This window comes from Engystomops pustulosus, chromosome 7 (assembly GCF_040894005.1).
Source record: "Engystomops pustulosus chromosome 7, aEngPut4.maternal, whole genome shotgun sequence".
Taxonomy (NCBI): Eukaryota; Metazoa; Chordata; class Amphibia; order Anura; family Leptodactylidae; genus Engystomops; species Engystomops pustulosus.
Window position 1 is genome coordinate 19800428 of NC_092417.1, and position 72089 is coordinate 19872516.

Consider the following 72089-nt stretch of genomic DNA (forward strand, 5'->3'; position numbering starts at 1 on the left):
GAAGCCATGAAAACAATCCAAAATTCTGCCTGACACAGCTCGTTTGATAAGGGGACGATGTATGGAGGCAGTGAACTAGTAGTAGATTAAAGGTGCTGCAGTTAAAACTATGTTAGTTGGATCTTGGCATGGAGCTGGCGCTCCGCTGCCAGGCGAGCTTTCGCCAATCCAAGCCCCTGTCTCTAGGCTACTCCCCAAACAGCACTTCTAAGAACCTTTCGGATAAGATCAAGTGTAGTAGCGTTCTTATAAGTTTGGGATATGGCGGGTGAGGGGAATGTAAACATCTGCGCAAGAAGCGCTGAAATAATATCCGTAAATGAAAAAAGTTTTCCAGTATATTTTGTGGCTTACACAGCAGGGTGGCGACAAAGTTAACAAGTTTGATGTGGAATGCCCTGCAATAGCTCTTGGGCGGTGTGCCTTTTATCACCTAGGCTCAGCAGTTTGAGCACCGCCTGCTGTCGCTTAGCAACGGCACTGCTGCTGTGCCTAGAGCTACCGACTGATGGCGCCATGCCCACGGATGGTAATTCGGAGGAGGAGGAGGTGGAGGAGGGGTGGGAGGATTTGGAGGTATAGTAGGCCTTTGAGACCTGGACCGAGGTAGGCCCCGCAATCCTCTGCGTCGGCAGTATATGACCAGCCCCAGGGTCAGACTCGGTCCCAGCCTGCACCAAGTTAAGTGTAGTAGCGTTCTTATAAGTTTGGAATATGGCGGGTGAGGGGAATGTAAACAGATGCGCAAGAAGCGCATGATGCGCATGGAGCTGGCGCTCCGCTGCTAGGCGAGCTTTCGCCAATCCAAGCCCCTGTCTCTAGGCTACTCCCCAAACAGCACTTCTAAGAACCTTTTGTATAAGATCAAGTGTAGTAGCGTTCTTATAAGTTTAGGATATGGCGGGTGAGGGGAATGTAAACAGATGCGCAAGAAGCGCATGATGCGCATGAAGCTGGCGCTCCGCTGCTAGGCGAGCTTTCGCCAATCCAAGCCCCTGTCTCTAGGCTACTCCCCAAACAGCACTTCTAAGAACCTTTTGTATAAGATCAAGTGTAGTAGCGTTCTTATAAGTTTAGGATATGGCGGGTGAGGGGAATGTAAACAGATGCGCAAGAAGCGCTGAAATAATATCCGTAAATGGTAAAAGTTTGCCAGTGTATTTTGTGGATAACACAGCAGGGTGGCGACAAAGTTAACAACTTTGATGTGGAATCCATGAAAACAACCCAAATTTCGGCCTGACAAACCTCGTTTGATAAAGGGACGATGTATGGAGGCAGCTATATGGACGACTTTTGGAGGTAGCAATGGAGACAACGTGTGGAGGCTGCTATGGAGACAATTCAATTTGGATAGTGCCTGTATGTGGCAGTCCAAAAAATTTTTCAAACCAGAGGAGCAGGTAGGTGGCCCTCCAGAAAAATGGAATAGATTGAGTGCCTGTATGTGGCAGTCCAAAAAATTTTTCAAACCAGAGGAGCAGGTAGGTGGCCCTCCAGAAAAATGGAATAGATTGAGTGCCTGTATGTGGCAGTCCAAAAAAGTTTTCAAACCAGAGGAGCAGGTAGGTGGCCCTCCAGAAAAATGGAATAGATTGAGTGCCTGTATGTGGCAGTCCAAAAAAGTTTTCAAACCAGAGGAGCAGGTAGGTGGCCCTCCAGAAAAATGGAATAGATTGAGTGCCTGTATGTGGCAGTCCAAAAAAGTTTTTAAACCAGAGGAGCAGGTAGGTGGCCCTCCAGAAAAATGGAATAGATTGAGTGCCTGTATGTGGCAGTCCCAAAAAATTGTTTAAAACAGAGGACCGGAAAGGTGGCCCTCCAGAAAAATTGAATAGATTGAGTGCCTGTATGTGGCACTCCCAAAAATTGTTTAAAACAGAGGACCGTGTCGGTGGCCCTCCAGAAAAATTAAATGCATAAAGTACTATACCTAGAGCCAGTGGGCCCTGTCAAAAAACAGCCAGTTTCCTCTGCTTTACTGTAGAAAGAGGAGGAGAAGGAGGAAAATGAGGAGGAGGAGGAGTGGATAAATTATTCAGGTTGAGCTTCCTTCACCTGCTGGAGATTTGAAATTAGGAGAAATCCATGCTTTATTCATCTTGATAAGCGTCAGCCTGTCAGCGCTGTCAGTCGACAGGCGTGTACGCTTATCGGTGATGATGCCACCAGCTGCACTGAAAACCCGCTCTGACAAGACGCTAGCGGCAGGGCAGGCAAGAACCTCCAAGGCGTAGAGCGCCAGTTCGTGCCACATGTCCAGCTTTGAAACCCAGTAGTTGTAGGGAGCTGTGTGATCATTTAGGACGATGGTATGGTCAGCTACGTACTCCCTCACCATCTTTCTGTAAAGATCAGCCCTACTCTGCCGAGACTGGGGACAGGTGACAGTGTCTTGCTGGGGTGACATAAAGCTGGCAAAAGCCTTGTAAAGCGTACCCTTGCCAGTGCTGGACAAGCTGCCTGCTCGCCTACTCTCCCTCGCTACTTGTCCCGCAGAACTACGCACTCTGCCGCTAGCGCTGTCAGAAGGGAAATACTGTTTCAGCTTGTGCACCAGGGCCTGCTGGTATTCATGCATTCTCACACTCCTTTCCTCTCCAGGGATGAGAGTGGAAAGATTTTGCTTGTACCGTGGGTCCAGGAGAGTGAACACCCAGTAATCGGTGCTGGAATAAATTCTTTGAACACGAGGGTCACGGGATAGGCAGCCTAGCATGAAATCTGCCATATGCGCCAGAGTACCAACGCGTAAGAATTCACTCCCCTCACTGGCCTGACTGTCCATTTCCTCCTCCTCCAACTCCTCCAACTCCTCTTCTTCTGCCCATACACGCTCAACAGTGTAGGACTCAACAATGGTCCCCTCTTGTGTCTCGCCAACATTCTCCTCCTCTTCCTCCTCATCCTCCTCCACCTCCACCTCCTCCGATATGCGCTGAGAAACAGACCTAAGGGTGCTTTGGCTATCAACAAGGGAATCTTCTTCCCCTGTCTCTTGTGAGGAGCGCAAAGCTTCCGACTTCATGCTGACCAGAGAGTTTTTCAACAGGCCAAGCAGCGGGATGGTGAGGCTGATGATGGCGGCATCGCCACTGACCATCTGTGTTGACTCCTCAAAGTTACTCAGCACCTGACAGATATCAGACATCCACGTCCACTCCTCATTGTAGACTTGAGGAAGCTGACTGACCTGACTACCAGTTCTGGTGGAAGTTGACATCTGGCAGTCTACAATCGCTCGGCGCTGCTGGTAAACTCTGGATAACATGGTCAGTGTTGAATTCCACCTCGTGGGCACGTCGCACAACAGTCGGTGAGCGGGCAGTTGGAGGCGGCGCTGCGCTGCCCTGAGAGTGGCAGCATCTGTGCTGGACTTCCTGAAATGCGCACAGATGCGGCGCACCTTCGTGAGCAAATCAGACAGATTGGGGTATGTCTTGAGGAAACGCTGAACTATCAGATTTAACACATGGGCCAGGCATGGCACATGTGTCAGTCTGCCGAGTTGCAGAGCCGCCACCAGGTTACGGCCGTTGTCACACACAACCATGCCTGGCTTCAGGTTCAGCGGTGACAGCCACAGATCAGTCTGCGCCGTGATGCCCTGTAATAGTTCTTGGGCGGTGTGCCTTTTATCGCCTAGGCTCAGCAGTCTGAGCACCGCCTGCTGTCGCTTAGCGACGGCACTGCTGCTGTGCCTAGAGCTACCGACTGATGGCGCCATGCCCACGGATGGTCGTTCGGAGGAGGAGGTGGAGGAGGGGTGGGAGGAGGAGGAGGCATAGTAGGCCTCAAACACCTGGACCGAGGTAGGCCCCGCAATCCTCGGCGTCGGCAGTATATGACCAGCCGCAGGGTCACACTCGGTCCCAGCCTCCACCAAGTTAACCCAATGTGCCGTCAGAGATATATAGTGGCCCTGCCCGGCAGCACTCGTCCACGTGTCCGTGGTCAGGTGGACCTTGTCAGAAACGGCGTTGGTCAGGGCACGGATTATGTTGTCTGACACGTGCTGGTGCAGGGCTGGAACGGCACATCGGGAAAAGTAGTGGCGGCTGGGGACCGAATACCGAGGGGCGGCCGCCGCCATGAGGCTGCGAAAGGCCTCGGTCTCTACTAGCCTATAGGGCAGCATCTCCAGGCTTAGCAATCTGGAAATGTGCACATTAAGGGCTTGGGCGTGCGGGTGGGTTGCACTATATTTGCGTTTCCGCTCCAGCGTCTGGGGTATGGAGAGCTGAACGCTGGTGGATGCTGTGGAGGATCGTGGAGGTGACGATGGGGTTTTTGTGGCAGGGTCCTGGGCAGGGGGCTGACTATCAGCTGACACAGGGAAGGAAGGAGCAGTGGTGTGCACGGCCGGAGGTGAACGCGCTTGTTGCCACTGAGTGGGGTGTTTAGCATTCATATGCCTGCGCATACTGGTGGTAGTTAAGCTAGTAGTGGTGGAACCCCTGCTGATCCTGGTTTGGCAAATGTGGCACACCACAGTCCGTCGGTCATCCGGTGTTTCCTTAAAGAACCTCCAGACTTCTGAAAATCTAGCCCTCGCCGCAGGAGCCCTCGCCACGGGAGCTTCACTAGTTGACACATTTGGCGCTGATGCACCAGCTCTGGCCCTGCCTCTCCGTCTGGCCCCACCACTGCCTCTTCCAACCTGTTCTGGTCGAGGACTCTCCTCCGTCTCAGAAGCACTGTGTTCACCCGGCCTCTCAACCCAGCTTGGGTCTGTCACCTCATCATCCTCCGATCCCTCAGTCTGCTCCCCCCTCGGACTTCCTGCCCTGACAACAACTTCCCCACTGTCTGACAACCGTGTCTCCTCATCGTCGGACACCTCTTTACACACTTCTTCCACTACGTCAACAAGGTCATCATCACCCACAGACTGCGACTGGTGGAAAACCTGGGCATCAGAAAATTGCTCATCAGCAACCGGACAAGTGGTTTGTGACTGTGGGAAGGGTCCAGAAAACAGTTCCTCAGAGTATGCCGGTTCAAATGGCAAATTTTGCTGGGAGGGGGCAGACTGGGGGGGAGGAGGCTGAGGTGCAGGAGCTGGAGGAGTGCCGATTTCGGTGACATGGGTGGACTGCGTGGAAGACTGACTGGTGGACAAATTGCTCGAAGCATTGTCGGCAATCCACGACATCACCTGTTCGCACTGTTCTGGCCTCAACAGTGCTCTACCACGAGTCCCAGTAACTTCAGACATGAACCTAGGGAGTGTAGCTCTGCGGCGTTCCCCTGCTCCCTCATAAGCAGGTGGTGTCTCACCCCGCCCAGGACCACGGCCTCTGACCCCTGCAGTAGTTGGACGCCCACGTCCCCGCCCTCGTCCTCTACCCCTAGCCCTCGGGTTAAACATTTTGAAAATGAGAGTTATAACTTGTATTTTTTTTTTAACTTTTTTTTTTTTTTTTTTTTTTGTGTTTTTTAGTTTTTAAAACCAAACGATGCTATCCTATTGCTATGGCTATTTTCTAGCCAAGTATTACAGCACACTACTATGCCAGATGAGATGACGCTGAGTTATGAAAAAAATAAACGTAAAATAAAAAAGGAAATGGCAGACTGTGCCTAGTTGAAATACAACCCCGGGCCCTAATAAATTTTCCCACTTCGGTCTTTGCGATGGATATGTGCGTCACTAAAACACAGTGGTCGCAAGTCTGACTCCAAATTGCTCCCAATTTGATAGTAGATGCACTGCAGCAAGTACAGCCACCAGCAGATCAACCAGAAATCAAATATATATAACGCTACTGTAGGCGTAATTAAGACGTTTGTATTCTCCTATGGCTATTTTCTAGCCAAGTATTACAGCACACTACTATGCCAGATGAGATGACGCTGAGTTATGAAAAAAATAAACGTAAAATAAAAAGAAACTGGCAGACTGTGCCTAATTGAAATACAACCCCGGGCCCTAATAAATTTTCCCACTTCGGTCTTTGCGATGGATATGTGCGTCACTAAAACACAGTGGTCGCAAGTCTGACTCCAAATTGCTCCCAATTTGATAGTAGATGCACTGCAGCAAGTACAGCCACCAGCAGATCAACCAGAAATCAAATATATATAACGCTACTGCAGGCGTAATTAAGACGTTTGTATTCTCCTATGGCTATTTTCTAGCCAAGTATTACAGCACACTACTATGCCAGATGAGATGACGCTGAGTTATGAAAAAAATAAACGTAAAATAAAAAGAAACTGGCAGACTGTGCCTAATTCTACTCAAACCCCTAATAAATTTTCCCACTTTGGTGTTTGAGGTGGATATGTGTGTCACTAAGAGCTAAACACAACGGTAGCAAGTTCCCCTGCTAATTCCTCACAATATGGTACTAGCTGCAAATAAAAAAAAAAAAAAATTATAACGTTATTGTAGCCCTAAGAAGGGCTGTTGGGTTCTTTAAGAATCACTCCTGCCTAACAGTAAGCTAATAGAACACCCTAACGCTTTCCCTGAGCAGCAGCAGCTCTCTCCCTAGCGGCATCCAGAGACAGAATGATCCGAGCAGCGCGGGCAGCGGCTAGTCTATCCCAGGGTCACCTGATCTGGCCAGCCAACCACTGCTATCGACGTGTAAGGGTACCACGTCATGCTGGGTGGAGTGCAGAGTCTCCTGGCTTGTGATTGGCTCTGTTTCTGGCCGCCAAAAAGCAAAACGGCGGGAGCTGCCATTTTCTCGAGCGGGCGAAATACTCGTCCGAGCAACGAGCAGTTACGAGTACGCTAATGCTCGATCGAGCATCAAGCTCGGACGAGTATGTTCGCTCATCTCTATTGGTAAGATAATGGAGATACATTTATGTAGGTTTTATAAGGTTTTAATAAATGTTAAAAAATTAAAACCTTTTGTACAAAAACAAAATTGTTGTTTCGCCCTATTCTGACACAGATAACTTTTTCATACTTCAGTGTATGGATCTGCAGTATATTGTAAATTTGCTAGATCTGTAAAAGAGCCTGTTGATAGCAGGCTCCTTTACAGATCCTGCGGGGGCATCAATGGAACCATACATCAGGTTACTGGCTGTCATAGGAACCGGCTGACACCCACCAATGACCTATGGCAGTTATAATCCACCCCTGGTTAACACTCCCTGTGTATGGAGCGGGCTCAGCCTGTGGACCCGTTCCATACATCCTTAAGAGACAGACATATAGATAACATGGCATCAAATGGGCTGCATCCTGAAAAAGTTATTTGCATATTTCTCAGAATACCTCAGTGGAGCATCAATGGCTCTAATCTCCACCCGCCTGCAAGTCGCCTGCAAGTGGTGCTTATGCACCACTTTTTGGGAGATGGTGTCCTTTATCATGAGGGTTTTGCAGCTACAAGGGGAACACATTAGAAAAGGGGAAAACCTTTAAATCTTTTGACACAGAACAAATTGGCACCTCAAGACCAAGGAGCTGCCAGCACCACAAAACATACAGCAAGAATAATGAGGAGTCAAGGGGACAGTGATGCAGGTGCCCCCGAGAGAAGTTGACTAATACCTTTTTAAAAATTAAAAATAAGCTTTTATGGTCCATTGCATTGTCATGGCTTCTTTGGCGGGATGAAGGCAAACATGTTGGAGGTAAAAAAACATTTAATTTCTAAATAAAGCCGTTAATAATTTTTTTAAAGGCCCCATGCACATGAACATATATGGTGGCCGTGTACAGAACTGTACGGTACTGTCGGCAGATAACCGATGAGCCTGTTTTCTATTTTTGGACGATAGTATGGCCTGGCTGCATGGCACCCTAAAAAGAAGGGCAGGGCTGATGATCGCTCCCCCCTTCCCTTATGCAGCCGATTGTATGTTAAGTTCGTCTCCATGAGACCTAAAGTCATTGGTCCATCCTTCTCCTTCAGATGCTTCTTCATCCTAGTTATTCAGGACATTCAACAATAATTTTGGTCATCTGCGAGAAAAATAAAATTTGAAATATTAGAATTTATTGTTTCTACAAATACAATAAATGTATCCAAGGTCAAGAAAGAGATGTCTACAAGAATCTCGAAATAACCAGCACCGTGACTGTACAGAGGATTCTCTATTGTGTCCCTAATTTATGGAAATGATTGTGTATCCTTTCAAATATTTTGGTTATTCCCACCCCCCCAAGGTTTCTCTATATGATCTACTTAAGATTTGGTGTACTACAATGTGGGGGATAATTGTTATTTCACTAAATTATTCTTTGTGTGTTTTTTATAATTTAAAGTAAAATTCAAAATGGACCCAAAGGGGGGGATTTATCGGAGCTTCTACGCCAATTTTCCAGATATAGAAGCACTGATATAACCGCAATTTTTTGGCGCACTGCGATTATACTGGCAACTACGCCACCTGTGGGCATGGAGGAAGTATGAAGGGGTGCAAGCACCACTGGAGTGGCTACGCACTTTTTGAAGATCTGCAAGCATTCACCGCTAAATGTTTGCAGATATTTACTAAAAACTACACCAGGTTGGAGGTATCAATCACGATGAAGGAGGCAATCTGGGGTTGACTTAAAGGGGTATTCCAGGAATCGGCATAATTCATATACAAATGGGTCCTTAAAATATAAGCTAATATGTAAATTGTTGTTATTTTAAATTTTGCTCCCCTTAGCAGAAAAATGTTTCGGACATACAATGTAATGAAGAATTAAAATGCTACTGGCCCTTTAATCAGTCTGTTGATTTCCTCCATGCGGAGCAGACACAGGACAGAACATAGCCGCTGGTCAAATGTCCACATCACATGTCCTGTACATGCCTGGGCAGGTCATGTGATCACCACTCTGTAGTCGGTTGGTTGTAGTGCTTCCAGTATGGCGGGTGTTGTTAGTTACACATCATTAATATGGTAATAGAGCAAAAAAGGCTGTTACATCATCACTGGGAGCAGAGCATAAGAGGGAGGAGCTGTTACTGAGAACATAAGGATCATGGGACTTGTAGTTTCCAGTGGCGGCCATCTTAGTGATAACTAAGGCCATAAAATTTTAAGCTCCATTTTGTGACTAATGAGATCGAATTTTGTTGTATTCGTTTATTTATAGCATTATGGGTTTTTGTATCAGACGTTCATACCCCTTTAAATTTTATACTCTCCTCAGATGCATCAGTTTTAGTATGTGGGAACATATGACCACAGCCACAAATGTGTTAGAAATGTGATAAATGCTTTATGAGATGGTAAATCACATAACAATACTTTAGAGTGTTAAATATAAAATCACACATTTCAAAAAACCAAAAATATATTCTTTGAATGGTCATATAAAATCCATATACTTAATAAAACATCAAGAGGCTTAAACCTCTTGATGTATCGAGCTGCGAAAATGCACTGGCTGGGCATTCATACGATAAATATCCCCCATTGTTGATATTCTGTGGGTAAAAGCCGATCCCTGGTCATGTGATGTCACACAGGTGCATAGTTCGTTATAACTAGTGTTAAGAAGACCCTAACCGCAATGTTTGGGTTTGCACCGAACTTTGCAGCTTTGGTCTCTCGGACCCGGTCCCAAACGTCATTAGAGTTACGGGGCCAGGATTGTATTGAGTATTTAAATCTCAGTCGCCTCGCACATCAGCACTAACCTGCTGGCAGCATTTTTGGGATGACTGTTACTCTCCAATAATATCATGTTTGTGTGAGCGTGCGAAAGCAGTAATATAAATGCCGGATCCTCACTGATCTATAAATGATGACCTATAGTTAAGTTATTAATATCCTAAAGGTGGAAAACCTTTGAATGTCTAGGCATAACTATTTATCCGCCTACTGAAATAGCCATATAAGGGCTTGGTTTTTGTGGGTTCAGTTGTGCTTTTATGTGGCTCTAGACTACATAAATCAAGGTCTGATAGACTCCCGCAGATGGCGGACTTGGAATGTGGCGGCCATAAGAAGATGTGGTAACCGCCAAGAGGGTTATTTAACGTAACAGAGTTATCAAGCCCCTGACAATCCACAGTTACTGCCTACTACAAAGTCAGGTATGTACCACTTTCATCTTGTAGTAGTTCACTATTGCCCCATTAACTTGTTCATAGAGATTGTTTACCTGCTTCTTCAATGTGAGTCACATGTTCTTCCATATCCTGGTCTTGTGACTTATCCTTTAGCATTTGTTCATCTTGGTCAACTGTGAATAGCAGTAAATTATTACAACCCAATGAAAATGAAAAAATCTTGATTTTGAAAAATTTGTGAAAGGATTTGTGTAAAATCATGAGGTACCTATATATTAGTGGGTAGCATCTCGGCAATGCTTAAAGGAAATCTACCATGTGATTTCATGCATAATTAACCAAACATACCTTGAGAATGCTGTAGCGACACAGATGCAGAAAAATATCTTGTTTAATCCCTGATCTGAGTGGTTTTGATGACAAAACAATTGTAAAATTCAGGACCTTGGGAAAGCTGGGTTGCATGCTCCTTGCGTTTCATAAACACATTACAATGAGCTTCCTGAACTGTCCAGACAGGACTTATAAACCTGAGCTGGATAACTCATACACAGCAGCTGGAGGATGGTGCAGTGATTGATTACTTCTGCCTGTCAGGCACAACTGCATAATTCTCTGAAGCATTGCAAGAGGAGAAGTGCAGAGCCAGGCAAAGGAGAGACAGAGCCTCATAATCCTGAATTTTATCATTCACAAGTTTTTTAGCAAAACCACTCAGTTCAGGGATCAAACATTCTCAAGATAAGTTTGGTTCATAATGCATGAAATGAAATGGTAGATTTCCCTTAATACCAAACCATAACAGTATAAAGATGGTGCCAGCCAAGGCCATCCCTCGGGAACGGGTGTCTACTATATCAAAGAGCCAAAATACTGCTTTTATTAACAAATGGTTAAAAGTAAAAGTGAATGCACCACAGGGATTTAGTTGTTAAGAACCCTGACATTGGCACTCCTGAAAGGCGATGATGCAGTGCCATTGCATTGTCATAGAGAAGGTGTCTACAGCCCCCCTTGATCCACCAGAAATCTGAAGGATATGGAACATCACAGGAAGTCTGCAGAATATGGGACGTCTCAGGAAGTCTGCAGTATGTGGTACATCACAGGAAGTCTGCAGGATGTGGTACATCACAGGAAGTCTGCAGGATGTGGTACATCACAGGAAGTCTGCAGGATGTGGTACATCACAGGAAGTCTGCAGGATGTGGTACATCACAGGAAGTCTGCAGGATATTGTACATTACAGGAAGTCTGCAAGATGTGGGACATAACAGGAAGTCTGCAGAATATGGGACATCACAGGAAGTCTGCAGGATACTGTACATCACACAATGGGGCTCATTTACTACAGCGACACCTGCTGGATATTGGGCACCTGGCAATGAATCCTGGAACACCCGATTCAGTGTCGGATAAGGCACAGCGGGATCGCGACTTGACCGGGTAAGTAAATCTGCCCCAATGTCTGCAGGATATTGTACAACACAGGAAGGTCGGAGACCTGCTGTTGGTTATGTTATCAGTGGATTATACAGACAGAAGAGAAAGTTTACCAGAGTATATAGAATTCACGTAAATATCAGGTTCTTTTTACATACACTAATCAATAAAGTATAAAAAAGTGTTGTTTTTATGAGAAACTCCTTTTTAAGAAATCTACCAGTCATTTTGACTAGTATCAAGCATTCACACTACACGGTAGCTCCCAGCACTGCATAAAGTTAAACGGTAAAAATGTTATTTTCCCTTTATGCAAATGAAGCACAAGATATACAGGGCTATCACAAGAGGGCACTGGCTGGGGGGGGGATATGCTACATGGCATTGTAAGCCATGTATGCCTGGGGGGCTTCGGTAACGCCCCAGAGTCCTGGAACTTAATTTGTCATAAAGTTAGCTATAGGAGCAGCACTCCTCATACCTATATTACTGTATTACTTAACATTGCTGGAAGCTTCCACACAGCGTGAATGGTTTGAACTAGGCAAAATGTCTCGTAAACAGTAATAGAAGAGCTTACTTCTATTACTTACAATGCTGTCTTACCTTTATTGTGCAAATTTATTGTAAGTCCATACAGAGTTTTGTCTTCTTCGTCCCTTTTTGGTTTTCTCAATCTGTTTCTATCCCGGTTGGCCCCGAATACCCTACTGGCCTCTGTTAATAACAGAATATTGTTAAATACACACTTGCCGATATTCTAGCAACCATTATAGTATATATATTCTGTAACATTAAATATAATATCACATGAAACGTGTATAACTGTCTGACTGGCGGAGGTCGCACTGCTGGTTCCCCTCTGATAACAAGAATTGAAGAATCGTATACGGTGCATCAATAACAGTTGTTTGTGCTCCATTTAGCTTATTGGACTGTTGGAGTAAATCTGATCGCTTGGCTATGCCCCACGGTTCCAAAGAATTAAATGAAGCAGCAATGTGTATAAAAATCTAGGAGCCCCATATTCTCCTAAATGGTGCGGGTCCCAGTCGGATTTGACATATAGGATAACAATTGGCCCTGCAAGTTGTGTAGGAAAGGACAAAGGTGTATAAGATAAGTTGCATGGGTACAATTGGTCGTTAATGACCAGGCTCTTTTAGATTTAAAAGGGGGTTTCTATTTCCTTAGGATAGGCGAATAACTATTAGAATGGTGGGGATATAACATTTGGACACCCACCAGTCAACACCAACACACAGAGACTAGAGCCGGAACAAATGCTGGAGCTAGGTACGATTGCTGACCTTCGATTCAATACAGCAGGAGGCCATTAATATCTTAAAGTTGAAAAAAACCCTATCTTTTTCAGTCAATAATATAACTGCCATAGCTATTTATGTTTCTGTTTAGTTAACCATATAAGGACTTGTATAAGGGGTTTTCCAAACAGTAGTGATCGACTGGAACAGTAGTGATCGAAAAAAAAACAAAAGGATACTTACTCTGCTCTGACTCTAGGTTCAAGTGTTGTAGCTGTCATCTGGTCTTCAGCACTGACTGATGACGAATGATGATCACTAAGGCCACTGATTGGCTGAAATGAATAATCCGGAACCACAGCATTTTCAGCCAAGCCATCAATGACAAGGACCAAAAGACAACTGCAACACTGGATCCAGGAGCCGGAGCCGGGTAAGATGGAAGACTTGGAAGCCATTGTAACAAATATTGTTTCCATCAGAACCCAACCCATGAAATCTGACAATTGCATTGCTGGGGGTAAGTGGGGGTAACACAAATATAAAACACCATACAGTCCACAGTCACTTCTGTCTACAACAGATATACAACAACATACAACAGGTATCGACATCATTGCTTCTTATGCTTCCCACAGTCCCTCCTCTTTGCTATGAGTGACAACCAATGTTCAACCAAAAACCATGTCCCCAGCTACAATCCAAGAATATAAACCAGTGACAAACACTGTCTGTAGTACTGCATGCTAACACTTGCTAACGGATCCCTTTATGAATGTTTAAAGGGGTCCTCAGAGCCACTTAGGCCATACAACTCAATTGCAATTCAAAAGTAATGTGTACTTGTCCTTCGTTGCTCATGAACATTTAATGGAAATATGCAATTTTTGGATATTCATAAAAGAAAATATATTTAACACTGGTTTCATCTTTATTTGGTTCACTGTCACTACTATAGCCCTATCATCTTTTCCATAATGAAAATTTACCTGCTTCTTCACTGTAATCCACATCTTGTTCCTTTTCTTGGATCTTCTTCTTCCGGTCCTCTGTCTTATCCATTGGCATTATTTGATCTTATGTAACCGTGGATAACAGGAAATTGTTAAAATCCAATGAAAACCGAGTTTGAAAAATTTGTGCAAAATCACGAGGTCATCTTACATCAGCATCTTACTTTAGTTAATTTCTTCCATAGACAGATATTTTAAACAGTAAAGTTAAAAAGCGTTGTGCAGAACTCTTCACAGGGCAGGAGCTGCAAAAACGGTCACAGGACCGATCCAGACAAGTAAATAGTCCCACGAAAACACTTATAAAAGAGAAAAAAATGTTTATCTCTGACCGGTGCTCCAAATTGTTTAATGGTCCTTCCTTTTTGAGGTATCTCTCTGTTTTCCACTCTGACGGGAAGGCAAGTTTTGTCCAAGGTTTGTACCGCACTCGGACCTCCAACAGGACTAGACCACCGTTCAGAACTTCCTTCCTGCGTTTTTTTTTCTTTAGCTCCGCCACTATGCGTAGCAAGCTACTGCTGGTAGAAAATATTTGCACGGATAGCGTAGTATGTCTTTTAAAACAGGGTATTCTTTATTTAAAATATACTCACAATAATAGCTTAAAAATGCTCATATCAAATTTCCAGAGGACGCCAGCTACACATGACGGCGGTCATGTGTAGCTGGCGTCCTCTGGAAATTTGATATGAGCATTTTTAAGCTATTATTGTGAGTATATTTTAAATAAAGAATACCCTGTTTTAAAAGACATACTACGCTATCCGTGCAAATATTTTCTTCCAGCAGCCCGCTACGGATAGTGGCGGAGCTAAAGAGAACACGAAGGAAGTTCTGAACGGTGGTCTAGTCCTGTTGGAGGTCCGAGTGCTGTACAAACCTTGGACAAAACTTGCCTTCCCGTCAGAGTGGAAAACAGAGAGATACCTCAAAAAGGAAGGACCATTAAACAATTTGGAGCACCGGTCAGAGATAAAATTTTTTTCTCTTTTATAAGATATTTTAGTTTGCCTTATTTTTTTTGCCTTATTTTACTTGAAATATTGCCTTACTTGTGTCCTGCAACCGCCTCATTGTAAGTTCATGCAGATGTTCATCCCTTGTTGTTTTTTTCAAATTGTTTCTCTCCAGGAAGGGTCGCCATACCCTGTGGAGATCTGTTAAAGTACAGTAAATTGTTAAAATCCATGGTTGTCAATATTTCATTGTAAATTTAGTTTTAGCATCAGAATTCAAGTAATTACAAATGATTCCCTATCCACAGCACTAGAGATACAGTACAGTCTGATCAATGCAGGTCCAACTATGGGATGAGATTGGGAATCCCAGGTGCCCTGGATGTAGGACTGCGGGACAGAAGCCGAGTGCATTGACCAACAATTATTTTCTGGTGGACAAGGCATGTAAAAAACAAGGGTGGGGAGCAGGGCAGATGGGGGTGTGGATGCCCCAGACCACTATATTTAATATAGTTTTCCAAAAGAGTATACATGTCAAATCTCCGCCAGGTCTGACCTGGTCAAACCTATCCCAGATTCAATCCCAGCGGCTGAGCACACCCCCTGACTTACTCAGAGGCTGGGACTACTTGGTAAATCATCTCATCCTCTATTTCAATAAAAAAAATATTATAATAATTTACTGTTCAATAGGTAACCACTGAATGAACTGGCAGAGAGTAGAAGTAAGAAGATGAATGGATTAGCCGGACAGCATGGTTAAGGATGAATGGAAGGGGCATTAAAGAGTTAGCTGGGAGACCACAGAGAAGAATACTGCAGTAGTACGAGTGGGACATGATGAGGGCATGGACTAGTTATTTTGTGGACTCTGGATTGACAAAGGGTCGGTGACAGGTTGTAGTAACGGACTGGATGTGTGGCTTAAAGGATGAGACAGTCAAAGATGACTCCAAGGCAGGGCATTTTTGGCAACAGGTTAGGTGTGTTAAGAGCATCCGCGCCACAAAACAGTCACTTTCGACACAAATGTGGCGCAGGAACCTCTGAAATTCCTGTGCAAGCAGCTTGCACCTAAAAGAACGTGTAAAGTCGAAAAGAAAACTGGTGCACAGACCTTATTAAATGTGGGCCATATTTTTAACATTTTTGCCTAGTCATTCTGTTCTTTAGTGAAACTTTGAACATTTTTTTTCATACTGTCTACTGGGTAACTTTTACATGGCTTCCTGAACCATTCCCCCATCATGTTCTTAATAAGATTCTTACGCGTTTCTGCAACAGGAATTGACAAACGTTCTCTCATCTCATGCCGGTCGTTCTTCTGTTCTCCCGTCACACGTATTTGCAATTCTTCATACAGTTCACCTGTCAATAGCAAAAAAATGTTAGAATCCAGACTCATAAAGTCATCATTTTGGAATAAAAAGGTATGGACCACAAGTTAAACCATTATGCATCAATCTATCAATATCATCATCACAAAAATAACAATGTTTTTAATATTCATTGTGAGAATAATGTATGAGCCCACTTTGCTCTATGTGCTCTATGTGGTTCGTCCCTATTCTATTTAGTGCACCACCACTTGGTGACCACCTCCACTACAGCACAGAACTCCCAAGGGGGTCAACTCACCGGCTTTAGCTTTCAGGTTCTGGGTCACACCATTCAACAGACACAGCACCACAGAAATGGTGGTCACCATGAACTCAGAACTCAAAAAGTTTACTTATGGCATCTACCATTCTATTTAATAGTTTACCAAATGAAATCCAACACATGCACCAAAGCCCAAAGACTAGATCATGCACAGTACATTGTCTCCTCATGGTAAAGAAGCCTTGTTTTCTCCAGACTGTTTCAGTGCTCCCTTTTCTTTTGATCTTATTTAACCTGCAACAACTTCCTACTAGAGATGAGCGAGTATACTCGTCCGAGCTTGATGCTCGTTCGAGTATTAGCAAAGTCGGAACGGCGTATTTCCCCTGCTCGAGATCGATCATTTAATTAAGAAAAGAAAGTGAAGAACAATGAAGAATACAATGAAAACAGTGAACACAGGATCATTTAAGTGAAGAACACAGTGAAGAACACATTGCAGATGTTCGCGTACATCTGCTAACTTATCTGAAGACACGCGTGTAGAACGGTGTTCTTCACAATAGTATGTGAAGAACAATATGTGTGAAGAACACCTTACAGATGTATGTAAATATCTGCAAGGTGTTCTTCACACATATTGTTCTCCATATACTATTGTGAAGAACACCGTTCTGCACTAATGTCTCTGGATAAGTTAGCAGATGTACGCAAACATCTGCAATGTGTTCTTCACTGTGTTCTTTCAATGTGTTCTTTCAGTGAAAACATCTGCAAACATCTGCAATGTGTTCTTCAGTGTTCTTCCTTCAATGTGTTCTTTCAGTGAAAAATGCTCGAGTCTCCCATTGACTTCAATGTGGTTCGTTATTCGAGACGAGCACTCAAGCATTGGGAAGTTTTGTCTTGAATAACGAACACCCGAGCATTTTAGTGCTCGCTCATCTCTACTTCCTACCATATTTATTTTATGGACCATTTATGTATTTCAATAAATGAATCATGTTTCCCCTTTGTTGTCTTTTTTGATCAATACACCATCTTATTAAATTCCCTCAGATGCTACTAATCTCACCATCTATATTATTAATAAACAGGTTAAAAAATAGTGCAACCAGCACTGAATCCCGGGGGTCCACTACTTATAACTGTTGACCATTCTCAGTAGAAATTGTTGACCATAACTCTCTGGATACGATCCCTCAGACAGTTTTTAATCCATTTAAAGCTGATTCCTGCCAAACCAATAGACCTTATGTTATCCAACAGGCATCTATTTTCTTTAGATCGAGAAAAGCAGAGTAAAAACCTTTTGCTGCTGAACACCTTGGGATTGCTAAACAATTATAGGCCTACCCTAGGCCAAAAAACATTTTAGATTCTTTACTAGATTGACCATGAATGCCTCTACCATCCAGCTTAAGTTCTTACTTGTTTCTTGGACACAAACTGTCGATTTTTTGTATTCATCCTTCTTCTCCTGTTCTTTCTCCTCCATCTCATTATCAACCATTTGTCCTTCATCCTGGTTATCTGCAAATAACAGTAAATTATATTATATACTATAATTCATAGATTCTGATATTTCAAGGAACAATGTTTATTGATGAGTAAAGATTATCGATTGTAGTATCCAGTAGTATCCATTGGCGGAACTTCATAAAGGCGGTATGCCATTATAAGGCCCCCAAACCAAAGGCCTGCCATCTGTCTGAAAAAAAAATCTATATTTACCTTCTCCACAGCCCGTGGTTCCATCTTCTTCTCATGGCTTCGTCTTCTCCTCTTCCACCCTGGGCACATTACTATGACACAGCGGTGTCACGGCCATGTGACGTCATAGTTTATGCACCGCGCGGGTCCTTACAAGAGGGAGCCGTGAGGAGAAGACAGAACCTTGAAGTACTATAAATTAGTGAATCGCGGCACAGTGCACTTTCGGTTAACTCCGCGGACCGGGTAAGTAAGTGAGCCCAATAGTCTTTTTTTTACCCGTTTTTAAATCACCCGGCAAGAAATATTTCTAGTAATTATCTGCTGCAATATTTTTATTTTTGGCTCCAGCATACCCACACCTCTAAAATGTTGTTCCAGCTTTTAAAGCCATACCTAACCACAAGTCAAATAGGACACTTAAAAATAAACTCACTGGGGCAGATTTACTTACCCATCCCATTCGCGATCCAGTGGCGCGTTCTCTGCGGTGGAGCCCGCTGGAATGCCCTGAAATTAACCGGCCTATACCTGGTGAAGGTAAGTGCAAGTTTCACAACATATTTTTTTTTAAAATGCGGCGGTTTTTCTGAATCCGTCGGGTTTTCGGTCGGCCACGCCCCCGATTTCCGTCGTGTGCATACCGGCGCCGATGCGCTAAAATCCGATCGCGTGCGCCAAAATACCGGGGCAATACAGGGGAAATCGGTGCAAATCTGAAATATTCGGGTAACACGTCGGGAAAACGCGAATCGGGCCCTTAGTAAATGACCCCAACAAACTAGCAAAACAATGAAATAAAAAAGCAATATGATTCACACTAAACAAGTCATATGGTTCTAAAATTACCGCCAAATACCCAGATAGATGCCGTTGGAGGGGCTAATCTACTAAAAGGGCTTGCCTACTTTCAGCAAATAATTGATTTTGTTTGTGTAAGGAAAAGTATTTTTCAATATAGTTTCTGTATATCAATTCCTCATGTTTTTTTAGACCTCTTCTTGTTTTCATCCAACAGGAAGCTAGATAGTAACTGGTCCCTGGTCATGTGATGTCCCACAGATATCCACAGGAAGTAAACAATGAAGCTTCCTGTTGAATTAAAGTAAACCGGAGGAATTCATACAGAAATATATTGAAAAACTGTATAACTTTTTGTATTAATATTACAATAATTAACAATATTAATTCTTTGCTAAAAATGGACAACTCCTTTAAGACTGTTGCAAAATTGCTATACAAATTATACAATTTATATATATATATAATTTTCTTTTGCTGTCACAACAGATTAGGTGCATAATCAAAGTAAAAGACAAAAGAAACATGCAACAGTCTAGGTCACGAAACAATCCAACCAACAGAACACAAAGATGAAGCAATAGTAGCAAATGAGCACAAGAAAACAATCTCTGGCAAGGAGGTTCACCACCAGGGAAGCTTTTTATGAAGCTGATAAAATAAATAGGTGACAGCTGATCAAACCAAAACTTTAACCCTTGCCTACCTCTTTAGACAAGCTCTGGGAGAAGGGAATCCGTCCACAACCTGCAACCAATGTTTTAAAAAATTGTTTTAGCAAGCCTTGTGTGTGTCAAAAATTAAAAATTGTTTTAGAACAGAAGCCATTGATCAAGTCGATATAATGCGTTCTTCAAATAATGGTTTTGTAGTGTGAAATAGAATGCAGTTAGTTAGTCCCACAGTTTCCATTTTTTCAATGTTTTTTATGCTTTAAATGATAAATTATACCTAAATTAGATACAATATACTTAAGTATAAGCTGAGACACCACAAAAAACTGGGAAAACTTATTGACTTGAGTATAAGCCTACGGTGGAAAGTGTATTGGTCCCAGCCTCCCCTCACTACTGAAATGCCAAGCAGAAGCCTCCCCCACAAATTAATTGTCCAGCAGCCTCCCCTCACTAATGTAATGTCCTGCAGCCTCCCTTCACTAATGAAATATCATGCAAACTACCCTAGTAACACAACACCCCATATTGTATTGTATAAAAAATAAACTTCTATACTTACCCTCTGGCACTCCCCATAGCTCCTCTCCTTCCGGGCCTTACGTGTGACAATGCAGGCAGACATGGGTCCATTTACTCTGCCTGCACACACATTATGATGTCATAGGCTGCACACGAACATATGCAGCCCTTGGAATCGGGCCATATCATTACCCCATCCCAAAAAGTGCAGTGGATGAGGATCCCAGCATTATATAGCAAAATATAATGTATGGAGATCCCATCTGTCAACTGATGATCCATGCCAGTAGCTGTTTGGCAAGGATATCCTTTTCACGGTTTCTAGTTTAAAAAAAATTGCACCCAAAATTGTAAGCCTCATAACTTCCTAGAAAAATGAGAGGGTACATAAAAAAAAACATAAAGAAGACATTCCTTCCACTAACTGCTCCACCAAAATCTTGATTATGAAGTTATCTTACTTGAGTTTTCCACAGGTATTTCCAAATCTTCTACATTGTTACTTCTTTCCATCACAAGCCTTTGCCCCTCTTTATAATTTCCACCTGTAAAAAACAGCAGATTGGTATAGCCCATATTTGCCAAATATTTTGCCCATTCATCCTTTGGTTCCACCACATTTAAAGGACATCTACCATCAGGATCATAAACCAAGCACACTGACTTTCTAGCAGGATCTGCTTGTTTTATAAAAAAAATAAGGCTTTAAAAATGGTGGCTGGAGACCCTCAGCCTCATTTGCATAATTTGTAAAGCCTTTTTTTTAAAAAAACAAGGGCATAAGAAGTTACACAAAGAGAGGATCCTGCCAGATGGGACACACACCCAGTGGCGTAACTACCGCCGTAGCAGCCGTAGCAGCTGCTACGGGGCCCATGAGGTTCAGGGGCCCGGGGATGCACGGACCCTGTGGTCAGTGCTTTGCCAAGTGGTCCGGCAGTGCACTGCCAGGTGCCTGGCACATCGTGTCCCCGGGCCCCTCCCTCTGTGTTCCGGCTACCGCCCACCTCTCTCCTGGCCCACCCTCCACTCCTGGATCGCCCAGTCCCTTCCCCGTCCGCCGGCACAGGTAACCGTGGCCCGCCTACCCCCTGCATAGCGAGGCACAGTTGATGACCACGCCCCCCGCCCCAGCGAACGCACCCCTCTCTCCCTCCCGCTCCAGCCAACGCATCGCCCTCTCCCTCCCGCCCCAGCGAACGCATCGCCCTCTCCCTCCCGCCCCAGCGAACGCATCGCCCTCTCCCTCCCGCCCCAGCGAACGCATCGCCCTCTCCTTCCCGCCCGGCGAACGCACCCCCTCCCCCGCCCGAGCGCACAACCATAACCCCCCCCCCCCTCCTGCCCGAACACCCCCCGGAACAACCGCCTGACGCCACGGCCGGGTGGTCACCTACACATCCTAAAAGGTAAGTAAATACATATGTATTTATCGGTCTGTATATGTATATTGTATAAATATATATGTATATACTGTGTATATTGTATATATATATATATATATGTTTATACTGTGTATATTGTATATATGTATATACTGTGTATATTGTATATATGCATATACTGTGTATATTGTATATATATATATATATATGTATATACTGTGTATATTGTATATATGCATATACTGTGTATATTGTATATATATATATATATATATGTATATACTGTGTATATTGTATTTATGTATATACTGTGTATATTGTATATATGTATATACTCTGTATATTGTGTATATACTGTGTATATTGTGTGTATATATATATATGTATATACTGTGTATATTGTGTATATTGTATATTTGTGTATACTGTGTATATTGTATATATGTATATACTGTGTATATTGTATATATGTACATACTGTGTATATTGTATATATGTACATACTGTGTATATGGTATATATGTACATACTGTGTATATGGTATATATGTGTATACTGTGTATATTGTATATATGTACATACTGTGTATATTGTATATATGTGTATACTGTGTATATTGTATATATGTGTATACTGTGTATATTGTATATATGTACATACTGTGTATATTGTATATATGTACATACTGTGTATATTGTATATATGTATATACTGTGTATATTGTATATATGTATATACTGTGTATATTGTATATATGTATATACTGTGTATATTGTATATATTAATATAGCGTGTATATATGCATAGATACAAATGCTGTATTTATTGTGTGTATATATATAAATATATGTATATGTATGTGTGTTTTTGTATATGCTGTGCATATAGTATGTATGTATATGCTGTATATACTGAATGTGTGTGTATTTGTTGTATGTGTGTATATTCTGTATGTATATGCAGTATGTGTGTATTTGGTCTTTTTATACTGCATGTGTATATATGGTCAGTGTATATACTGTGAGTTTGTATACACTCTGTATTAGTGCACAAATGTGTGTGTATACTTGTATGTATATGGGTGCAACTATACACGTGTAGAACTTTATGTGTGTGTATATAAGTATATAAAGGTGTGTATAAATTTGTGTAATTGTAGAAATATGTCTGTGTAGGGGCAATTCACAAGAATGTATGGGGGACGTATATCTGGCTGCAATTTGCTGACGGATATACATCCCTCATAGGCGACTATAGTGCCTCGGCTCGGTACAGTGAGCACAACGAGTACTCACTGTTTCGAGCCGTGGCCGCAACAGAGATCTGTGGCCATAAGAATGACCATGCGGCTCTATACTCTATGGAGAGGGGAGGGGTGAGCCGCGATCACCTCCCCAGCGCGTCTGATGTGTGCCTGCCAGGCTCTAGCCTGGCGTGTACACGTTTATGTGAATGCAGCCTACATATGTCTATTTTTTTGGGGGGGAAGGTGGGGCCCCATGCAGAAATCTGCTATGGGGCCCAGCCTCTCCTAGTTACGCCCCTGCACACACCAATATGTCAGTGAGCTTGGTTTACAACCCTGATCCTGGTGCAGTGTCAGACTGGCCCACCAGAGTATCAGAGAATCCTCCGGTGGGCCCCATGTTCTAACCCTTTATAATAGGGCCCCATAGATCTTCATTTGGAAGTTAATGGAGTAATCATTGGATAATATGATCTATTTTATATAGGATGATTCCGATATTATAGATTATTAGATCTTTTTGATGATACATTCCACATTATATGATTTTTAATGGTATTTTATGGTTGAAGGGTGGACCCTCAAGATCACCACCTCTGGTAGGCCAAAAACAAGCCAGTCAGACACTGCCCTGGTGGTAGATTTCCTTTACATTTGACTTAATACTTCATCAGTTCACATTCTGAATTATTTTTCAGCTTTAGAGTACATTGTTTGGATTATCAAATGGGGATTTTTATGAATTACAATTTCTCCTCCCCAAAAAAAACCACAAGTTTCCATCCAACACTGTGAAAATATAAAAAGTTATGGTTTTTGGAAGGCAGGTATAACATTTTTAGTTAAGTGACTTTAAGAAAGTAATAGTCTAATAAGCAAATCTCTAAAAACAGCAGCAACTGCCAAGCCCAGGGCTACCAGCAGAAGAAGACCTTGTGATCCAGAGTCTAAATCGATCCTTTGGTCTTGGGTTCTTCTTACAAATACCTACATATAGGAAGAGTTGGCTTTAGTTGCAAAGGACTAAGTTGGCACATGGGGAAAGGTAAAAAAAAAGTAGAAACAATCATGAGGAAGTAATGAATAAACAAGAGGAGCTGAAGTACTACCCTGCAGGCAAACCAGGAGCACAATAGTTAAAAATGGGCAACTCTGAATCAATAGGCGGAACTAAAGTAAAAATGCACAAGACATTGACATACTCCGGCCAGAGGTGATATTAAAACCTCTGGCACATGGATAAAGTCCTTCTAATTCAAGTACAGACGGTCCTCCACTTAAGAACACCCGACTTACAGACGACCCCTAGTTACAGACAGACCTCTGGATATTGGTAATTTATTGTAATTTAGTCTTAGGCTACTATAAACAGCTATAACAGTTATCACAGGTGTCTGTAAGGAAGCTTTATTGTTAATCCAAGTTCTTGTGACAACCCAACATTTTTAAAATCCAATTGTCACAAAGACCAAAAAAATTCTGTCTGGGGTTACAATTATAAAATATACAGTTCCGACTTACATACAAACTCTACTTAAGAACAAACCTACAGAACCTATCTTGCAATATGCAGCAAACACTCACTGCCTATGGAGAGCCCTTTCCATTCCCTCGCAGCCAACGCTTGACATACTAGTACATTATTCGTCGCTATGGGGATAAAACCTTTTTTTATGGAAGCTAAAGCATAAAAGAAGCATGGATCCTGAAAGAGGGGACACACATTAGTGTGACAGTGTGCTTGGTTGACAATCCTTGATTCTGGTGATAGATGTCCTTTACACAACATTCTGACTATGACTATAGCCCCATTATCTTACACATCACATGGTCATCAATTGAAACTGATACATATTCCATTTTCTTTGGATGTCTATCCTTTTTAGTGCAATTCCTCTCTTCGTAAGTGCAGAAAGGTGCTCTTCACAATAATATGTGAAGAATAATTTGTGTGAAGATTCTTCGCACATATTGTTCTTCACATACTATAGTGAAGAACACCTTTCTGCACTCATGTCTTCTGATAAGTTAGCAGATGTATGGAAACATCTGCAATGTGTTCTTCACTGAAGAACACATTGCAGATGTTTCCTTATATCTGCTAAGATTCTTCACACATTTTGTTCTTCACATACTATTGTGAAGAACACCATTTTTGCACTCATTTCTTCTGATAAGTTAGCAGATGTATGGAAAGATCAGCAATGTGTTCTTCACTGAAGAACACATTGCATATGTTTCCATACATCTGCTAACTTATCAGAAGTATATTTGCATTGACTGCCATCAATCACAAATGTGTGTATTGCTGTCATGGTGTATTGACAATAAATGATCCTTAAGTGAAAGCTCGTTCTCGAGCAGGCGAAATACTCATCCGAGCAACAAGCCGTTTCGAGTACGCTAATGCATCAAGCTCGGACGAGTATGCTCGCTCATCTCTACTAGACCCCCATTAATAAATATCCAGGACCTGATACTAAGTTATACAACCAAACTGGAAGAGGAGTGTTTGGGCAACAGAAATGATTGTAAATATTATGTCCTTTAATGGAAACCTGTCATCTAAATTAACCCAAACAAAATAAATGTTTCATAAAAAACTATGACAAGGTATCGCCCTTATTCTTAAATGGTTATTTTCTGTGGCTTCCATGTTAAAAATCTGTAAATGTAGATGCAACTAACCTGTGGTGAGTCCAATGATATCAATGGAGTCCTGCATATTAAAGTCTACTTGTATTGCCCCACCTCCCTGTTTCTGATTGACAGGTCTCACTACAAGGAAATACTGCTGTATTGAACTAGTACTTAGGGACCATTTGCCAATATTTACCTACATCTGTTTCGACTCTAGATCGTTTACTTAATATTTGGGGTCGAAACAGATGTTTCACATGTTGTACGTAGTTCGTTTCTTGAGAGAGAGAGAGAACTCTATTACATTATTGAGCGCTTCATGTCATGGGACCAGGTTGATGTTATCTATGGTCCTTTGCCCAGTGAACCTTAACAGCCTTTCCCTTTTTGTTAAAGTTTTTGATTCTGTGTGGGAGGATCGGAAATCGAGGATACATGGGAATTGTCTGAATCTCTCACAGACGCATCAGAATCTAATTTGGATGAACTGAAAGAAGCTCTTGTGGCATTCCGTTTGCTTCTGTAGTGTTTATTGTATTATCTCTTTTTAAGAATTTAATGTGGAGTGACCTCCTGAGACATTCTATTCTTTAAAATTGAATCCAAGCAGTTTGAGCTGCATAATCCTAATTTTATACTAATTTCCACATGAGCCCGCCCCTTTCTCCAAAGCCATGCCGATTTGTTGTACAAGGCGGAAAACGTCAATAATAGTCTAAAAGCCTTTATAAATGTGTCAGAAGGCATTTTTTTGGGCACAAACCTTCATTTTTGGCATAGGAGTAATAATGACCCCCCCAAGGTTTCTTGCTGCATAAAGAAGGTTTTTCATGATGTTTCCCACATTTAGTCCCTAAGGGTTGGCTTGGGATTCGTCATGTTCCAACTCATTTCTCTTCCCTTGGTTTTCGAAATTTGGAGATGAACTTACCTTTTTCTCTTGACTTCAATGATCTTTTTATATATTTCCTCAACAAAATAGCCAGAACCGCTCCAAATAGTAATGCTCCTGGAATGATTGTGGATAAATAGTCGCGAATAGTCTTCTTTTCTATAGAGACCAAAACCAGAAATAACAATTCATATTATAGCACAAGTAATACAACAACACATTTATAGTATATAAAGGACCTGTATGTGGATTAGAACAATTGTTACATAGAAAACAAGTAAACTGCAAAAATAGCCATAACTTTTTGAACCTTTTGTAATTTGAGTATATTCATTGTAATTCATGTATCAAGCATTTGTGACGTGTAAAGGAAATTATCAGATTAACACATCTAGAGGCTGGAAGTTTTGCCCATTCTTCTTGGCAAGATGGCTTTAGCTCGGTCACGTTGGTCGGAGAACATTTGTAAAGAGCAATTCCCAAGTCAATGCACACATTGTCAATGGGATTTGGATCTGGACTGTGACATTGCGGCTTCCATTGTAGATTTGGTTGTATAATTTGTTGACCTACTGGAAAGTGAGACTATCCCTCCCGTGCCAAATCCTTGCCAGGCCACTAACCAGTTTTCCTCCAGGATTGTCCTGTATTTAGCTTCCTCCATCTTCCCATCAGCTCTGAGAATCTTTCCAATCCCTGCTGAAGCTTTCTCCCCGGCATGATACAGCCCCCCAGGCCTCACACTGGTGACGTTGTACTTAGAAGGTGGGCAGTGTTGGCTTTTCTCAGCATTTCATATCTAGACAAAAACCTCAATTTTGGTCCCATCTAACCAGAGCACCTTCTTCTATATCAGCGGTGGCGAACCTATGGCACGGGTGCCAGAGGTGGCACTCAGGCATAGACCCCTTCACAGAGTTCACCAAACAGGAACAAATTCACCAAATCTTCCTGCAGTCCCAGGCAACTTAAGAGATGCTGCTTTCAGTGTTATTTCAAAGCGATACTTCATTGGCTGTTTGGAACTGTGGGAAGGAACTGTGGAAGTGAGAAGGGGTTGATAGAACTGCATTATCTTTGTAGGTCATCCTACTGGACCCTACATTCTTACTGTATAGAGAGACCCTGGTGAGAAGCTACAATGATAGTCTGAATGTGCCCTCCTTCTTTTAACTGTATTGGTGGCCTCAGGGGGCCGATACGATTGGAAGATGTTGAAGAACAGGAAGGAATAACTTACTGCTTAAAATGCAATGTTGGCAATTCACGGTAAATAAGTGGATTTTGGTTATAGTTTGGGCACTCTGTCTCTAAAAGGTCCGCCATCACTGTTCTATATGCTTGCTGAGTACAAGCTCCATAGCTTTCTTTAAAGTGTGATCAGGACTTTCATGAGGGCTAGATCTGTGCGGGACACAGCTAGTAAGCTGTCCTGTGGAAAGCAAAGTGGGCCTCTTGGTTGTTTCGCCCCATCTAGCCTTTCGGTGTAGGTGGACAGCCATTTCTAGGTAGGCTCCATACCCCTTCCATTTATGGATAATATATTGAACAGTGCTCCTTGAGATAAGTTTTGTAAAACCCTAACCCTATATTGCACTTTGGCATAGCTCTGTTGTGATCCTGTTTGTTCACTTATGTTCTCTAGCAGACTTCTGATGCCTTCACAAAACAGCTGTAGTTATATTGAGAAGAAATGACATAGAGATGTACTCATTTACTTTTTTGGTAATTTCTTATTGCAATTGGGCACAATAGACCAGATATATTGTTCTGGCTGTGCCAATTTACTTTCGTACTATGCACTGAAAAGAAAGTCTTTGGAGCAAGTGTATTTGTAAAGTGTTTGCGCCAGTTCTGTGTCCTACAAGACAGACAAAATTTGCACCTAACGGGGCTTATTCGACTTGACCGAACTTGACCGAATTGTGTTGTATGTTAAAGGTGCACCAAAAAGAATATAGCGCACACTTTCTGAGCAGTGCAGGGGGCGCCAGATTCATGAAGACCGTGGGACACACCAGAAACCTAAATGCGTCACTAACCCTAAGCCAGATAAACCTAACCCTAAGTTACTGACCCACTAACATAATGGGGGGGGGGTATTTATCAGTGCATGCACAACACCAGTGACGTTAAAGCCCTGAAATAATCGCAAATGCTATTGTTTCCCCTTTCCGCCAACGCCCCACCAGACGGGAGTGGAGGGTCGTGAAGGGGGGAGTACGGCTGGCTGGAGGGTAGGTGGTTGCGGCTGGCGAGGAATGGGCCTGCACAGGGCATTCCTCTCCTCGCATCTGTGCCCTCGTTGCAGTCAGCAGCTTTTCATACATGCGGGTACATCAATAGGTGGGAGCATGAGTGCCAGCGTGTAATAAATAACCCCCACACAGTATAACACATAGGGCTACATTTAGCATTTTAAATCTGATCTATGGGGCAGATTTAACAAAATTCTTTATATTTAGCTTTTTTTTTTTTTCTGCGCCTAAAATGGCTCTATTTTGCGCCATTCTCATTAATGTCAAAATTTATTTCAATTTTTTCATTTATGAGGTTTTTTCATTTTTTTGCAACTTTTTGTGAAAAGTCCCAAAGAGAAAAAAGCCTTTAAATCAGCTTCAGCTGACGTTATTCTGCTGGCAATATCCAATCATTTACCATTTAGGAATATTCTTCAGACTAATAGTTTTTGGGGGGGAGGAGAGGGGCGGATTTTATTTTTATATAAAAAGTCAAAAAATTGGATAACATTTTATTTTTAAATTGTAATACAGGCAGTCCCCAGGTTACATACAAGAACTTTTTTGGGTCTCTGTGACAATTGGATTTTAGAAATGTTGGGTTGTCATATCAATCAATATTAACACTAAAGCTTCATTACCATGATGCCCCCTTTCATACCCTTCCATTTTGTGGGCCCCCTCTCATATCTCATCATATTGTGGACCCCTCTTATATTCCCCCATATTGTACACCCCCTCTCATACCCTCCCATATGGTGGGCCCCCTCTCATATCGCACCATATTGTGGGCCTCATCTTATCCCCCCTATATCATGGGCCCCCTCTAATACTCGTATTTTGAAGCCCACCCACACGTCCTCTTTTCCTTGTTTCAAATAAATTTTAAAAAAATGTTCCCCAGAAGCTCTCCTTTTCTGATCTTCCTCTGTGCTGTGATGCTGGCAGATTATGACATTATCACTCAGCTCATTATCACTCAGGGAAACAGTGATGATGCAGGGAGCTAATAACTCTATGCACCATTCTGTTATTCAACTCTATCTGTGCCCTATCCGGACACTGATATAGTTTAAGTCCAGTCGTGGCTGACGGGGGGGTAGAGTCAATGGTGGTGGTAGGGTGGAGTCAGCACATGGTGGGTTGGAACTAACAGGAGTCTGAGCCCACTAGGGTTTTCACCGGCACACCGGTGGGCCAGTCTGACCCTATACGCTTATAGAGGGCTATACATTGGCTGCTGTCTAATCTTGTCCCCTGAATGCAGAGGGAGGAGTCAACCTCAAAAGAAGATGCACTGTTTTTTTTTCGCACTGTTTGCATCAATTATCCATGCACAAAAATAACCATGTTTTACTTATTTATCCTACCAATCCAGATGTTCGGCTCCGCCTAATAATTATTCATCATAAGCAACTTGTTCATTTAGGTGCAATTTAGGCACAAAAAGACTCCAGCCTGAAGGTGGTGTAAACTGGGAAGCAACACTGAGCTCTTGTTCAGAGCAGCTTATCCCCAGCAGCAGAGCTCAGCAGACACTACAGACACTACCTGCAGCCTCTGTTTACAACTAATGGCCTTCTATTTACAAACAATCTGCAAAAGCAGCAACTCAAAGCAGGAGAGAAGAGAAGTTTGTAGGAGCTTGTAGTTAGTACAGAGAAGTGTCCCCCATGTAGCAGGATAGAAGAGAAGTGAGTGGGAGCTGCAGACAGGACAGAGAAGGAAGTAATTAGGAGCTGCAGACAGGACAGAGAAGAGTCACGTGTAGAAGGATAGAAGAGAAGTTTGTAGGACTTTACAGATAGTACAGAGAAGTTTCCCCGTGTAGCAGGATGACCACACTGGTGTCTGAGGAAGATACTGGCTAGGAATACAGGGGGGCAGCAGAAAATCAGCACCGGAGGATCCCCTCCAGGAGAAGCCACTACTGAGGAGATCACTGGGTGCAAGGTGTCACATACCTGGGTGCTGCTGTGAGGGTTATTCTCATGCAGGGCTGGGGAAAAGAAGCAGAGAGGAGATAGTAGAAGGATTACATGTAAGAGCCTAAATCTAACATTGCACCTTAAATGCGCCTAGAGTAAAGGGATGAATAAGAGGCAGGAACTGTTACGTTTCATGTACTTTTGCAACCCATTCTATCTAAATTTGTCCTAGTTTAGAAAATAAACTGCCTTAAAGAAGCTTTGCTATTAGCTGTGTCAGACTGTACAAGCATCTATGATGGTTGTACAGGCGTTAGTGCAACCTTTGTGCCAATCCCCAATACACTGCCCCAGAACACCCCAATAACTGACAGTATTTCTACTCAGAGAGTGGTATTAGGGGTAAAGATGGAACAGCTCATTCCAAATCCAATTCCCTTAGGCTCAAGTGTATATAGGGTGGGATAGTGGCTTGGTTTTATACCAGAAGACCCCACTGATCAGAGATTGATATTTTTAAAAAAAACTCATATTTTGTCTCTACAAAATATTATTATCTGCAATGTACATTAATGTATACAGGAAATTTCTCTTTCATCCTCTCAGAACAATTTTCTAATTGGACGGATGTAATTCTATGCTTCACCGGGTTCTGGACTACACAGATGAATTGTATTAAATGGACATCCATGGTTGGTGGTATTTTCATGGCGCTTCCATTACCAACATTCTGATACTCGGATTCCAGGTGTCTGACTTACCTGTATGTGGATGGACACTGCTGTGAGGTGTAATATTACTCGGAGCTTTGGTTGACTCCACTATAATCCGTGGTTTTAGGATGTGATCTGGAACAATAAAACAGGAAACATTTTTTCATTTAAAATAGACCAGGAAGAGTAGTGGCAGGGAATCGAATAGACAAGTGTAGTTTAATCCCAAATATCTGTTGTTGTTTTTAATCTTTATTTTGGTCTAAGGTACCTTAAAGGGTTTTTTTTCCCATTTGGGCATTTACATTGAATTTAATTCATTTACCATATGTAAACATTTCTTCAATTGGATGTTATTAAAAAAAATGTTCCTGTGTGAAGATAATTTCTCATAAATGTAGCCATGTTCTCCCTTAGAAACAAGATAGCTTCCTTGGATACGACCACCTCACATTTTGGCAGTAGTGGCTGTGCGCTATTGAGTCCTGCCTGACCACCAGGATTCAGCAATCATTACCACAGGACGGCTGTGGGACCTGCAGTAACTCCAGGACATTTCATATACAAGAAACTTTTTGTTTCTTTGTGCAATCCCTCCAGCAGAGGTGGTCGTGTCCAAGGACACAGTCTTGTTTCTAAGGGACCATATGACTGCATTTTTGAGAAATTATCTTCATACAGGTATTTTTTTTAATAACATCTAATTGAAGAAATGTGTATATAAGGCAGATTAATTAAATAGAATGTGAGTGCCCAGACGAGAGAATACCCCTTTAACTTACATCAATTGCGAGCGGCAAATAATTTTATTCTGAGTCTGGAGATTCTAAAGCTTGAAGTTGTGGGTACTCCACATGTCTCTTTGGACTTTTTTTCAATTTAACCCCTTAACGACCGGGCCTTTTTTTGTTTTTGCGTGTTTGGGCTTGTTTTCTGCGTAACAAATTGCACTTCATAGTGACAGTATTTAATATTCCATGTCGTGTACTGGAAGCGGGAAGAAAATTCTGAATGCAGCGAAAATGGTAAAAAAACACATTTGCAACTTGTTCTTGTTGGCGTGGACTTTACAGCTTTCACTGCGCCCCAAATGACATGTCTACTTTCGGTCGGTACAATTACGGGGATACCAAATTTGTATTAAAACCTCCAGTACAATTTTTATTTTTATTTTGTCATTTTCTAGTGACAATAACTTTTTCATACTTTGGCGTTTTTCATTCTTTCAACTTTTGATTGTATTTTCATTGCTATAATTTTTAGGACTGTACGACCTTTTAATCACTTTTTATACATTTTTTTTATATTTTTCAAAATGGCAAAAAAAGCCATTTTCAACTTCGGGCGCTATTTTCAGTTACGGGGTTAAACGCAGTGAAAAACCGTTATTATATTTTGATATATCAGACATTTTCGGACGCGGCAATACCTGATGTGTTTATGATTTTTACTGTTTATTAATATTTATATCAGTTCTAGGGAAAGGGGGGTGATTTGAATTTTTAGGTTTTTTTTATTATAATTTTTTTTTTTACTTTTTACTTTTACTGTTTTTCAGACTCCCTAGGGTACTTTAACCCTAGGTTGTCTGATCGATCCTATCATATACTGCCATACTGCAGTATGGCAGTATATGGGGATTTCCCTCCTCATTCATTACAATGTGCAATTAGCACAGTGTAATGAATGGGTTAAAACAAGACAGCATCGGGCCTTTGTGAGACCCGAAGCTGTCATGGCTTAACCGCTTCCCGATGACGTCATGTGGAGCGACGATCCGCGGCAAGATGGCGGCGCCCATGCGCAATATGCAGAAAAGGGTTACCGGCTATGGAGAGGGCTCGGCCCGCGAGCCCTCTCCATGCACTGGGACCCGGCACACGCCGTACTAGTGGGGAAGGGGTTAATCAGTCCGTTGATTTCCTTGCGCGGAGCAGACACAGGACAGAAGATGGCCGCTGGTCACATGTCCACATCACATGTCCTGCACCTGCCTGGGCAGTTTGGCTGTAGTCGGTTGGTTGCAGTGCATCCAGTATGGCCAGTGTTGTGGTGATGGCAGTTACACATCATTACTATGGTAACAGAGCAAGAAAGTCTGTTACATCATCACTGGGAGCAGAGCACAAGAGGGAGGAGGGGTTACTGAGAAGAAAATATCATGGGACTTGTATTTTCCAGTGGCGGCCATCTTAGTGATAACTCCACCTACTTTAGCGAGGCCATAAATGTTGTAAATCATAAAATCAAACTATTTAAGCTCCGTTTTGTGACTAATGACATTGAGTTTTGTTATATTCATTTATTTATGGCATTATGGGTTTTTATATCAGACGTTAATATTCCCGGAATACCCCTTTAACCTCCCAGCTGTATCGGAAGTAGATTCTGGGGGCCCACCTACTACTATATAGAAATATTAGCTCTACATTATCTCTACAATGCGTTTTCATTATGTCTTGAAATGCATTCTAAGACACTTTTTTTATTAAAGGGGTTGGCCACTCTTTTACATAAGTTGCCCATATCTGTTTACTGCCTTAATGATAATCCCTTTATGTTCATCAGTTCATACAGTATTATGATATCTGTCGACTCTCCGTGCTTGTTTTTTCTAATTACAGTTAACGTCATGCTGTCAGGTGGGCGGGGCTTGTCTGCAAAATAAAGCCTGGGGCCACCCATTTGTATATAGAGTTACTTAATGCACTCATTATAATTAGCATATATTGATATACATACCCAACACGTCCAGGTACATTTCTTCTTCTTTAGCCTCATTGTTTAAATACGTTGCATCCGCTATGTAGAGGCCGCCATCATTCTTGGTCAGATTCCTGATGTTCAATGTGATTCCGTTGTCGTAATGCTCATATTTGTCGCCATCGTTCTCAAGCAAGCTGTTATTTCTGACTTTTGCAATGAGTTTCCTATGTTCATCAATCTCGCGTTTCCAGGTGATTTCTTTCACTTCCGATTTGTTATAAGTGGCGGTTACGTTTATAGGATAATATGCGATTCCCTTTATGTGGCGTGGAGGTTGTCCTAAGTCAGAAGAGAGGAAAGAGTCAATCGTATTTTCCCCCAAATTCCCCCAAAATACACCTCATGTGTCATGGTACACAGGACCGATCCTTCGTACCTTGCATTCTGCTGCTTTGTAATGAAATGTTTTAATGCACCTAATAAATACAATGGGGGTCATTTACTAAGTGGCGCATCGGCGCTGGCATGCACGCGACGGAAATCGGGGGGGGGGTGGCCGAACGAAAAACCCAACGGATTCGGAAAAACCGCCGCATTTAAAAAAAATGTGTCGCGGAGCTTACACTTACCTTCACTAGGAATAGGCCGGGGAACTTGAGTGCGTTCCGATGCTCTTCGGCGCAGCAGTGCCATCTGGTGGACGTCGGAGGAACTGCCTTAGTGAATCCCGGCCGGACCCGAATCAACTGCAGAGAACGCGCCGCTGGATCGCGAATGGACCAGGTAAGTAAATCTGCCCCAAGATGTTTTAACGATATTCGGAGCGTCGAAGGACATTTAACCATTTTCGACTTTCCTTAATACTTAGTGGTTTTACACCTGGGATAATGTATTAAGAAGTTGGTTAATGGGTGAATTTGCCAGCTGTCAATTTTTGCTATCAGATTCCAGGATTGTAGCTTTTTTCAGTGTTCAGGGGGTGTGTCCTAACACTGCTGTGCTCTTTGCTTTGTGCAATGTAAATGCATTGCTTACAACCCTACTGCAGCATACACAAGGTTACACAGATCTCCAGGGCTTACACCAAACAGACGAAGCCACACAAGCAGCGATATGTACAGTCATATATAACACTCGATGGTCCATAATCGTGCGTTCCTATATTTTATGGGTTAGGTAGGTCCAATAAGTGACTTAATTGGATATTTTAATTTACTGTTTTGTAAATAAATTGTGGTTAAATTCCAGCTTTATCTTGACAAATCCAACTCTTTCTATGTTTATCCTCTGTGTTATGTCTTTGCACTGGTCTCTCCACTGGTTACCCCATAAATTCAGTTTATAATATTGCCCATGTCTTACAACCTTTCCCCGTCATACAACTAAGTCCACACCCTGCCCCCTCAATATATATCCAATCAAAACAGGGCATCCAGCTTCACTCTCACCTGACCTCACCTCATGTCTCCATCTACTCTATACAGAGTGTGAGCGCTCACCCCGTTTCTCCATCTTCCCTCCCATAAAGATTGTGACCCCTCACCTCGTGCCTCCATCTTCCTTCCCATATAGATTGTAACCTCACCTCATGTCTCCTTCTACCCTCCCATATAGATTGGGACCTCACTTTGTGTCTCATCTACCCTCCTATATCGATTGTGAGCACACACCTCATGTTTCCATCTACCCTCCATATAGATTGTGACTTCTCACCTCATGTCTCCATCTTTCCTCCCATATAGATTGTGAGCGCTCACCCCGTTTCTCCATCTTTCCTCCCATATAGATTGTGCTCCCTCACCTCGTGTTTCCATTTACCCTCCCATATAGATTGTGACCCCTCACCTCGTGTCTCCATCTTCCCTCCCATATAAATCATGACCCCGTACATCATGTTTTCATCTACCCTCCCATATAGATTGTGACCCCTCACCTTTTATCTTATCTACACTCCCATATAGATTGTGAGCTCTCACCTTGTGTCTCTATCTTCTGTCCTATACAGTTTGTGACCTCAACTCGTGTCTCCATCTACCCTCCCATATAGATTGTTTGCCCTCACCTTGTGTCTCCATCTACTTTTCCAAATAGATTGTGCTCCCTCACCTCACGTCTCCATCTTCCCTCCCATATAAATAGTGAGCCCTCACATCATGTCATTTCACCATCTAGCATTTCTGTCTACCTCTTTAATGGCATTGTACTAATATTACTCCATTTTCTCCTTTCCTTTCATCCATCAACTTCATGAGTGTCCTCCATTCACATCAGCTCTTCAATCCTTCCTTCACCATTGTACTCCTCTCATGTTCTGTATTCTTTATTTAACACATTCCATTTGGTTCTTCTGTAAAGCTGAGATCACCCTCTCCTAAATCGCTTAATCATCTCCTTTCTCTGTCTATTCTCCTTCTACTAGCAGCAGGTGATATCTCTACAAACCCTGGTTCTCCTTCTTTGAGCTTTTTTGAGCCAACCCTGGTCCTCCTTCTCCTTCAAACTTTTCACCCATCATAGAAGCATTGCTAACCTCATCAATATCAAATGCATTCCCTCTGCTATCTCTCCTCCTCTTCCTACAACTCCTTTCAAATGTGCCCTCTGGTACAACGCTCTGTGTCCATTCACCAATTCACAACCTGTTTCTTTCTAAGTCCTTCAACCTGCTGGCCATCACTGAAACATGGATCTAGCAGGATGACACTGCCTCGCCTGCTGCACTGGGCTATGATGGTTTGCACTTCTCCTGTCTCTTACTTTCCAATCTTTTGAGGTCCACACCCTCAGACTTTTCCACCCATTTTCTCTTTGTGTGGCTGTTGTATACCCTGACTTACCTTTCCAGTATCTTGACCACTTTGCTTCTTGGCTCCCTCACTTTCTATCTTGTGATGTTCCAACACTCATCTTGGCAGATTTTAACATTTCTATGAACACCCCATCTCTTCTTCTGACTTACAGCTTCTATCACTCACTACCTCTCTAGGACTCTTATAACTCTCTAATTCTCGTACCCACCAAGAGGGAAACGTCCTTGACTTGGTAATTGCCCGGCTCTCTTCTGTCTCTGACTTCACTTATACTGCCTTTCCAATTTCAGACCATAACCTTCTCTCTTTCATTGTAAACTGTTTTTCTCCTATACAGAATATGCCCATTTATCACACATAATGCAACCCACGTGCCATTAGTGCTCACCACCTTGCAGAAACTATGCAGTCATCACTGTCCCCCATCTCCTCTCTCTCTTGTTCTAACCTGGCTACTAACCATTATAATCATGTTCTCAAAACGCCCTGGGTAAGATGGCACCACGCCCAGTTCCAGCACTTCTACACAGATGTCGGAAACCTTGGCACACGTCACGTTTCCTTCTGCATTGCTCCAGGAGTGCTGAATGTCTGTGGAGAAAATCGTGCACTTCTGCTGACTTTCTTCACTTCAAATTTATGCTCAAATCCTATAACTCTGCCCTTCACCTTCATAATCAGGTCTAGTTTTCTAATCGAATACCCTCCCTCTCTAACAATCCCAAAAGGTTCTTCATTCCTTACGAACATCAAAGGTGCAGCCACCGGTCACAGACCTTGGTGCTGAAGATCTATCCACCTATTTTAAAGTTTAAATTGCCTGCATTAGCAGGAAATAACTTTTAAATCCACTAACTCCATTAATCCCTTTCCCTCCGGTTCTGTATCTTGTTCACTCTCTTCCTTTGATCCGGTCACAGAGGAAGAAGTGTCCAGGCTCCTTTCCTCTGCTCGCCCCACTACCTGCATCAGTGACCCCATCCTCTCATATCTCATAAAGTCCCTCTCCCCAGCAGTCACTTCTCACCTCACTAAAATCTTCAATCTTTCTCTCTTTGGGTGTCTTTCCCTCATCTTTCAAGCATGCTGTTGTTACCCCATTAGTAAAGAAACCCTCTATGGACCCATCCAGTGCTACGAAGTACCAACCAGATTCTAATCTCCCTTTCATTTCCAAACTCCTGGAACGCTTGGTCTATTCTCGTCTTTCCAGTTTTCTCTCAGCTAACTCGTTCCTTGACAATCTGGTTTCCGCTCTATGCATTCTACTGAAACCGCTCTTACTAAAGTCTCCAATGATCTCCTCGCTGATAAATCCAAAGGTGACTATTCTCTCCTCATTCTCCTGGATCTATCGGCAGCGTTCGATACTGTGGACCACCAGCTCCTCCTCGGGATGCTTCACTCCATTGGCCTGAAGGACACTGCACTCTCTTGGTTTTCTTCCTATATCTCTGACCGCACTTTCAGTGTCTCCTTTTCTGGATCTTTCTCTCTGTTCTGCTCTTCCTCTCACTGTGGTGGTTCTTCAGGGCTCAGTCCTAGGTCCTCTTCTCTTCTCCCTCTATTCGGCCCCCATTGGACAAACCATCAGCAGATTTGGTTTCCAAAATCATCTTTATGGTAATGATACCCAGCTATATACTTCGGCATGTAACATTACCTCTGCCTTACTCCAGAACACTTGTGACTGTATCTCTGCTGTCTCTACCATTATGTTCTCTCTCTTCTTGAAACTTAATCTTTCTAAGACTGAACTTCTTGTCTTTCCACCATCCACTAACAGAGTCTATCCTAACCTCTACATCTCAGACTAATACCTTACCTCCAAAATTTTAAACATACTCTTAAAGCTCTTGTGTCCCCCCTCATCCTCATAGACTATAAGCTCTTGTGTCACCCCCACATCCTTATAGACTGTAAGCTCTTGTGTCATCCCCTCATCCTCATAGACTATAAACTCTTGTGTCACCCCCACATCCTTAAAGACTGTAAGCTCTTGTGTCACCCCCACATCCTTATAGACTGTAAGCTCTTGTGTCACCCCCTCATCCTCATAGACTGTAAGCTCTTGTGCCCCCCTCATCCTCATAGACTGTAAGCTCTTGTGTCACCCCCTCATCCTCAGACTGTAAGCTCTTGTGTCACCCCCTCATCCTCATAGAATGTAAGCTCTTGTGTCACCCCCTCATAGACTGTAAGCTCTTGTGTCATCCCCTCTTCCTCATAGACTGTAAGCTCTTGTGTCACCCCCTCATAGACTGTAAGCTCTTGTGTCATCCCCTCATCCTCATAGACTGTAAGCTCTTTTGTCACCCCCTCATCCTCATAGACTGTAAGCTCTTGTGTCACCCCTCATCCGCATAGACTGTAAGCTCTTTTTTCACCCCCTCATCCTCATAGACTGTAAGCTCTTTTGTCACCCCCTCATCCTCATAGACTGTAAGCTCTTTTGTCACCCCCTCATCCTCATAGACTGTAAGCTCTTGTGTCACCCCCTCATCCTCATAGACTGTAAGTTCTTGTGTCACCCCCTCATCCTCATAGACTGTAAGCTCTTGTGTCACCCTCTCATCCTCATCGACTGTAAGCTCTTGTGTCACCCCCTCATAGACTGTAAGCTCTTGTGTCATCCCCTCATCCTCATAGACTGTAAGCTCTTGTGTCACTCCCTCATCCTCAGACTGTAAGCTCTTTTGTCACCCCCTCATCCTCATAGACTGTAAGCTCTTTTGTCACCCCCTCATCCTCATAGACTGTAAGCTCTTTTGTCACCCCCTCATCCTCATAGACTGTAAGCTCTTGTGTCCCCCCTCATCCTCATAGACTGTAAGCTCTTGTGTCACCCCCTCATCCTCATAGACTGTAAGTTCTTGTGTCACCCCCTCATCCTCATAGACTGTAAGCTCTTGTGTCACCCTCTCATCCTCATAGACTGTAAGCTCTTGTGTCACCCCCTCATAGACTGTAAGCTCTTGTGTCATCCCCTCATCCTCATAGACTGTAAGCTCTTGTGTCACCCCCTCATAGACTGTAAGCTCTTGTGTCATCCCCTCATCCTCATAGACTGTAAGCTCTTTTGTCACCCCCTCATCCTCATAGACTGTAAGCTCTTGTGTCACCCCTCATCCTCATAGACTGTAAGCTCTTTTGTCACCCCCTCATCCTCATAGACTGTAAGCTCTTTTGTCACCCTCATCCTCATAGACTGTAAGCTCTTTTGTCACCCCCTCATCCTCATAGACTGTAAGCTCTTGTGTCACCCCCTCATCCTCATAGACTGTAAGTTCTTGTGTCACCCCCTCATCCTCATAGACTGTAAGCTCTTGTGTCACCCTCTCATCCTCATAGACTGCAAGCTCTTGTGTCACCCCCTCATAGACTGTAAGCTCTTGTGTCATCCCCTCATCCTCATAGACTGTAAGCTCTTGTGTCACCCCCTCATAGACTGTAAGCTCTTGTGTCACCCCCTCATCCTCATAGACTGTAAGCTCTTGTGTCACCCCCTCATCCTCATAGACTGTAAGCTCTTGTGTCACCCTCTCATCCTCAGACTGTAAGCTCTTGTGTCACCCCCTCATCCTCATAGACTGTAAGCTCTTGTGTCCTACCCTCATCCTCATAGACTGTAAGCTCTTGTGTCACCCCCTCATCCTCATAGACTGTAAGCTCTTGTGTCACCCCTCATCCTCATAGACTGTAAGCTCTTGTGTCACCCCTCATCCTCATAGACTGTAAGCTCTTGTGTCACCCCCTCATCCTCATACACTGTAAGCTCTTGTGTCACCCCCTCATCCTCATACACTGTAAGCTCTTGCGAGCAGGGCCCTCACTCCTATTGTTCCATATGAATGTTTGTGCTCTGTCATGTTTTAATTTATATGTAAATGTCCCCTATGATTTGTAAAGCTACGGAATATGATGGTGCAATATAACCAATTATTATTATTATTATTATTATTATTATTATGTAATCTATCTGAACTAGAGATGAGCGAGCACTAAAATGCTCGGGTGCTCGTTACTCGAGCCGAACATTTCCCGATGCTCGAGTGCTCGTTTCGAGTAACGAGCCCCATTGAAATCAATGGGAGACCCGAGCATTTTTCAGTAAAATTACAAACTGAACGAGCACTGTTCAGTGCAGATGTTTCCACTGAAAGAACACAGTGAAAGAACACAGTGCAGAACAGATTGCAGATGTTCATCAACATCTGTGATCTGTTCTCGGAGACACGCGTGCAGATCGGTGTTCTCCGCAATAGTATTTGAAGAACAATATGTGTAGAGAACAACTTGCAGATGTTTCCAAACATCTGCAAGTTGTTCTTCACACATATTGTTCATAACTTGTTCTTGTTACTGGGTCCGTTCCGTGATGCCCGCTCCGCGATGCCCGCTCCTCCATGCCCGCTCCTCCATGCCCGCTCCGATTCTCCCTGCATGCTCCAGCCCCGCTCCGCTCCAGCCCCGCTCAACTCCATGATGCCCGCTCCAGCCCCACTCCACTTCGTGATGCCCGCCCCATCCCCGCTCCGTTCCGTGATGCCCGCTCTGCTCCGTGATGCCTGCTCCATCCCCGCTCCGTTCCTTGATGCCCGCTCCAGCCCCGTTCCGTGATGCCCACTCCGCTCCGTGATGCCCGCTCCGATTCTCCATGCCAGCGCCAGCCCCGCTCAACTCCGTGATGCCCGCTCCAGCCCCACTCCACTCCGTGATGCCCGCCCCATCCCCGCTCCATTCCGTGATGCCCGCTCTGCTCCGTGATGCCTGCTCCATCCCCGCTCCGTTACTTGATGTCCGCTCCAGCCCCGTTCTGTGATGCCCACTCCGCTCCGTGATGCCCGCTCCGATTCTCCATGCCAGCGCCAGCCCCGCTCCAGCCCCGCTCAACTCCGTGATGCCCGCTCCAGCCCCGCTCCTCTCCCTGATGCCTTCTCCAGCCCCGCTGCTTTCCGTGATGCCCGCTCCACTCCATGACGCCCGCTCCAAGCCCTGCTCAGTTCCGTGATGCCCGCTCAGCTCCGTGATGCCCGCTCCAGCCCCGCTCCATTCCGTGATGCCCGCTCCACTCCGTGATGCCCGCTCCTCCAGGCCTGCTCCGATCCTCCATGGCCGCTCGCTCCGCTCCTCCATACCTGCTCGGTGATGCCCACTCCAGCCCCGCACCGCTCCACATCAGCCTCCGCTCCGGCATGCCTGATCCTTCGTCTGCGCTCGTGTCTTCAGCTAAGTAAGCAGATGTTCGGAACATCTGTAATCTATTCTTCACTGTGTTTTTCACTGTGTTCTTCACTTAAATGATCCTGTGTTCACTGTGTTCACTGTTTTAATTGTATTCTTCACTGTTCTTCACTGTCTTTTCTTAATTAAATGCTCGATCTCGAGCAGGGGAAATACTCGTCCGAGCAACGAGCCGTTCCGAGTACTCTAATACTCGAACGAGCATCAAGCTCGGACGAGTATACTCGCTCATCTCTAATCTGAACCCTTTGGAAAAATAGAATGAAATAAGAATAGGAATTAAAATAATAAGATAATGGGGCAGATTTACTTACCCGGCCCATTCGCGATCCAGCGGCGCGTTCTCTGGATTCGGGTCCGGCCGGGATTCACTAAGGTAGTTCCTCCGCCGTCCACCAGGTGGCGCTGCTGCGCTGAAGTTCCCCAAGGCCCGCTGGAATGCCCTGAAATTCACCGGCCTATACCTGGTGAAAGTAAGTGCCATTTTCGCGACACATATTTTTTTTTAAATGCGGCGGTTTTTCCGAATCCGTCGGGTTTTCGTTCGGCCACGACAACCCCACCCCCCACCCCGAGTTCCGTCGCGTGCATGGCGGCGCCGATGCACGAAAATCCGGTCGCGTGCGCCAAAATACCGGGGCGATACAGGGAAAATCAGCGCAAATCGGAAATATTCGGGTAACACGTCTGGAAAACGCGAATCGGCCCCTTAGTAAATGACCCCCATTATCTAAATACCAAACCATGGGCCACATTTATCACTTTTGTGCGCCTAAGTGTAGTAGTTGCGCCTAAATTCGGGCGCACTGTTTTGCCAGAATTATCACAAGCTACAACCATCTGTGATAAGTATATTTTCTGCCTCTTATTAATCACTTTCCTTTAACACAGTTTAGGCGCAGTTTAGGCGCAGTTTAGGCGCAATGTTAGATTCGGGCACTTACATGTGATCCTGCTACAAGCTCCTCTCTGCTTCTCCCGCAGCCCAGAATGAGAATGACCCCCACAGCATCACCCAGGTGTGTGACACCCTGCACCCAGTGACCTCCTCAGCAGGGGCTTCTCCTGGAGGGGATCCCCCAGTGCTGGTCTCCTGCTGCACCCCTGTAATTCTGCACAGTATCCCCCTCAGACACACTGGTGATACTGTGCAGAATTACATGGGGGACACTTGTATGTTGTATCTGCAAAATTCTGCAAACTTGTGCAAACTTCTCTTGCTCTTGCTGTGAGCTCAGGACTTTGCAGAATATTTTGTAAATAGAAGGTGATGAAGTGTAAATAGAGTCTGCAGCTCCTGTCTGTAATGTATCTAATTGTATCTATTATATGTTCTAGTGTCTGGCTGAGCTTTGCTGCTAGATATGAGCTCTTCTGCAAAGGGGCTCAGTGCTTTCTTCTCAGATAACGCCACCTTCGGGCTGGAGTGTTTTTGCGCCCGTTTTTGCGCCTAAATGCAAAAGTCGCACGTGATGAATATCATTAGGCGCAGCAAAACATCTGGAATTGAATGATAGATGAGGGAAAGGTGGTTATTTTAGCTGCGCGGCTAATTTGACGTTTAATCGCAAAACGGGCACAAAAACGGTGCGCCTAAACGAAAAGGCGCAAAAACAACAGAAAAAACAAGTGATAAATGTGGCCCCATGTCTTCAATCTGCATCTTTAAAATTTCTGAAATATTCAGAGATGTAGCAGGCGTCATAATAGGACACAAATACTTAGGTAAATGAGTTTGTTACAACCTCCAGGCAGTAAAGTGAATTGCCAAGATTTCTATGCGGCTCCATTCTCTCCGCATTCATTTACAGGTCAGGTGCAGACAATTGCTGACTAAGCATATGACGTTACTCTGGAACATGCAATAACAAAAGTCTAAAATTAGCTGAAGGGGCAGAGCGGAAATGGGAAAGCCCTGTTACCAGGTTACAACAGCCTGAGTTACTTCACAGCCAATAACCAAAAAGTGGATTTAAAAGGTTTAAAACTTGTAAAGAAAAACATAGCACAAGCCTCCTAGCACAGGGGTCTCCTCCTAGCACAGGGGTCTCCTCCTAGCTCAGGGCCTCCTCCTAGCACAGGGGCCTCCTCCCAGCACAGGGTCTCCTCCCAGCACAGGGTCTCCTCCTAGCACAGGGGTCTCCTCCTAGCACAGGGGCCTCCTCCTAGCACAGGGGCCTCCTCCTAGCACAGGGGTCTCCTCCTAGCTCAGGGCCTCCTCCTAGCACAGGGGCCTCCTCCCAGCACAGGGTCTCCTCCCAGCACAGGGTCTCCTCCTAGCACAGGGGTCTCCTCCTAGCACAGGGGCCTCCTCCTAGCACAGGGGCCTCCTCCTAGCACAGGGGTCTCCTCCTAGCTCAGGGCCTCCTCCTAGCACAGGGGCCTCCTCCCAGCACAGGGTCTCCTCCTAGCACAGGGGTCTCCTCCTAGCACAGGGGTCTCCTCCTAGCACAGGGGCCTCCTCCCAGCACAGGGTCTCCTCCTAGCACAGGGTCTCCTCCTAGCACAGGGGTCTCCTCCTAGCACAGGGGCCTCCTCCTAGCACAGGGGCCTCCTCCTAGCACAGGGGTCTCCTCCTAGCACAGGGGTCTCCTCCTATCACGGGGGCCTCCTCCTAGCACAGGGGTCTCCTCCTAGCTCAGGGCCTCCTCCTAGCACAGGGGCCTCCTCCCAGCACAGGGTCTCCTCCTAGCACAGGGGTCTCCTCCTAGCACAGGGTCTCCTCCTAGCACAGGGGCCTCCTCCCAGCACAGGGTCTCCTCCTAGCACAGGGGTCTCCTCCTAGCACAGGGGTCTCCTCCTAGCACAGGGGCCTCCTCCCAGCACAGGGTCTCCTCCTAGCACAGGGTCTCCTCCTAGCACAGGGGTCTCCTCCTAGCACAGGGGTCTCCTCCTAGCAAAGGGTCTCCTCCTAGCACAGGGCCTCCTCCCAGCACAGGGCCTCCTCCCAGCACAGGGGTCTCCTCCCAGCACAGGAGGCCTCCTCCTAGCACAGGGGCCTCCTCCTAGCACAGGGGTCTCCTCCTAGCACAGGGGCCTCCTCCTAGCACAGGGGCCTCCTCCTAGCACAGGGGCCTTCTCCTAGCACAGGGGCCTTCTCCTAGCACAGGGGTCTCCTCCTAGCACAGGGGTCTCCTCCTAGCACAGGGGTCTCCTCCTAGCACAGGGGCCTCCTCCTAGCACAGGGATCTCCTCCTAGCACAGGAGGCCTCCTCCTAGCACAGGGGCCTCCTCCTAGCACAGGGGCCTCTTCCTAGCACAGGGGCCTCCTCCTAGCACAGGGGCCTCTTCCTAGCACAGGGGTCTCCTCCTAGCACAGGGGTCTCCTCCTAGCACAGGGGTCTCCTCCTAACACAGGGGCCTCTTCCTAGCACAGGGGCCTCCTCCTAGCACAGGGGTCTCCTCCTAGCACAGGGGTCTCCTCCTAGCACAGGGGTTTCCTCCTAGCACAGGGGTCTCCTCCTAGCACAGGGGTCTCCTCCTCGCACAGGGGTCTCCTCCTAGCACAGGGCCTCCTCCTAGCACAGGGGTCTCCTCCTAGCACAGGGTCTCCTCCTAGCACGGGGGCATCCTCCTAGCACGGGGGTCTCCTCCTAGCACAGGGCCTCCTCCTAGCACAGGGGCCTCCTCCTAGCTCAGGGCCTCCTCCTAGCACAGGGGTCTCCTCCTAGCTCAGGGCCTCCTCCTAGCACAGGGGTCTCCTCCTAGCTCAGGGCCTCCTCCTAGCACGGGGGTCTCCTCCTAGCACAGGGCCTCCTCCTAGCACAGGGGTCTCCTCCTAGCTCAGGGCCTCCTCCTAGCACAGGGGCCTCCTCCTAGCACAGGGGTCTCCTCCTAGCACAGGGGCCTCCTCCTAGCACAGGGGCCTCCTCCTAGCTCAGGGCCTCCTCCTAGCACAGGGGCCTCCTCCTAGCACAGGGGCCTCCTCCTAGCACAGGGGCCTCCTCCTAGCACAGGAGGCCTCCTCCTAGCACAGGGGCCTCCTCCTAGCACAGGGGTCTCCTCCTAGCTCAGGGCCTCCTCCTAGCACAGGGGTCTCCTCCTAGCTCAGGGCCTCCTCCTAGCACAGGGGTCTCCTCCTAGCACAGGGCCTCCTCCTAGCACAGGGCCTCCTCCTAGCACAGGGCCTCCTCCTAGCACAGGGGTCCCCTTCTAGCACAGGGGTCTCCTCCTAGCACAGGGGTCTCCTCCTAGCACAGGGGCCTCCTCCTAGCACAGGGGCCTCCTCCTAGCACAGGGGCCTCCTCCTAGCACAGGGGTCTCCGCCTAGCACAGGGGTCTCCGCCTAGCACAGGGGCCTCCTCCTAGCACAGGGGTCTCCTCCTAGCACAGGGGCCTCCTCCTAGCACAGGGGTCCCCTCCTAGCACAGGGTCTCCTCCTAGCACAGGGGTCTCCTCCTAGCACAGGGGTCTCCTCCTAGCACAGGGCCTCCTCCTAGCACAGGGCCTCCTCCTAGCACAGGGCCTCCTCCTAGCACAGGGGTCCCCTTCTAGCACAGGGGCCTCCTCCTAGCACAGGGCCTCCTCCTAGCACAGGGGTCCCCTTCTAGCACAGGGGCCTCCTCCTAGCTCAGGGCCTCCTCCTAGCACAGGGGTCTCCTCCTAGCACAGGGGTCTCCTCCTAGCACAGGTGCCTCCTCCTAGCACAGGGGTCTCCTCCTAGCACAGGGGTCTCCTCCTAGCACAGGGGCCTCCTCCTATCACAGGGGCCTCCTCCTAGCACAGGCGTCTCCTCCTAGCACAGGGGCCACCTCCTATCACAGGGGCCTCCTCCTATCACAGGGGTCTCCTTCTAGCAAAGAGGTCTCCTCCTAGCACAGGGGCCTCCTCCTAGCACAGGGGTCTCCTCCTAGCACAGGGGCCTCCTCCTAGCACAGGGGTCTCCTCCTAGCACAGGGGTCTCCTCCTAGCACAGGGGTCTCCTCCTAGCACAGGGGCCTCCTCCTAGCTCAGGGCCTCCTCCCAGCACAGGGGCCTCCTCCTAGCACAGGGGTCTTTTCCTAGCACAGGGGTCTCCTCCTAGCACAGGGCCCCCTCCTAGCACAGGGGTCTCCTCCTAGCACAGGGGTCTCCTCCAAGCACAGGGGCCTCCTCCTAGCACAGGGGCCTCCTCCTAGCACAGGGGTCTCCTCCTAGCACAGGGGTCTCCTCCTAGCACAGGGGTCTCCTCCTAGCACAGGCCCCCCTCCTAGCACAGGGGTCTCCTCCTAGCACAGGGGTCTCCTCCTAGCACAGGGGTCTCCTCCTAGCACAGGGGCCTCCTCCTAGCACAGGGGCCTCCTCCTAGCACAGGGGTCTCCTCCTAGCACAGGGGTCTCCTCCTAGTTCAGGGCCTCCTCCTAGCACAGGGGCCTCCTCCTAGCACAGGGGTCTCCTCCTAGCACAGGGGCCTCCTCCTAGCACAGGGTCTCCTCCTAGCACAGGGGCCTCCTCCTAGCTCAGGGCCTCCTCCTAGCACAGGGGCCTCCTCCTAGCACAGGGTCTCCTCCTAGCACAGGGGCCCTCTCCTAGCTCAGGGCCTCCTCCTAGCACAGGGGTCTCCTCCTAGCACAGGGGTCTCCTCCTAGCACAGGGGCCTCCTCCTAGCACAGGGTCTCCTCCTAGCACAGGGGCCTCCTCCTAGCACAGGGGCCTCCTCCTAGCACAGGGTCTCCTCCTAGCACAGGGGCCTCCTCCTAGCACAGGGGTCTCCTCGTAGCACAGGGGCCTCCTCCCAGCACAGGGGCCTCCTCCCAGCACAGGGGCCTCCTCCTATCACAGGGGTCTCCTCCTAGCACAGGGGTCTCCTCCTAGCACAGGGGCCTCCTCCTAGCACAGGGGTCTCCTCCTAGCACAGGGATCTCCTCCTAGCTCAGGGCCTCCTCCTAGCACAGGGGTCTCCTCCGAGCACAGGGGCCTCCTCCTAGCTCAGGGCCTCCTCCCAGCACAGGGCCTCCTCGTAGCTCAGGGGCCTCCTCCTAGCACAGGGGTCTCCTCCTAGCACAGGGGCCTCCTCCTAGCACAGGGGTCTCCTCCTAGCACAGGGGTCTCCTCCCAACACAGGGCCTCCTCCTAGCTCAGGGCCTCCTCCCAACACAGGGCCTCCTCCTAGCTCAGGGGCCTCCTCCTAGCACAGGGCCTCCTCCTAGCACAGGGGCCTCCTCCTAGCACAGGGGCCTCCTCCTAGCACAGGGGCCTCCTCCTAGCACAGGGGCCTCCTCCTAGCACAGGGGTCTCCTCCTAGCACAGGGGCCTCCTCCTAGCACAGGGTCTCCTCCTAGCACAGGGGCCTCCTCCTAGCATAGGGGCCTCCTCCTAGCACAGGGGTCTCCTCCTAGCTCAGGGCCTCCTCCTAGCACAGGGGCCTCCCCCCAGCACAGGGGCCTCCTCCTATCACAGGGGTCTCCTCCTAGCACAGGGGTCTCCTCCTAGCACAGGGGCCTCCTCCTAGCACAGGGATCTCCTCCTAGCTCAGGGCCTCCTCCTAGCACAGGGGCCTCCTCCTAGCACAGGGGCCTCCTCCTAGCACAGGGTCTCCTCCTAGCACAGGGGCCTCCTCCTAGCACAGGGGTCTCCTCCTAGCTCAGGGCCTCCTCCTAGCACAGGGGTCTCCTCCTAGCACAGGGATCTCCTCCTAGCTCGGGGTCTCCTCCTAGCACAGGGGTCTCCTCCTAGCACAGGGGTCTCCTCCTAGTTCAGGGCCTCCTCCTAGCATAGGGGTCTCCTCCTAGCACAGGGCCTCCTCCTAGCACAGGGGTCTCCTCCTAGCACAGGGCCTCCTCCGAGCACAGGGGTCTCCTCCTAGTTCAGGGCCTCCTCCTAGCATAGGGGCCTCCTCCCAGCACAGGGCCTCCTCCGAGCACAGGGGTCTCCTCCTAGCACAGGGGTCTCCTCCTAGCACAGGGGTCTCCTCCTAGCTCAGGGCCTCCTCCTAGCACAGGGGTCTCCTCCTAGCACAGGGGTCTCCTCCGAGCACAGGGGCCTCCTCCTAGCTCAGGGCCTCCTCCCAGCACAGGGCCTCCTCGTAGCTCAGGGGCCTCCTCCTAGCACAGGGGTCTCCTCCTAGCTCAGGGGCCTCCTCCTAGCACAGGGGTCTCCTCCCAGCACAGGGGTCTCCTCCTAGCACAGGGGTCTCCTCCGAGCACAGGGGCCTCCTCCTAGCTCGGGGCCTCCTCCTAGCACAGGGGCCTCCTCCTAGCACAGGGGCCTCCTCCTAGCACAGGGGCCTCCTCCTAGCACAGGGGCCTCCTCCTAGCACAGGGGCCTCCTCCTAGCACAGGGGCCTCCTCCTAGCACAGGGGTCTCCTCCTAGCACAGGGATCTCCTCCTAGCTCAGGGCCTCCTCCTAGCACAGGGGCCTCCTCCTAGCACAGGGGCCTCCTCCTATCACAGGGGTCTCCTCCTAGCACAGGGGCCTCCTCCTAGCACAGGGGCCTCTTCCTAGCACAGGGGTCTCCTCCTAGCACAGGGGTCTCCTCCTAGCACAGGGATCTCCTCCTAGCTCAGGGCCTCCTCCTAGCACAGGGGCCTCCTCCTAGCACAGGGTCTCCTCCTAGCACAGGGGCCTCCTCCTAGCACAGGGGTCTCTTCCTAGCTCAGGGCCTCCTCCTAGCACAGGGGCCTCCTCCCAGCACAGGGGCCTCCTCCTATCACAGGGGTCTCCTCCTAGCACAGGGGCCTCCTCCTAGCACAGGGGTCTCCTCCTAGCACAGGGGTCTCCTCCTAGCACAGGGGTCTCCTCCTAGCACAGGGATCTCCTCCTAGCACAGGGGTCTCCTCCTAGCACAGGGGTCTCCTCCTAGTTCAGGGCCTCCTCCTAGCATAGGGGTCTCCTCCTAGCAAAGGGGTCTCCTCCTAGCTCAGGGGTCTCCTCCTAGCTCAGGGCCTCCTCCTAGCACAGGGTCTCCTCCTAGCACAGGGGTCTCCTCCTAGCTCAGGGCCTCCTCCTAGCACAGGGGTCTCCTCCTAGCACAGGGGCCTCCTCCTAGCTCAGGGCCTCCTCCCAGCACAGGGCCTCCTCCTAGCTCAGGGGCCTCCTCCTAGCACAGGGGTCTCCTCCTAGCACAGGGGCCTCCTCCTAGCACAGGGGTCTCCTCCGAGCACAGGGGCCTCCTCCTAGCTCAGGGCCTCCTCCCAGCACAGGGCCTCCTCGTAGCTCTGGGGCCTCCTCCTAGCACAGGGGTCTCCTCCTAGCACAGGGGCCTCCTCCTAGCACAGGGGTCTCCTCCTAGCACAGGGGTCTCCTCCCAACACAGGGCCTCCTCCCAACACGGGGCCTCCTCCTAGCTCAGGGGCCTCCTCCTAGCACAGGGGCCTCCTCCTAGCACAGGGGTCTCCTCCTAGCACAGGGGTCTCCTCCTAGCACAGGGGCCTCCTCCTAGCACAGGACCTCCTCCTAGCACAGGGGCCTCCTCCTAGCACAGGGGCCTCCTCCTAGCACAGGGGCCTCCTCCTAGCACAGGGGTCTCCTCCTAGCACAGGGCCTCCTCCTAGCACAGGGGTCTCCTCCTAGCACAGGGGCCTCCTCCTAGCACAGGGGCCTCCTCCTAGCACAGGGGTCTCCTCCTAGCACAGGGGCCTCCTCCTAGCACAGGGGTCTCCTCCTAGCACAGGGCCTCCTCCTAGCACAGGGGCCTCCTCCTAGCTCAGGGCCTCCTCCTAGCACAGGGGCCTCCTCCTAGCACAGGGGTCTCCTCCTATCACGGGGGCCTCCTCCTAGCACAGGGGTCTCCTCCTAGCACAGGGGCCTCCTCCTAGCTCAGGGCCTCCTCCTAGCACAGGGGTCTCCTCCTATCACGGGGGCCTCCTCCTAGCCCGTGTGCTAGGAGGCCCCTGTCATCTCTGTCTACAGCCTCACCACACAGAAAAAGCTGAGTAGGCATAAAATCAGTCTGTGTATGTCTACTATACTGCATAAACAGTACTACTACTCCTATCCTGTATATATGGGCGCAGCACAGTACTTTTACTCATATCCTGTATATATAAGCACAGTACTACTACTCCTATCCGCTATAAATAAGCACAGTACTACTACTCCTATCCTGTATATATGAGCACAGCACAGTACTACTACTCCTACTCTGTATATGGCGTCAGCACAGTACTACTACTCCTATCCTGTATATATGGGCACAGCACAGTACTACTACTTCTAACCTGTATTTATGGGCACAGCACAGTACTACTACTCCTATCCTAAATATATGGGCACAGCACAGTACTACTACTCCTGTCCTGTATATATGGGCACAGTACTACTACTCCTATCCTGTATATATTAGCACAGTACTACTACTCCTATCCAGTATATATTAGCACAGTACTACTACTCCTACCCTGTACATATGCAAAGCACAGTACTACTACACCTATCCTGTATATATGGAGTCAGCACAGTACTACTACTCCTATCCTGTATATATGGACACAGCACAGTACTACTACTCCTATCCTATATATATGGACACAGCACAGTACTACTACTCCTATCCTGTATATATAAGCACATTACAGTACTACTATTCCTATCCTGTATATATGGGCACAGTACTACTACTCGTATCCTGTATATATTAGCACAGTACTACTACTCCTATCCTGTATATATTAGCACAGTACTACTACTCCTACCCTGTACGTATGCAAAGCACAGTACTACTACACCTATCCTGTATATATGGGCACAGCACAGTACTACTACACCTATCCTGTATATATGGAGTCAGCACAGTACTACTACTCCTATCCTGTATATATGGGCACAGCACAGTACTACTACACCTATCCTGTATATATGGAGTCAGCACAGTACTACTACTCCTATCCTGTATATATGGGCACAGCACAGTACTACTACACCTATCCTGTATATATAAGCACATTACAGTACTACTATTCCTATCCTGTATATATGGGCATAGCACAGTACTACTACTCCTATCCTGTATATATAACCACATTACAGTACTACTATTCCTATCCTGTATATATGGGCACAGCACAGTACTACTACTCCTATCCTGTATATATGGGCACAGCACAGTACTACTACTCCTATCCTGTATTTATAAGCACAGTACAGTACTACTACTCCTATCCTGTATATATGGGCACAGTACTACTACTCCTATCCTGTATATATTAGCACAGTACTACTACTCCTATCCTGTATACATTAGCACAGTACTACTACTCCTACCATGTATATATGCACAGCACAGTACTACTACACCTATCCTGTATATATGGAGTCAGCACAGTACTACTACTCCTATCCCGTCTTTATAAGCACAGTACAATACTACTATTCCTATCCTGTATATATGGGCACAGCACAGTACTACTACTCCTATCCTGTATATATGGAGTCAGCACAGTACAACTACTCCTATCCTGTATATGTGTACACAGCACAGTACTACTACTCCTATCCTGTATATATTTGCACAGTACTACTACTCCTATCCTGTATATATGGGCAGAGCACAGTACTACTACTCCTATCCTGTATATATGGGCACAGCACAGTACTACTACTCCTATCCTGTATATATGGACACAGCTCAGTACTACTACTCCTATCCTGTATATATGGGCACAGCTCAGTACTACTACTCCTATCCTGTATATATGGGCACAGCACAGTACTACTACTCCTATCCTGTATGTATGGGCACAGCACAGTACTACTACTCCTATCCTGTATATATGGGCACAGCACAGTACTACTACTCCTATCCTGTATATATGGGCACAGCACAGTACTACTACGCCTATCCTGTATGTATGGGCACAGCACAGTACTACTACTCCTATCCTGTATATATGGGCACAGCACAGTACTACTACTCCTATCCTGTATATATAACGCAGCACAGTACTACTACTCCTATCCTGTATATATGGGCACAGCACAGTACTACTACTCCTATCCTGTATGTATGGGCACAGCACAGTACTACTACTCCTATCCTGTATATATGGGTACAGCACAGTACTACTACTCCTATCCTGTATATATGGGCACAGCACAGTACTACTACTCCTATCCTGTATATATGGGCACATCACAGTACTACTACTCCTATCCTGTATATATGGGTACAGCACAGTACTACTACTCCTATCCTGTATATATGGGCACAGCACAGTACTACTACTCCTATCGTGTATATATGGGCACAGCGCAGTACTACTACTCCTATCCTGTATATATGGGCGCAGCACAGTACTACTACTCCTATCCTGTATATATGGGCACAGTACAGTACTACTACTCCTATCCTGTATATATGGGCACAGCACAGTACTACTACGCCTATCCTGTATATATGGGCACAGCACAGTACTATTACTCCTATCCTGTATATATGGGCACAGCACAGTACTACTACTCCTATCCTGTATATATGGGTACAGCACAGTACTACGACTCCTATCCTGTATATATGGGCACAGCACAGTACTACGACTCCTATCCTGTATATATCCCCCTCGCCACAAAAAAACACGAAAAAATATACAGTTTTCTAGTGCACAGGGAAGGAAAGAGTTAAAGCAACCTGTAACAACCTGTTTGCAAGTGTTTTTAACCTTTCATTCCTGCGTCAGCAGACACAGTGTTGTAGGGGGAGGGAGAGGACAGACCCAAATATCCGTAGATGTAAAGAGAAGAAGGAGAATCTATTAACCTTGTTGCCATAAAACGTTACTAATCATAAGGAGCCAACTACAGGGGGCGCACTTACCTGCCCTGCAGAGAGATAGGTACGCTAGTGCCCACAGGAGCCTCATTGTATGTGTGCGGGTGTATGGGGGCCAGGAGTGCGGGGTCTTCTGCCTGGGTTTTGGGTCACTTCATAAAAGGAAGTGGGCTTAACTTCTCCTTATAATTCTCGCGGGAAGTCGAGACACAGAGTAAGACAGACTATTTATAGAGCAGAGAGTACATATACCACTTTCCCAGGAGGGCGGGGACGAGATACAGGAGGGGGGCCTCCTCCTAGCACAGGGGTCTCCTCCTAGCACAGGGGCCTCCTCCTAGCTCAGGGCCTCCTCCTAGCACAGGGGTCTCCTCCTATCACGGGGGCCTCCTCCTAGCCCGTGTGCTAGGAGGCCCCTGTCATCTCTGTCTACAGCCTCACCACACAGAAAAAGCTGAGTAGGCATAAAATCAGTCTGTGTATGTCTACTATACTGCATAAACAGTACTACTACTCCTATCCTGTATATATGGGCGCAGCACAGTACTTTTACTCATATCCTGTATATATAAGCACAGTACTACTACTCCTATCCGCTATAAATAAGCACAGTACTACTACTCCTATCCTGTATATATGAGCACAGCACAGTACTACTACTCCTACTCTGTATATGGCGTCAGCACAGTACTACTACTCCTATCCTGTATATATGGGCACAGCACAGTACTACTACTTCTAACCTGTATTTATGGGCACAGCACAGTACTACTACTCCTATCCTAAATATATGGGCACAGCACAGTACTACTACTCCTGTCCTGTATATATGGGCACAGTACTACTACTCCTATCCTGTATATATTAGCACAGTACTACTACTCCTATCCAGTATATATTAGCACAGTACTACTACTCCTACCCTGTACATAAAGAGAAGAAGGAGAATCTATTAACCTTGTTGCCATAAAACGTTACTAATCATAAGGAGCCAACTACAGGGGGCGCACTTACCTGCCCTGCAGAGAGATAGGTACGCTAGTGCCCACAGGAGCCTCATTGTATGTGTGCGGGTGTATGGGGGCCAGGAGTGCGGGGTCTTCTGCCTGGGTTTTGGGTCACTTCATAAAAGGAAGTGGGCTTAACTTCTCCTTATAATTCTCGCGGGAAGTCGAGACACAGAGTAAGACAGACTATTTATAGAGCAGAGAGTACATATACCACTTTCCCAGGAGGGCGGGGACGAGATACAGGAGGATTTCTGCCTTTTTGGACAGGAAATTCTCAGATACATCAAACGTAAAATTGAGCAAAATGTATGTAGCCACTACACGCCTTCTGTTGAAAATTCTCAGTTGATAAATGTGTTGCTGCACACTCACTGGTGTATTTTTACCGCCATAGGGCCAAATGTATCACTTTTGTGCGCCTAAGTGTAGTAGTTGCGTCTAAATTTTGGCGCACTGTTGCAATTTTCGCGCAGTTTAGGCGCAACGTTAGATTCGGGCACTTACATGTCATCCTGCTACAAGCTCCTCTCTGCTTCTCCCACAGCCCAGAATGAAGATAACACTCACAGCAGCACCCAGGTGTGTGACACCCAGCACCCAGTGACCTCCTCAGCAGGGGCTTCTCCTGGAGGGGATCCTCCAGTGCTGGTCTCCTGCTGCGACCGGTAATTCTGCACAGTATCCTCCTCAGACACCAGTGGGATCATCCTGCTACACGGGGGACACTTCTCTGTACTATCTGCAAAATCCTGCAAACTTCTCTCCCGTCCTGCTCTGAGCTCAGGATTCTGCAGATTGTTTTGTACATAGAAGGTGATGAACTGTAAATAGAGTCTGCAGCTCCTGTCTGTATTATCTGTACTAGTGTCTGCAGTGTATGTAATGTCTGTATTATCTGTACTAGTGTCTGCAGTGTATGTAGTGTCTGTATTATATGTACTAGTGTCTGCAGTGCATGTAGTGTCTGTATTATATGTACTAGTGTCTGCAGTGCATGTAATGTCTGTATTATCTGTACTAGTGTCTGCAGTGTATGTAGTGTCTGTATTAGGGTACATTCACACGCGGTATGCCCGCCGTGCGGGCATACCGCCGTGTGCTGGAGGTGAGGAGGAGGTGACCCCTCCTCCCTCCATAGGAAATAGCGGCACACGGCCGCACATCCGCCGAAAGATAGAGCTTGCTCTATCTTTTTGCGGTGTGCGGCCCGGATCGGTGCCACACATGTGTGGCACCGGATCCCCGCCGTGCCGCTATTGCCGTCTATGGGGACGTACATGCGGCCGCAAATTTGCGGCCGCATGTACGGCCCCGCAGACGGCAGTGTGAATGAGCCCTTAGGGTACATTCACACAGCGGTATGCCCGCTGTGCGGACCTACCGCCGTGTGCTGGAGGAGAATAGCGGCGCACGGCCGCACACACGCCGAAAGATAGAGCATGCTCTATCTTTTTGCGGTGTGCGGCCCGTGTGTGGCACCGTATCCCCGCCATGCCGCTATTGCCATCTATGGGGACGTACATGCGGCCGCAAATTTGCAGCCGCATGTACGTCCCCGCAGACTGCCATGTGAATGTGCCCTTATCTGTACTAGTGTCTGAAGTGTATGTAATGTCTGTATTATCTGTACTAGTGTCTGCAGAGTATGTAATGTCTGTACTCGTGTCTGCAGTGTATGTAATGTCTGTACTAGTGTCTGCAGTGTCTGTATTATCTGTTCTAGTGTCTGCAGTGTATGTAATGTCTGTACTAGTGTCTGCAGTGTATGTAATGTCTGTACTAGTGTCTGCAGTGTATGTAATGTCTGTACTAGTGTCTGCAGTGTATGTAATGTCTGTACTAGTGTCTGCAGTGTATGTAATGTCTGTACTAGTGTCTGCAGTGTATGTAATGTCTGTACTAGTGTCTGCAGTGTCTGTATTATCTGTACTAGTGTCTGCAGTGTATGTAATGTCTGTACTAGTGTCTGCAGTGCATGTAATGTCTGTATTATCTGTACTAGTGTCTGCAGAGTATCTCAAGTCTGTACTCGTGCCTGCAGTGTATGTAATGTCTGTACTAGTGTCTGCAGTGTATGTAATGTCTGTATTATCTGTACTAGTGTCTGCAGTGTCTGTAATGTCTGTATTATCTGTACTAGTGTCTGCAGAGTATGTAATGTCTGTATTATCTGTACTCGTGTCTGCAGTGTCTGTATTATCTGTTCTAGTGTCTGCAGTGAATGTAATGTCTGTATTATCCAAATGGAACGTGAAGTCTGGGTGGCACTACTGGGTGTACATCAAATTTGCCAAAGTGCTGGTCTGTATATTTCAATTGGTCTCTGTCAGAGGGTCCCAGTACAAGACAAATGGGTCATGGAAACCGGAGAATCAATCGGGGCGTTGTGGTGCTCTGAATTCCTAGCGTAAGAACATTGTATATAAGAAATTGAGAAATGGAATGGCACTCACCGCGTAGTCTCCTTCCAATGAAAATTTATTTGTGCATACTCACAACATGACACGAAGTGTAGTACAAGTCGAGGGGAGGGGAGGATGCAGGGACTCAGAACATAGCAAATAGGACAGCTGTTTCGCGCTCTCGGCGCTTCATCTGACTTGTTTGCTCGAACACATGTAAAACAAGCAGGCCTTTTAAACCCGATGACCACACCCCCCTGAGTAGGAAGTGGATTTCATTGGCTATTCACCAAGGTAGACAAATCCCAAAACTTATCAAAACAAGTGCCTGTAAATTCATTCATTAATTACACCCCAACAGGTCAATGCACTTACCGGTGGCTGAAGTGCGCCGTGGTACGTTCTCATCCAACTAACATCAGTGTGGATGGAGGCGTGCTGCGCCCAGCCGCCCCGATTCTGACGCCGGCACGGCTGCTCGGCAACCACGTCGTCATCGTCACGGGTCAGCTGTCACATGACACGCCCCCCCTTTGTGACGTCAGGCGGAGAGGCGGGGCCGGGCGACAGACAGCGCCGGAATGGGCGCATGACTGGAGGGGTGATTAGTGTTGCTGTGGTTACAGCTAAACAATGCAGCGGCACTAATAGAAAGTAGAAGTATAGCGCAGCATGCGCTGGGATGTATATGGTAAGAGGGGTCGGGTGGGTCACGGGAAAGAAGCATCCTGTATTTAAAAACAGTTTCGTTTAAATACCTCATGTGTGGAAGAACATGGGCAAAGGTGCTAATTCTTGCCCCGATACCCTGAATGGGATATTATCCCGGGGTAAGAAATAGCCGTGTGTACAAATACGCAGTGCAATTGGTAAGACATATATTATTACAAATGGCGATATTTCTTCACTTAGTTTCTTTTTAGTTGGGGATCAAGGTTGTTGGTATACGTGTTCTGTTATCTTTCATAGCTATGTTAGTACATATTAGTGGACCAAGCTAAATAAATACACTCATATCTAATTTGTCATTAAGTCCCAAGGGGCCTAGAGCTCCTGTGCGCAGAATCCACCTGCCCTCTTTCTGTAATAGGAGGCGCTGTCTGTCGCCACCTCCTCTCAGGATGGGTACTCGTTCTAGACCTGCAAAACTTAAGGTCTTCGGATCAGAATTGTGATGTGTTTTTATGTGTTCAATTAGTCTAGGTGCTCCTATACCTGTCTTCAGGGACCTGGTGTGTTCATAGAATCGTCTGCTTAAACTTCTAATGGTTTTCCCTATGTAAAATTTACCACAGTCACAGAAAATCACATAAACGACATAATCAGTTTTGCACGTTATGAGATGCTTCAATTTGGCCACATGGCCTCCACAATTTATCTCCTTCGTTTTTATAAACTGCGTACAGTAGTTACAACTGCCGCAGGGGTAATTGCCTTTCGGGGTGCTCGTTTCTAGCCAATTGTCAGGGGTGGGATTAAATGCACTCCTGACTAACTCCGACTTAATGGTTTTTCCCCTTCGGAATGTTATGAGGGGGCCCCCCGCTGCTACTTCCGTGAGTTCTCGATCTGATTCTATTATGTGCCAATTAGATCTGATGACTGATTTTATCAGTTCAGCCTGGGGTGTAAAATTAAAAGAAAAAACAAATCTCTCATTATCTATTTTGCCCCTTTGTTTCTTACGGACTCTATTGCTGCTTAGTGTTATTTCCCTGTTCTTTTTAGCTCTCTCAAAAGCTTCTTCTATGATTATCTCTGGATAATCCCTAGCTAAGAGTCTGGTTTTTAGCTCCTGAGATTGTGTCAAAAAACCTTCTTCTGTACTGTTTATGCGAGAAACTCGTACAAACTGGCCGTACGGGACGGCATTCTTAACATATCTGGGGTGGTAGCTCTGAAAATGTAGGAGAGCGTTCTTAGCTGTGCTCTTTCTAAACACTTCTGTTTCAAGGGTTCCATTCTTTTCTACCACTAAGACATCCAGAAATTCCAGGCGGGTGCCTCCTATATTATATGTAAACAACATATTCATGGCGTTATGTGTGTTTAGATCATAGTATCATAGTATATAAGGCTGGAAGGAGACGCAAGTCCATCAAGTCCAACCTTCAAGAATTAAATAAATGTTTTATCCCCATAACCCGTGATATTTTTTCTCTCCAGAAAGTCATCCAGGCCTCTCTTGAACATGTACATAGAGTCGGCCATAACAACCTCCTGCGGCAGAGAGTTCCACAGTCTCACTGCTCTTACAGTAAAGAACCTTTGTCTATGGTGATGGTAGAATCGCCTCTCCTCTAGGCGTAGAGGATGCCCCCTTGTCCTGGTCACAGGCCGAGGTATAAAAAGATCTTTGGAGAGATCCTTGTACTGTCCTTTCAGGTATTTGTACATTGTAATGAGGTCTCCCCTCAGTCGTCTTTTTTCTAAACTGAATAATCCCAAATTTTGTAATGTGTCAGTGTATTCTAATCCCCCCATTCCCCTAATAATCCTGGTTGCTCTCCTCTGCACCCGTTCCAGCTCTATTATATCCTTTTTATACACTGGTGCCCAAAACTGTACACAATATTCCATGTGTGGTCTGACCAGGGATTTGTATAAGGGCAGAACTATGTCTTTATCATGAGAATCTATTCCTCTCTTGATACATCCCATTATTTTATTTGCTTTAGCAGCAGCCGCCTGGCTCTGGTCACTAAAATTAAGTTTACCATCCACCAATACGCCCAAGTCCTTTTCAGCTTCAGTTTTACTAAGTAATTGACCGTTTAGAACATAATTATACTTTTTGTTTCCATGGCCCAAGTGCATAACTTTACATTTATCTACATTAAACCTCATCAACCATTTCTCTGCCCATCCCTCAAGCTTCCACAAATCCCTCTGTAATGCTAAACTATCGACCTCAGTATTTATTACTTTACACAGCTTAGTATCATCTGCAAATATTGAAACTTGACTGTGTAAACCCACTACAAGGTCATTAATAAAAATATTAAAAAGAAGTGGCCCCAATACTGACCCCTGTGGCACTCCACTGGTAACATCAACCCAATCTGAGAATGTGCCATTAATGACCACCCTCTGTTTTCTATCACTAAGCCAATTACTTACCCAGATACACAGATTTTCCCCTATTCCCAGCAGTCTCATTTTATATACCAACCTTTTATGTGGCACGGTGTCAAATGCCTTTGAGAAGTCCAGATATATAACATCCACAGCGTCCCCCAGATCCAGTCTTGAACTTACCTCCTCGTAGAAACCAATCAGATTAGTCTGACAGGACCGATCTCTCATAAACCCATGCTGACGCTGGGTTATAAGGTTGTGCACAGTGAGATACTCCAGGATAGCATCTCTAATAAACCCCTCAAATATTTTCCCCACCACCGCAGTTAGACTTACGGGTCTGTAGTTTCCAGGATCGCTATTTGATCCTTTTTTGTATATTGGTACCACATTTGCTATGCGCCATTCCTGTGGAACATAGCCAGTCCTCAGTGAATCTTCAAATATTAAAAATAACGGTCTGTCTATCACCGTACATAATTCATGCAGAACCCGGGGGTGTATGCCATCTGGCCAAGGTGATTTATCTATCTTAGTGGTTGCGAGGCGGCGCCGTACCTCTTCCTGGGTTAAACTGTTGACATTATAAAAAGAATTTACATCATTCCTCATTGTGTCTTCCACCAGGGGATTTTCCTGGGTAAAGACAGTTGAGAAGGCGACATTCAGTAGATTGGCCCTTTCCTCATCTCCTTCCACCATGACCCCCATGTTATTTCTAAGGGGACCCACGCTCTCTGTTTTTAGTTTCTTATCATTTATATACTTGAAAAATAATTTGGGATTATTTTTGCTCTCCCTGGCAATATTTCTCTCAGTCTCTATTTTTGCGGCCTTTATCTGCTTTTTACAGGATTTATTTTTCTCTCTATAATCCTGTAATGCCTCATCGCTACCTTCACGTTTTAGCACCTTAAACGCTTTATCTTTCTCGCTTATTGCTTTCCTTACAAGACTAGTTAGCCACATAGGGTTTTTCTTGTTCCTTTTATGCTTTTTCCCATAAGGTATGTGTTTCTCACAGGACTTTTTCAGAATATATGAGAAAAAGTCCCATTTTTGGGGGGAGCTTTTGTCTTTGAGAACATTATCCCAGTCTATGCCTTTAAGGTCTTCCCTTAGTTGATGAAAATTTGCCCTCCTGAAGTTTAGAGTGTTGGTTGCCCCTTCACTAACATGCTTAGTAAAGCGTAATACAAAATCAATGATATTATGATCACTATTCCCCAGGTTCCCCCCAACCTGTAGTTTTGATACCCTATCAGGTCTGTTGGTAAGGATAAGGTCCAGCAGTGCCCCCCCTCTTGTTGGCTCCAGGACTAGTTCTGACAGGTAATTGTCTTTTGTTGTTGACAAGAACCTGCTACCTTTGAAGGACCTGCAGGTTTCTGCCACCCAGTCAATATCTGGGTAATTGAAGTCCCCCATGATAAGTACTTCACCATGCTTTGAAGCCGCATCCATTTCACTTATCAGCATTTCCTCTGCTGCCTCCAATATATTTGGAGCCTTATAACAAACCCCTAGTAATATTTTATTATTCTTTTCCCTCCTCTTATCTCCACCCATAGGGACTCCACATTTGCGTTACTGATGTCATCTCGCAGGACGGGCTTGAGGCAAGAATTCACATATAAACAAACCCCTCCCCCTTTTTTATTTATACGATCCTTTCTAAAAAGACTATAACCATCTATAGTAACAGCCCAGTCATAGCTACTGTCCAGCCATGTCTCGCTGATACCCACTATATCATATTTCTGTTCCAACATCAAGAGTTCCAGTTCCTCCATTTTGTTTGTGAGGCTTCTGGCATTTGTGTACATACACTTTATATGGTTTTCCCTGTCCGTATTCCTTTTGTCCTTATTCCCCAATCTCATTCCAGCCCCCCTTCCTCCCCCATGGACTATGGCTCTTCCCAGCTCTCTATGTACACTGTCTATTTGCCCTGCACAAGTGCAGTTGCCCTCCCCCCAGGTCTCTAGTTTAAACACTCCTCCAACCTTCTAGCCATTTTTTCCCCTAAAACAGCGGCCCCCTCCCCATTGAGGTGCAGCCCATCCCTACTGTAGAGCCTGTAACCCACAGAAAAGTCAGCCCAGTTCTCCATGAACCCAAACCCCTCCTTCCTACACCAACTTTTGAGCCACTTATTTACCTCCTTGATCTCCCGCTGCCTTTCTGGTGTGGCACGTGGTACAGGCAGTATTTAGGAGAAAATAACCTTTGAGGTCCTTGCCCTGAGCTTATGGCCTAAATCTCTGAAATCATTTTTAAGGACCTTCCACCTACCTGTTACTTTGTCATTAGTGCCAATGTGGACCATGACCGCTGGTTCCTCACCAGCCCCTCCCAGTAATCCGGCAACCCGATCCGCAACATGCCGAACCCGAGCGCCTGGCAAACAACACACTGTTCGGTATGCACGGTCTTTGTGACAGATTGCCCTGTGTGTTCCCCTAATAATGGAATCTCCCACTACCAGCACCTGTCTGACCTTGCCTGTGCTCCCATTACCCTTCTTACCGGAGCAGACATTCCCCTGGTTGCTAGCGGCCACGTCTTTCTGCAGCATTGCTACCCCAGAGCTGATATCCCCCTCATCCACCAGCCTGGCAAACTTATTGGGGTGCACCAGATCAGGACTAGACTCTCTACAACTCTTCCCTCTACCCTGCCTTCTACATGTTACCCAACTAGCTGCCCCCTCATTCTGCACCTCCATACTTCCCTCCCCACACCCATCTTCCCCAGAGAGTTTGTGCTCCAGGAGCAGCAAACTTCGTTCCATATTATCAATTGCCCGCAGCCTTGAAACTTGCTCATTTAGATCCAGAATCTGGGCTTCCAGATGAGCAATTTTCACACACCCCACACAGCAGTATTCCCCCTCGAACGGCTGTTCAAGGAAAGCATACATGGCACAGGATGTACACCGTGTAGCAATGCCACTTATGGAGTCCATTGTTCTAATGGGGATTACAATAGAAATATGCACAGAAAGAAGAATTTACAGTCAAAGTAACACAAAATACAGCAGTTACCTGCTAAAGCCCCTCAAACTTAAGTCCCTTAAACCTAAGTCACACTTAAGACACTGCACACACTTAGGATCAATGCACACTCGCCGCCAAGCTCACACACTCGCTTTGCTAATGCTTTTTTTTAAGTTATCGGCCACAAAAATCTGCAGAGCTCACTGCACAAGATCTGGCTGCAAACCACCAAACAAACTGACCACAGAAGTATATAAAGGCTGCTACTTAGATAGCCACACCCCACTATTGATTAGGCAGCACCTGTGACTATACAGTCTAGATAAGCAAGGTGAATGCCTCCCTATACCCCCCACACAATATACAGATTATGCAAGTAAAATACCTTCAGATCTACTTGGTTGCAATAAAAATCACACAATGAATATCAGCAAATAAAAATGTAGATGCACTTATCTATTTGTTGCTGGATCCAAAAAGTACTCCTTCCCTTAAACCTAAGTCACACTTAAGACACTGCACACACTTGGGATCAGTGCACACTCGCCGCCAAGCTCACACACTCGCTTTGCTAATGCTTTTTTTTTAAGTTATCGGCCACAAAAATCTGCAGAGCTCACTGCACAAGATCTGGCTGCAAACCACCCATATCTTGGACCATATCTTTAAACTGTTGTTCTGTTCCTCTCCATACCATGAAGACATTGTCCACGTAACGTTTATATGTCTGTATATATCTCAGAAAAGGATTGGTAACGGAAAAGATGTATTTGTCTTCAAATATGGCCAGAAAGAGGTTGGCGTATGTGCAGGAGACGGGAGTCCCCATCGCTGTCCCCTCTCTCTGGCCATACCATGTGTTATTGTGTTGGAATGCATTATGTGTCAACACAAAGTGTAATGCATTACATATAAGGAGAATACGCGGTGAGTGCCATTCCATTTCTCAATTTCTTATATACGATGTTCTTACGCTAGGAATTCAGAGCACCACAACGCCCCGATTGATTCTCCGGTTTCCATGACCCATTTGTCTTGTACTGGGACCCTCTGACAGAGACCAATTGAAATATACAGACCAGCACTTTAGCAAATTTGATGTAGACCCAGTAGTGCCACCCAGACTTCACGTTCCATTTGTATAAACATTATAACTATTCCTCCACTGAGTAGAGCACACTGAATATCAGTACACTGCAAGTAAAGGAAGACATGAATACGGGGACAGACATGGAAACGGATAAACCAGAAGAAGAAATTTCACTGAAACAAGGGAGGGAGGACGCAAACTCATTTTTTGCGCAGTGCAATGAAAAAGAAGATATACAGGTGATAAGCACAAAAAGCTTAGAGTTCAAGATAAAAGGGTTGGCGGAAAAAGAAGTGAGACTGTTCTGGACTATTAACTCATTAAAATCGTACGCAGCGAGTGGAAGAGTACCTAGGGGCCTGAGAGTCTACAAACCACCATCTCAATTCACAGATGATACCAACTATACAAAAGCATGGGAAGAGGCACACCACGAACACTCCAAAAACTTAATGAGAATAGTCCTTTCACGGAATGAGGAAGAGTACCAACTAGTAACCACTGAGTTGTGTAAAGCAAAATCAGAACTGAGGAGAAGACACACACCACAACAGATGGAAACACTCATGAAGAGTTTGGAAAGACAGCTAGTCCCAGTACAAGCCATCATAAAAGAAAAAAAGAAAGATAAGTTTATGAGAGACAAGAAGGATTATGAAAACAACCAAATTTTCAACTGGCACATTAAGAAAAAACCCAGACCTAGTAGACCCTATCAATCCAGATACAGGAGGAATGGCAATAGAGAGAAGAAGGACTATTGGACCACGGATTCCGAATCAAGCTATTCAGATGATGGACCATCAACCAGCACACCAACAGACACCTCAATGCAAGTGCAAATCCCTTTAGGAAAACCCCAAAAAAACGACACACACGAAGAGGTCGACCCAAGGGAAAAAAAAGAGAAAAAGAGGAACCAGAAACGCAAGCAAGTCTCTTGGAAATAAATCAGGAAATAGACTTAGTCACCAATTTGTCACAGGTTGAACTTGGGACAGCACATAATTCGGTTCTGCAGAAAGGGCTAAATTTCTGCCTAACCGATACATTTGATTTTGTTGATTTTGAGATAGATTTATTTAGGGGTACAAGGAAGATGGCTTTAAAAAAAGCGTTTGCACAAAAAACACATACCTCAAACAAGACAGAGCACAAGGTAGCTGAAGTACCAGTCACAATTAGTCCGCTAGGATTTTTTGTAGAACAGAAATTGTCTGACATAGAGAAAGAATGCTTACTATTTTTGGCTGATGAAGAAAAAGAAAAAACATCCACATCCACACCAGACACATATTTTAGAGGAGGCTTACCCTCCACATTTAATCCCCCAGTCAACCCTGGTAGTGCCATTGACATTTTTAAAAAACAGGTCACTAAGGAAATTAAGGCCTTGATATATAAACAAGATCTACCCAACCTTACTAAAGAAGAGTGGAAAGCCCTTAAGTCACTAAAAAACGACGAAAGCCTCATAGTGAAGCAGGCCGACAAAGGGGGGGGGGTGCTCTTAACTAAAGAATATTATATACAAGAGGCTGCTAGATTATTGGGGGATGAGCGAACATACGAGAAACTCAAAAAAGACCCCACTCAGAAGTTCCTATCCCAATTGAGGACATTCTTGAGGGAAAGCGTTGAAAAAGGCCTCATATCAAAGAAAATAGGAGACAAATTACTACCCCTACACCCCAAGAAACCAAATTGGTATTTTGTTCCGAAAATTCATAAAAACCTAGAGTCCCCTCCCGGCCGCCCTATCGTGGCTGCCATAGGGTCAATAACAGAACCACTGTCTCAGTATATCGATTGGCTGTTAAGACCAGCCTTACGCAACATACCTTCATATATTAAGGACACAAACCATTTCTTGGACATAATACGAGATCTGTCATGGCAACCAGGGGACATATTAGTATCCATAGACGTGGAGAGCCTATATACCCGGATACCCCACGATAGTGGGATAAAAGCCATAAGAGACATCCTCACCCAAGCCGACAAGAATGAGGGCTATATAGATTTTATATGTAACGCATTACACTTTGTGTTGACACATAATGCATTCCAACACAATAACACCTGGTATGGCCAGAGAGAGGGGACAGCGATGGGGACTCCCGTCTCCTGCACATACGCCAACCTCTTTCTGGCCATATTTGAAGACAAATACATCTTTTCTGTTACCAATCCTTTTCTGAGATATATACAGACATATAAACGTTACGTGGACGATGTCTTCATGGTATGGAGAGGAACAGAACAACAGTTTAAAGATATGGTCCATCATCTAAACACACATAACGCCATGAATATGTTGTTTACATATAATATAGGAGGCACCCGCCTGGAATTTCTGGATGTCTTAGTGGTAGAAAAGAATGAAACCCTTGAAACAGAAGTGTTTAGAAAGAGCACAGCTAAGAACGCTCTCCTACATTTTCAGAGCTACCACCCCAGATACGTTAAGAATGCCGTCCCGTACGTACGGCCAGTTTGTACGAGTTTCTCGCATAAACAGTACAGAAGAAGGTTTTTTGACACAATCTCAGGAGCTAAAAACCAGACTCTTAGCTAGGGATTATCCAGAGATAATCATAGAAGAAGCTTTTGAGAGAGCTAAAAAGAACAGGGAAATAACACTAAGCAGCAATAGAGTCCGTAAGAAACAAAGGGGCAAAATAGATAATGAGAGATTTGTTTTTTCTTTTAATTTTACACCCAGGCTGAACTGATAAAATCAGTCATCAGATCTAATTGGCACATAATAGAATCAGATCGAGAACTCACGGAAGTAGCAGCGGGGGGCCCCCTCATAACATTCCAAAGGGAAAAAACCATTAAGTCGGAGTTAGTCAGGAGTGCATTTAATCCCACCCCTGACAATTGGCTAGAAACGAGCACCCCGAAAGGCAATTACACCTGCGGCAGTTGTAACTACTGTACGCAGTTTATAAAAACGAAGGAGATAAATTGTGGAGGCCATGTGGCCAAATTGAAGCATCTCATAACGTGCAAAACTGATTATGTCGTTTATGTGATCTTCTGTGACTGTGGTAAATTTTACATAGGGAAAACCATTAGAAGTTTAAGCAGACGATTCTATGAACACACCAGGTCCCTGAAGACAGGTATAGGAGCGCCTAGACTAATTGAACACATAAAAACACATCACATTTCTGATCCGAAGACCTTAAGTTTTGCAGGTCTAGAACGAGTACCCATCCTGAGAGGAGGTGGCGACAGACAGCGCCTCCTATTACAGAAAGAGGGCAGGTGGATTCTGCGCACAGGAGCTCTAGGCCCCTTGGGACTTAATGACAAATTAGATATGAGTGTATTTATTTAGCTTGGTCCACTAATATGTACTAACATAGCTATGAAAGATAACAGAACACGTATACCAACAACCTTGATCCCCAACTAAAAAGAAACTAAGTGAAGAAATATCGCCATTTGTAATAATATATGTCTTACCAATTGCACTGCGTATTTGTACACACGGCTATTTCTTACCCCGGGATAATATCCCATTCAGGGTATCGGGGCAAGAATTGGCACCTTTGCCCATGTTCTTCCACACATGAGGTATTTAAACGAAACTGTTTTTAAATGCAGGATGCTTCTTTCCCGCGACCCACCCGACCCCTCTTACCATATACATCCCAGCGCATGCTGCGCTATACTTCTACTTTCTATTAGTGCCGCTGCATTGTTTAGCTGTAACCACAGCAACACTAATCACCCCTCCAGTCATGCGCCCATTCCGGCGCTGTCTGTCGCCCGGCCCCGCCTCTCCGCCTGACGTCACAAAGGGGGGGCGTGTCATGTGACAGCTGACCCGTGACGATGACGACGCGGTTGCCGAGCAGCCGTGCCGGCGTCAGAATCGGGGCGGCTGGGCGCAGCACGCCTCCATCCACACTGATGTTAGTTAGATGAGAACGTACCACGGCGCACTTCAGCCACCGGTAAGTGCATTGACCTGTTGGGGTGTAATTAATGAATGAATTTACAGGCACTTGTTTTGATAAGTTTTGGGATTTGTCTACCTTGGTGAATAGCCAATGAAATCCACTTCCTACTCAGGGGGGTGTGGTCATCGGGTTTAAAAGGCCTGCTTGTTTTACATGTGTTCGAGCAAACAAGCCAGATGAAGCGCCGAGAGCGCGAAACAGCTGCCCTATTTGCTATGTTCTGAGTCCCTGCATCCTCCCCTCCCCTCGACTTGTACTACACTTCGTGTCATGTTGTGAGTATGCACAAATAAATTTTCATTGGAAGGAGACTACGCGGTGAGTGCCATTCCATTTCTCAATTTCTTATATGTCTGTATTATCTGTACTTGTGTCTGCAGAGTATGTAATGTCTGTACTCGTGTCTGCAGTGCATGTAATGTCTGTACTAGTGTCTGCAGTGTCTCTATTATCTGTTCTAGTGTCTGCAGTGTATGTTATGTCTGTACTAGTGTCTGCAGTGTATATAATGTCTGTACTAGTGTCTGCAGTGTATATAGTGTCTGTACTAGTGTCTGCAGTGTATGTAATGTCTCTACTAGTGTCTGCAGTGTATGCAATGTCTGTTCTAGTGTCTGCAGTGTATGTAATGTCTGTACTAGTGTCTGTAGTGTATGTTATGTGTGTACTAGTGTCTGCAGTGTATGTAATGTCTTTACTAGTGTCTGCAGTGAATGTAATTTCTGTACTAGCGTCTGCAGTTTCTGTATTATTTGTACTAGTGTCTGCAGTGTATGTAATATCTGAACTAGTTTCTACAGTGTATGTAGCGTCTGTACTAGTGTCTACTGTGTATGTAATGTCTGTACTAGTGTCTGCAGTGTATGTAATGTCTGTACTAGTGTCTGTAGTGTATGTAATGTGTGTACTAGTGTCTGCAGTGTCTGTAATTCCTGTACCAGTGTCTGCAGTGTATGTTATGTCTGTACTAGTGTCTACAGTGTTTGTAATGTCTGTAGTAGTATCTGCAGTGTATGTAATGTGTGTACTAGTGTCTGCAGTGTCTGTAATGTCTGTACTAGTGTCTGCTGTTTATGTAATGTCTGTACTAGTGTCTGCAGTGTATGTAGTCTCTGTATTATCTGTACTAGTGTCTGCAGTGTCTGTATTATCTGTACTAGTGTCTGCAGTGTATGTAGTGTCTGTATTATCTGTACTAGTGTCTGCAGTGTATGTAGTCTCTATTATCTGTACTAGTGTCTGCAGTGTCTGTATTATCTGTACTAGTGTCTGCAGTGAATGTTATGTCTGTACTAGTGTCTGCAGTGTATGAAATGTCTGTACTAGTGTCTGCATTGCATGTAATGTTTTTACTAGTGTCTGCAGTGTATGTAATATCTGAACTAGTATCTGCTGAGCTTTGCTGCTGGGGATAAGCTGTTCTGCACAGGGTCTCAGTGCTTACTTCTCAGACGGCCGAACCCGAATCAGAACCCAACCATTGGGTTTGCACATCTCTAATTTTGATACAAGACTTACACTAGAGGCCAAGTTGGAAACATCTTGTTAAATTAGTAGGTTTGGAATTCAGAATTCAGGAAGTGGTGGTTTATGCTACATAGAATGCTTACAGTGGATGATACAGAAAGAGCACTAAAACTCTGTACTGCTTAGTAATAAATATATACTATTTTTTGGGGAAAAGAGTCACACAGTGATTGCTGCAATATAACATGATCTCCATCATTCCATGCCCTCAAACTTATTGCATGCTACACAAATTCAAGCATATGGCTAGCAAGATTGGTAGTAAGCTCCAGTGCACACTCTGCCGCATGTATACACTGCTGGAGCAGGAGTTCGAGGGTGAATACCACTGCCACAGATGTGCCCATATTTTTCTACTGGAAGCTCGTGTTAGAGATCTGGAGGAAGATATTGCACGTCTGCGAGCAATCGAAAATCTTGAGAGTATGCTGCTCACTGAGCAAGCAATAAGCGGGGTAGACGTGGAGGGTGGAGAGGAAAGCCAGCAGGGCCAGGTGGGTAGCTGCGTTACTTAAAATAGAAGGGGTAGAAAGGAGTCCAAGAAAAAGAAAGCCAATGCTGATTGTGAACATCCAAGCAAAATTGCAAAATTGCACAATGATGTATGGATGTCAGTGTCATAAATGGCGTCCCGAGCGGATCCTGCTCTCCCTAACAGCCGGAGGAGCTGACCAGCTAGTAGTAGGGTGGATGGGAGTGCAGGTAAGCCAAGGCAGCTAGTGGTTATAGGGGACCATGCTAAAATATCTCAGATATTAATATTCCGATATTATTTAAAAAAAACATTCAGAGAAGTTTTTGAGAAAATGGTTTTCTAAAAAAAATGTCCTCTTTGTTAATTTCAAATGTTATTTTTCCACTTTCTCTCTTTAAGTCCCCGCCAAAACTCCCCTCCAACACAACCCAAGCGACAGTTGGAAAAGACACGACATCACTATCCACTCCAATGGAAAGTATGTCAAATGATGATTACTAGAGATGAGCGAACACTAAAATGCTCGGGTACTCGTTATTCGAGACGAACTTTTCCCGATGCTCGAGTGCTCGTCTCGAATAACGAACCCCATTGAAGTCAATGGGAGACTCGAGCATTTTTCAAGGGGACCAAGGCTCTGCACAGGGAAGCTTGGCCAAACACCTGGGAACCTCAGAAAAGGATGGAAACACCACGGAAATGGACAGGAAACAGCAGGGGCAGCATGCATGGATGCCTCTGAGGCTGCATAATCGCACCATTATGCCAAAATTATGGGCAACAGCATGGCCATGACAGAGTGACAGAATGAAGCTAGATAGCATCTAAAACATCCAATAATTGACCCTGACACTATAGGGGACGGCATGCAGAGGCAGCGGCAGCAGGCTAGAGAGTGTCATGGCGACATACCCTAAATGGACTCAGGCTTCAAACCAATGGGTGGCAGAGAGGAACCAAAGGAGGTGAGCAAGAAGCGCTCAAATAATATCGGTACATGATAAAAGTTTGCCAGTATATTTTGTGGATTACACAGCAGGGTGGCGACAAAGTTAACATGGAAGCCATGAAAACAACCCAAAATTCTGCCTGACACAGCTCGTTTGATAAGGGGACCATGTATGGAGGCAGTGAACTAGTAGTAGATTAAAGGTGCTGCAGTTAAAACTATGTTAGTTGGATCTTGGCATGGAGCTGGCGCTCCGCTGCCAGGCGAGCTTTCGCCAATCCAAGCCCCTGTCTCTAGGCTACTCCCCAAACAGCACTTCTAAGAACCTTTTGTATAAGATCAAGTGTAGTAGCGTTCTTATAAGTTTAGGATATGCCGGGTGAGGGGAATGTAAACAGATGCGCAAGAAGCGCTGAAATAATATCCCTAAATGGTAAAAGTTTGCAAGTATATTTTGGGGATTACACAGCAGGGTGGCGACAAAGTTAACAACTTTGATGTGGAATGCCCTGTAATAGCTCTTGGGCGGTGTGCCTTTTATCGCCTAGGCTCAGCAGTTTCAGCACCGCCTGCTGTCGCTTAGCGACGGCACTGCTGCTGTGCCTAGAGCTACCGACTGATGGCGCCATGCCCACGGATGGTAATTCGGAGGAGGAGGAGGTGGAGGAGGGGTGGGAGGAGGTATAGTAGGCCTTTGAGACCTGGACCGAGGTAGGCCCCGCAATTCTCTGCGTCGGCAGTATATGACCAGCCCCAGGGTCAGACTCGGTCCCAGCCTGCACCAAGTTAAGTGTAGTAGCGTTCTTATAAGTTTGGGATATGGCGGGTGAGGGGAATGTAAACAGATGCGCAAGAAGCGCATGATGCGCATGGAGCTGGCGTTCCGCTGCCAGGCGAGCTTTCGCCAATCCAAGCCCCTGTCTCTAGGCTACTCCCCAAACAGCACTTCTAAGAACCTTTTGTATAAGATCAAGTGTAGTAGCGTTCTTATAAGTTTAGGATATGCCGGGTGAGGGGAATGTAAACAGATGCGCAAGAAGCGCTGAAATAATATCCCTAAATGGTAAAAGTTTGCAAGTATATTTTGGGGATTACACAGCAGGGTGGCGACAAAGT

At 45.8% G+C, this 72089-nt stretch overlaps 1 protein-coding gene across 4 annotated transcripts; it reads right to left on the reverse strand.

The window, feature by feature from the left end:
- Nucleotides 1–7520: 7520 nt before the first annotated feature.
- On the reverse strand, nt 7521–53702 carry LOC140069371 (uncharacterized). Of its 4 annotated transcripts, XM_072114995.1 has the most exons (12): nt 53512–53702; nt 33765–34067; nt 31071–31157; nt 26181–26300; nt 20440–20523; nt 17700–17801; nt 15936–16034; nt 14760–14864; nt 13681–13767; nt 12033–12143; nt 10076–10156; nt 7521–7933 (listed from the first exon to the last, which is right to left on the reverse strand). In XM_072114995.1, the coding sequence occupies exons 1-12, from the start codon at nt 53555–53557 to the stop codon at nt 7914–7916; spliced, it is 1245 nt and encodes a 414-aa protein (XP_071971096.1). In that variant the 5' UTR covers nt 53558–53702; the 3' UTR covers nt 7521–7913. The 4 variants fall into 4 exon arrangements, with proteins under 4 accessions (XP_071971096.1, XP_071971097.1, XP_071971098.1 ...); XM_072114996.1 differs by lacking the exon at nt 13681–13767 and having other exon boundaries at nt 53512–53700; XM_072114997.1 differs by lacking the exons at nt 7521–7933; nt 10076–10156 and adding an exon at nt 10843–11209 and having other exon boundaries at nt 53512–53701.
- Between the last annotated feature and the right edge of the window lie 18387 nt (nt 53703–72089).

Excerpts from the sequence above, each read along its gene's own strand:
- LOC140069371 (XM_072114995.1), bottom strand. The coding sequence starts at position 53,557 with ATGAGGCTCCTGTGGGCACTAGCGTACCTATCTCTCTGCAGGGCAG. Across the intron at positions 31,158-33,764 it reads AATGTACCTGGACGTGTTGG|ATCACATCCTAAAACCACGG; the intron begins GTATGTATATCA and ends TTATTGTTCCAG. Across the intron at positions 13,768-14,759 it reads GAGGCGGTTGCAGGACACAA|ATCAAATAATGCCAATGGAT; the intron begins GTAAGGCAATAT and ends CGGTTACATAAG.